Source organism: Pholcus phalangioides, unplaced genomic scaffold (assembly GCF_987345545.1).
Source record: "Pholcus phalangioides strain wild (caught in Gottingen) unplaced genomic scaffold, Ppha-v1.0 ptg000010l_1, whole genome shotgun sequence".
NCBI lineage: Eukaryota > Metazoa > Arthropoda > Arachnida > Araneae > Pholcidae > Pholcus > Pholcus phalangioides.
In genome coordinates, this window is record NW_028301603.1 from 29103551 (window position 1) to 29167976 (window position 64426).

A 64426-nucleotide genomic window follows, 5' to 3' on the forward strand; every position below is an offset into this window, starting at 1 on the left:
ACCTTCTCAAGCAATGCCACTTGGCACACTGTCTCAAGTGGAATGGATTTATGCTTCTCTAGTAGGAGAACCATCTGCTACAGATGCTGTGCCCACCCTAAGTCGGTTCTGGTTGTTTTGGGTGGGTGGGGGGGGGGGGGGGTATGCCCAGCAATATAGCATTCATTGATTCTATTGTACAAGGGGGTGATAATCCCTCTTTTGACAAACCAGATCATTTTGCTAGGTTTAGGTCATTTTCTGCACAGGACACATTTTTAAGCATTCATACGTTAGTGTTTTGGGTCATTCAGAATTTTGGAGTGTAATGTTCTGTATAATTATTCTTATTAATTCTCTGTTCATCAAATGAATAGATATCAATTGTTTGTGTCTTCGTTTTAATTTTTTTTTAATGAAAAAGTTTTGTGGATGGATGGTTATAGTGTTTTAGTGGGCTTTCATGGCCAGCGTCTTATGAATAGCTGGAACTTTTCTAACTGTTTGGCTGTGGTTGTTGTCTTGCACTTTTTTCATTTGCTATGTCTGGAGTATTCAGAAATGAATGTCGCACTCCACTGATGACCAAAGGAGCATAGAAAAAGCATAGCTGCTGCTTTGCAGTAGGCTGTCATAGCCGGTGACCTGAAGAGCATGGAGGATAGTGTTCCTGACTGCTAGTTGCAGTAGGTTGAAGGTTAGGGAGAGAAACGCAAGTAAATGATTTCGGCCAAAAAAATGAAAAAGTTTCAGCTGTTTAACAGTCGCTATTGCTGGTAACAATCAAACTTTGCTGGTTCTGGTTGGTCTTGTTTATAGCACATTTTTATTATTTATGTGTCAATATTTCATATTAATGGAAATGTTTTTAAGTCATTCCTTTGGTATGAAGTTGCTAGAGACGTCTTCATCTCGAAAATATCAGTGATAAAGTACGATTAAGCAAACACACTTTTCATTCGTTAATATAGTGACCTCAAAGTAATTACATATCGCAGCTAGAGATTTTTTATGGTTTTTCTTTTTAAATGAATTGTGAATAGCTGAATAAAAAAAATTAATGGTCGGTTACGTTAATCAGTAACATTGTGTTTTTCAGCTTGCTCATTTCATTTTACATTATAATCATTATTCAGTTCCTTTTTATTTTGTGTCTGTAAAATAACATTAATGGGCGAGTCGCCGCTGTGCGGGACTTAATTCAGCATTATAAAAAAATTTCATCATTATTTATGGTCTGAGAAGCTTATGGTTTCCTTTTTCTTACCAAAGATTTAAAGGAATGTGATCTGTTTCGTAGTGCATTATGTGTTGTGTGTTTTATAAATTTCGTCTGAGATCTTGTAAAATTTTTCTTCTTTATCTTGCGCGTTATTTATTATAGCATATCCCCTTAAGCTTCCTATGACTGTGTTATGCAAATAGAAATGTGATAAAATTGTGATTGGTTTCAGTTTGTTGAGCTGGATTTGTTCGGAGTGTGTTTTGCATTTGTAACATTTTTCCTCTTTTTTTCCCCGTGTCTTCATAATATAGAAAGCCACAGATTTAATCCCCCCAAGCTGTACACATTCAAAATTCAGTTACAAAGTTGAAATATTTCTGGCAAATATGATTCAGCTTTTTGTAAGAGGCTCTTGTAGGTTGAGTTAACACTTTACACTGCAAATTAAAATACAGATGTGCTATGGCATGATATATGTAATAACTAGATATGGAAGGATGATAGGACGACATTCAATGTATTTTAGTTACAGAATTTTCATCTTCTGCATCACACATGCATGTATAAGTACAGTTTAACCTCCTTAAGACGGTCACTTAGTACTCTATGAAATCATGGTTGATTGTGGATTTCACCTGGAAATTGAGGTGGTGTGATTTGGTCATAGGGGAGGGGAACATTTTGAACATGGGCCATATGAACCTCCCAGTAACTAGATTTTTATATTTTTGCAGTGTGCCGATTTAAATTCCGCAGAGGAATGTGTATGACGTGAGTGTACAGTCAAGTAATAGTAGTAGTGTGCTGATAAAATCTGTCTACAATTGCTTAAAAACCGATGTTCTTACACTTCCTTAATTAGCTTTCACTGTGATTCTGAAATTGTATAACGTTATTCACTTTGAATTAATACCAAAAAAAAAAAAAAAGATTAGTAAGTGGTCACTTGGTTGCAACTTCCAGTTGTCTTTAACTGGCTTTTTGACAGCAAACGTCTTCCAAAATCTCAAAATTTATCTTCAGGATATTTTTCTGACGTTATGTTATGAGATTTTCACATACTCACAGACATGGCCCCAAATATTGCCACCATGAAAAAAAGGCCAAACTTTTTGCCTTCTTCCGGAGCTTCCGTCATAATATTGCAGTCGGAAAGCATACTAGCTACCTTATTTCCTATGAATTGTATATTGAACAATATTTTTCTTTTCCTTCTAAAATCGACATAGTGGGAAAATCAGTGGGGCTGCTACAGGAGGCATGGACAAGGATGAACTGCTATGACTCGGGCCTATCACTAAGTGATTTACTGCCTGATACCCTCGAGAAGTGGGTTAAATCAGAGGAGGCAGGATATTGGGGGAGTTGTTTTTTGGCATTAATGCCAATTAAGCCATTCCAAGCAAAACTGGTCGTGAATGAAGGTTGGCCATGAAAAAAAAAATGACTGTCTGTGGAGGTTTCACTGTAAAACCCTGTGAATTCCAGCTGAATCGTTTACCTCTATTATCAACGTTTCTTCTGTTACTGGTAGCCTACTTTAAACAGGGACATTAGCATTTCTTGTTATTAGTGTGTGAAAGTCCACTTGTGTATGTTCAGATGCAAAAATCTTAATCGGTAATGTATGTGTTACATGGGAATTTAAACATGTATTTGTGATGCAAAACCGTTCCAAAGATTTCAGTTGATGCAAATCCTTTGAAGTAACTAGAGATTCTATTTATCGTATTTTCATTAACAACATTAATTGAATGTAACATTCTCAGTTGGGCCATTTTTTTTTTATTACTTGTGATATTATTCATAGTGAGGTTTTTTTTTGCGTTTTAGAATTGTGATCAAAATTCATTCGTAGAATAAAAATTGTGATATGCATGCTGTTTACATTTTCCAAATTATGATTATGTTTGAAAAGCCTGTCTGTTTCCTATACATTTCCATTATGTTTCAGCTATTTATTTGTGTTTGATACCACTACGTTCAAAATTTCTGAGACTTATTTTATTGCAGAAGAATGAATATAGGTAGAACCTGTTTATTTTGTGTTTCCTTCAAAGTAATTACCGTGTGTAATTATGCATTGTTGCCATTGTTCGTATAAAAGTGCAAATTCGGATTGCAAGCCTTTTTGCCTCATCCTCCAGTGCCTTCATAGTTTGCTGCACTTCTTTGGAATCAGAGAATCATTGTCCTTTAAGCAAATTCTTTATTGAGGAAAAAAAGGAAAAGTAACATGTAGCAAGATCAGGGGAATAAGCTCGTTGTTCTGGAAGTATTGGAATGTGGTATTTTGACAGGTAATCTGACACCAGGGAGAGAGGGACCTGTGAGCCTGTGCATTATTGTAATGGGGGAGCACCCATGACTTGGCTGTCCAAAGATCTGGTCGCTTGCGTCTCACCAAGTCAAGCAGGCATTTAACAACTCATAGGTCCCTCCTAGTGTCAGCTTACCTGTCAAAACATCACATTCGGATACTTTCACAACCAGCTTATTCCTGTGATCTTGCCTCCATGTGACTTTTTCCTTTTTCCTCGGATGAATAATTTTCTTAAGGTGCAACAAGATTCTCAGATTCCGAAGAGGTACGCAGCAAGCAGTGACGGGGATACTGGAGGATGTGACAAAATAAGGCTTTCAATCAGCATTTACATCTTTGCATGAATAATGGCAAAAATATATAATTGCACAGGGTAGTTACTTCGAAGGAAACACCAAATAAACTGGGTCTTGGAACTTCTGAACATAGTAGTATTCAAATTTAATTACGTAGAACTTTCTATTGCTTTGCTCATGATGTTCCTAATTGTGTAAAGGATCAAAGTTATATGTCACGAACTGTAAAGCCACTGAATTGAGTTCATCTAACGGAAGGATAGTAGAACTTCCCCTTCTATGAATCATTATTATATGCGTTTTTTATGACTGATGTTCTAATGAAATATGCAGTTTTAGGTATAGCCTTTCTTTTATGACATACAGAAACCCGATTCATAGTAATTTTTTTTTGTAGATATTGTTTTTTGTTTTATTTTATTTATTTTACCTTGTGATATTTACTATAGTAATTTTCGGTTATATATATATATATATTGGAATGTCTTGCGTTATTCTGTAGAAATGCCGTTCCTTTGTGTTGCATTATGTAATATCCAAGATGGAACAATTTTATGTGAAAAGTGGGCCGTCCGCTTTATGTATTCGCTTGTCGGTCCACAAATTGTAAGAATGTTTTCCTTTCCTTTAAAAATTACTTCGGAGATGATCACGTACTTGATATAGGAGTGCACGAACGAATATTTGACAAACTCTCACAAAAATACTCTTCGCAAATGCATTTTGAAAGATGTTTCAGCAGTGTATATATATACAATATGTACACATCTTCTGGTTCAAGTCTATCTCATAGAACTAATTATCTCTTAAAGATTAAAACATTTCAAATTATCATTCAATTGCTTTGCTCTGATCGAAGAACTCGATGCATGTCGGAGCATAAACTCTTTGCTCATAACAGATTAGGTACATTTAACGAATTAGGAATCCACATCTCTCCTAACTTTTTAAATTAATAATGATCTTTCCAGCCTAAATATGAAGTTTGAAACATTTTTAATGATCCGAGCGATAATCAGCACTTTCTTTTTTAAGAAAATCATGTAGTGACCATGTTCATCTAGAGCTCTCTTAATTTTAGCAGACAATTAAAACGAGGAGAAATCGCGAAAAGTTCCTGTCACGTGAAAATATAGAAAAACATTAAAAAAATTACGTGTAAAAAAAAAACCAAATAGTTCGTGGACTTCTGTTTGAAGATATCATTGATTATTTTGAAAAATACATTTCAATTGGCTTAACTGCTCTTTTGTTAAAAGGGACAACGTTTCTCTATTATGGAAGATGTACATCATTGACGTGTGCAAAGACATTGTCACATTGAAAATTCCTCATCATACGTCCAATTTCTATTCATTGCGAGAAGAAAAGTACTTACAAAGGTTGTAATTCTTTCTGTACGAAATGTTTCTATTGATGCTTCTTGTGTATCATAATTCATCCTGTCTTGAGAAACGTTGTCCCTCTTTCTTCTGAGAAATCTCTGTGATTTGTACTAAAAATACTAGTTCGTACGCTTATCTAACCTACTCACAAGCGCAAACGCATTTATTTATTGTTTCAAATATCTCTTCGCATTTAATTTATTTATTGGAATATGCAGGCGCTTAAGTCTGCATCCTTAAAAAAAATCAGTGAAAACTCTGAAGTTTTTTTTCTGTCTGTCGACACGAGACTTTTTTTTGTGCTGCAGAAATAGAAAAAAATATATATATGTTTCATGTTCTCGTGATTTGTTTTGTTTCACTTTATTTGAGCAAGTGTGTGTTTGTTTCTAATGAAACTTTGTTTTAGGAGTGCAGAATATAGGTTTTTGAAGTGGTATCTTTGTGCGCTTTCAAATTTAGTGCGGCTGTGTGGATTTACAGATGACTTCGTGGTGCAGACACCCTCAGCAAACGTTTACAGTTCATTTTTCACTTGTTAGATGACGTCACCATACCACTGTGTACTTCCATCCTCATAGGATATTTTTCTTTTTTGGTATGAAGTGTACAGTTTGATGGCTACACGTTATTGTTATTATCTTGACACACCGGAGCCGATGCGCGTCTGTTTCTGTCTTATGTTGCAGGTGATTCCAATTACGTTATAATTTAATTAAATATCTTTAATCAAATTAAAATTAAATTTCCCTTCAAACATCTTGGGGTTATCATTACTTCCTACAATGGACCACATCCAGGTCACTATTGCAAGAAGTATTGATGACTCCAAGATGTTCAGAAAGAAAATTTAATTTTTATTGGATTAAATGTATTTAATTGAATTATAACATAATTAGAATCACCTCTGCTACACGAGACGGAGACAGATGCGTATCGGCTGTGGCGTGTCAAGATAATAACAATAACGTGTAGCCGTCAATAACAATAACGAGTTGTACACTTTGTACTGGAAAAATATACTGTGAGGATGGAAGTACACCATAGTATGCCATAACTTTTCAAGGTTCCTGATAGAGGATCTTTATTCACTTTCAAATTTAGCATGGCTGTGTGGATTTACTGATGGATTTGCCCCTGACAAAAGTGGGATCCTTGTTCACTTTCAAGTTTATCATGACTAGGGCTCGAATCTTTGACATGGCATATTTGGGGCATTTTTGAGCGATCGGTCATATTTAAAGAATTTTCAATCGATAGATAATTTTTTTGGTCATTTATCACTGAAAATTTTAATCTGTATCTCAGAGGATCCTCTTGCTATGTTTGTGAAGGGCACACCAAGCACATGTAAAAGATCTTATTCATTCGGACACTCAAAATCTTCACTTGCAATGCATTTTCATCTTGCTTAAGCACAAAGGTCATGTTTTTTTTTAATTTTAAGGTAATGATTTTGTTTTTTAGGTCATAAATGCTTGCAGATTTTGAAGATTTTTAGGTCATAAAATCCGAGCCCTAATCATGATTGCGGATTTGCTGGTCTGTTAACCCATCTACTAATGGATTTTTAGGTCCCTGACAGAAACGAGATTTTTTGTTGTTGTTCATTTCCCAAATTTAGCATGGCTGTGTGGATTTGCTGATCCGTAAATCAATTTACTGATGAATTTTTAGGTCCCTGACGAAAGTGTCATCTTTGTGCCCTTTCAAATTTAGCAGGGCTGTGTGGATTTGCTGATCTGTGGACCTACTGATGGAATTTTCAAGTCTGACAAAAGTGGGATTTTTGTTCACTTTCAAGTTTATCATGACTGTGGATTTGCTGATGATTTGTTGACCCATTTGCCGATGGAATTTTCAAGTCAGTGACAAAAGTATGATCTCCGTTCACACTTCCAAATTTAACACAGCTGAGTGGATGTTCTGATCTGTAAACCTGTTTTACTGATGGATTTTCAAATTTAGCATGGCTATGTGGTTTTGCTGATCTGTTGAACCCATTTGCGGATGGATTTTTAGGTCTCTGATGAAAGTTGGAGTGTTTGTTCACTTTTGCAGGACTGCGTGGCTTTGCTGGTTCGTTAACTTATGTACTGATGGATTCTTTAGGTCATAGTTTCCCGAACTTTTTGTTCCATCGCTCCCTTCAGAATTTTTTTTCTCATTGCTTTTTTTCAGATCTTTTCAAACCGACACAACTCGGGTCTATCGCTTTCAGGGCCGGATCTTGAATCCTGCGAACTACACGACCGCAGAAGGTGGCAACTGAAAGAAGCCAATTTTTGGGGGGTTTTTTTTTTCAAACCGAGCACAACTCAGGTCTATTGTCATAGGCAATTTACTACCTAGTGAGCTGTGCCGGAATTGTAAGTGTGTGTACCTAACAGTCTGAGTGCGTATCTAGTGTTGTGTATGATTTTTCAGTACTGCCATCTATATCTCAGAAGTGAAGTGAGTGATGTGTAGTGACTGAAGATTTTTCAGGTTGCCAACTGAAGGGGAGGGGCGATTTTTTTTATCTACAAAATATCATTCGCTTAAACTTGAGAAATGTCCAGAACCGGCCCTGATCGCTTTGGGCAATTTACTATCGAGTGAGTTGTGCATGTGTACCCGACAGTCTAAGTACGTATGTAATGTAGGGTTATTCTTGAATTTTAGTGCTGGCATCTATTTTTTTCAAAAGTGAATGAAGTGTAATGATTGAATATTGGTGCCGTTGTAGGTCTGTTGCTCTCTGTGGCGAGACTTTTCAATAAGGAGATCGGCTCGCATTCGCTCATTGAAGAACCACAGAAAACCAAATTCAGCCAACCACCACTGAGCAGCAGGTGAAGTTCATCCGTCACGCTAATCCAAGCATTTTCAACCCTCTGCTCGCGAGCACCATGGTGCTCCCCAGAAATACACAGAGTGCTCGATGCTGGTGTCCGCTTTCGTGCTCGCTAACACTTGATAAAAGTTCCAATTAAACACCTTGTGCAAATTGCAATTTGTACAATTGCGATTTAAATCATCTTTATTTCATGCATTCATACGTCAAACTTGCCGTAACGGTGCTCTTCTTTTGATGATAGGTACGGGCAGTTCTCGCGACTGCAAAAAAGGTTGAAGATCTCTGCACTAATCACACGACCGCATAGTGGCATGTGTTTGTACAGGAGTTCCTAAAATTTACAGGAGTTTAAAATATCAGAATCCCTTGTGATCAGAGGCGTCGGAAGTGTTATACATCTATTGGTGCTTGAGCTATAAATGGGAAATTTTCATTTCTGAATGAATTATGGGGAGGGTGCTCAGACCAGTGATACAGAATACTGTGGAGCATCCCTGGCTCAGACAGGCACCTCCTAGAGATAGAAGGCCTCCTCATTCTGTGACGTCAGTAAGGAGTTCATTTTCATTCAGAATATTCGGGGGGGGGGAGAATTCCCTGCTCGTGCCAGTATCATCATTGTTAGGAAAAGAAATGATCGGGCTCGGAATTTGCGATTTCTATGCTCCACATCCAATCACTGCGGTATTTGCGAGCCAATCAGGAAGATTCTACGCCAAAATAAGAGGAAACTAAATAGGATGCTGTGTTTCAAAATGTGGCAAACTGGCTAGGTAGTCTGAATGACGTTTATGGCAAACAGTGCAGAGGTGGTGCTCAGACGCAACTGCTTGCGACTCAAGTTCGGGTCCTGACCCACAGGTTGAGAGGTTATATGACGTTGGATTTTTATGGTACGTTAGTTAACAAGTGCAAAAAAAAATTCGTTAGAAATTCTTCTGACAAGTGTTTGCAAAGGCCACAACAGGCAAAATGTGGAGCCAACGAGATGGCTGCTAAGAGATGCTCATAAAAAATATGGATGTCAAATACATCCGAAATGCAGTAACTCAATAAAAGAGCAATTATCTCGGAAAAACCAATAATTATGATAAAATATAATGCGCTGCCCATAGAAAAATGAGATGCGTGTGTGGTTCAGTCAACAAGTGTGTATTCGGCAATACGAGGATACTTGACATCATAAAAAAACATCTATTATATGATTACTGAATAAGCTCTGGAATTTTATTGCGCACACAGTTCGAAAGCTTATTTAGTAATCGTATAACTTTGATGTTTCCTTTGAGGAAAATGCTTGATTTTTCCATGGAACTAATTATTTGAGGATTAATTTCGTTTTCTTCTATTTCAGATGCGCGGCTGAATAAATAATTTCGTTAGCAGTTGTGTTGTTTGTGCAGGACTAGAATTACTGTTACTCTTTTACGTGAGCAGTGGGAGGTTTTTTATGAAGACTTTTGCCCTTTTTGCTGTTCTCTCTAGTGTCCATGAAAGGACGCGTTCGGGTGATAACCGATTCAGTTTTCGCTGTTTCAAGGAACATACCTCTCCACGCATTGTCATATATACTCATTACCTCCTCAGTACTGTCAATTGTATTTTAGCTTTTGAATCTGTCGCTCGCATATGCTATAACGACATGCATGACTGATGAGGCAGTTGTGAAATTATCTCTTATTATCACAGAAAACGGAGCAAACGGTAGGTTGTGAAAAAAAGTTCTATTTGTTTCCTTTTTTTGCATTTGTTATCTATCATTTGCTTTATCTGGATGCTTCTCTGGAATTTGTACAAACATTATTTGCCTTTTGGTCGCGAGTCGTGCCGAGATAAAGAAACATAATAGTAACAATAATTGAACGAATTAAATTGTATATTAGGAAGTGCATTATGGTTCGCGCATGGTGGTTGCTTCTCGTTCGGGTCGTTTTTTTTTGCGCTCCTAAATTTTCCCGAGGTGTTTGTTCCACTCGCAGCTCCTGTTGTACTTTGAGTTGAATATCATGAAATGCGTATCCTCAACAAGGCCGTAGTGAGAGGGGAGAGGGAGTGTCAGCCCGAAATGCCAAATTTCCCCTTACGAAATTAGTTTCTGGCTGACCCCTGTATCTCAACGAGGGATATTTATCTAAAGGGACCCTTGGCACAAAGCAGAAATAGCTCCTCGCACTCCATTGACTAGGGTAAATACTGTTTAGTCGGTTCGTCAGTTGCGTGACAGCCTGGTGTGGACCCAATCGTTTCTCGGGAGTTTCATTTTGACAGCGCATCCATATCCACTGGCGAATTTCTGGCTGGAGGAAGGACTGTAACTAGGCAAGGGCGGGCGGGGGTGTCTGGTGCTCTCGGGTGCTTAACCTGGAAGGGCTCAGAGTTTTCTTTGTTCGTTCTACAGCAGTGACGTCGGAGTCGAGGGTGCTGCTGTTGCTTGAGCATCCCCCTCAATTAGTTCAATAATCAAAGTTTCCTACGTAAAACTCGAGGCAAGCACCCACAGGTCTGAAACACTTGCGACGCCCCCGTTAAAGCGGGGCAGCCAAAATTGATACCTGCCCCTGGCGATAGAGTGAATGTTCGTTTCTAGTTGCGGCCATGCTTGGAGGAACCTAATGCATTTCAGTGGAAGAAATTACAGAAATCGAAACAGCAGAGGGGTTAATCAAAGTTTTAGCGTGGAATATCGATTCCTTCAATCGACGTAAAAAACATTTTTTTACCTATATTCATATTCATTCAAGTTGGGCCAACTGTAGTTCCACTAATGGAAAAAATAGTAGAAATGAAGAAAATTACCTCGAAGTGGCTTTGTCAACTTCGCAAAGACAGGAGATGGGTGGGAAGCAGGAGTAAGCACGCATTTCGACGCCTCCCCCATTGTGTTGGGAGAAGAGGTTGGAGAGTGAAATTTTCGTCCTTTCTGGTCGAGCGTCCAGAGCACGAGACCCACCCGCTCCCCCATAGTTGTGCCCTCATGTAGAGTTGACACTTTTCCTGTCCAACCTTCTCCAGCATCGGTCTATCAACATTGACGTGTTTGGCTATGAATTCCGGTTTCATTTGCGGTTTCTCGGAACTTGGTGTTAACGGTGAGAATTTTACCGAGGATAAAACAGGAACATTTCATGAACAAAACGTTTGGTGAAGCATTTGCTGTGATCCACTGAATGCGTTACTCGACTCAGAAGCCGGATACGCTTTACATGTAACGCAGTAGCTTCATGAGGGCAAGGGCCGTATTAACCATTAAGCAAAATGAGCACATGTTCAGGGCATCAGGAGAAGAGGAGCACCGCAAAAAGTTATCAAAATGTCTTTTTTTTGGTTTTTTATGTAAAAATTTTTCCGATATCAATCATCCGGCAGAAAATCTTAGAATTTTCGATTGTCTAGTTGACCATCAAAAGGCCCAAATGCAGAAAAAACTAATAATATTGCAAACTTAGAGATCACGTTAATACTGATTTTTTGGGATGAAATTTCGTGCAATTTCTATAAAGTTAGCTTGGGCCTTTGGCATTATAGGGCCCTTTGATGACAAACTGAGCACCCCATCCCCCAGTTAAAAATACCGTCCTGCCAATTTGCATACTAACTGCCGCAAATTGTAAACAGATCTAAAGCCTAGTTTACATGTGCAATAAAACATCCCGGGAAGTTCCCGGTAACGGATTTTCACTACAACCCGTTTACATGCCATTTTGTTAATGACGGTATTCCCCGCCCCCCCCCCCTTTTCGGAAGTCGTCACATTTGTCAACGAGGTCCTCGGATTTTATCTGGGAGATATCCACGCATCGAGAGTAAGGCAAGTTCTACAGAATACTAGCGGATAAACTGCATGGTTTCAGGGGTGTTATTTTATCGTTGATTATATAGTATATTATTACCCGTGTGAGACAGTTTCGCCGCCCCATGGTGTGTAAGCCTCGCCAATAAAATAACCCCGAAAATTCGCTGCTGTGTTCCCAGCCAGATGAAATGCGTCAAAAATTGCCACCTCGCAGTCCAGTTGTCAGAGAGCTAGCCTTTGATTTTGCAGGTCTGCGTTTGAATCCCGGTTCGAGCATGGATGTCTACTAACACTAATAACAAATCCCCTGGATAGATCTTACGGATCACTTGGGAGTGCGGGAGCTTTACATTAAAAAGTCATGGTTTTCTTTTTGACTTCAGTCCAATACGCTCATAGTTTGAAATTTTTCATAAAAATATTAATTTTTTTGCTTCCGCGCATAGGCTACACAGCTTAGGCCCCTTTCACACGGAGCGGATGCGGACGCGGGTCCGCATACCCTTTCAAACGAGCGCTGAAGATGCGGACGAATCGCCCGCATCTTTAGTTCGAAATTCGTGCATAAAAACTGTTTTTTCGCAATTTTTGTAATTATTTTTCTCCTTCACCCCTGATTCAGTGCCTAGAGGCATTCTTTGGTGGTTTTTATCATTGAGCCTAAAGATGCCTCCATTCCGATCCTCACAAGTAGTCGATGGGAGAAAATATCTTAAAATATTTTCAAAAAATTTTCGAAAAATATGAAAGAAAATTCCAAAAACACATCCAATGTTCGAAAAATCAAATCCAAAAACATCCAAAACATTCGGTGTTCCAAAAAAAAAAAAAAAAAAAAATTCAGCAAATATCAAAGAATTTGCAAGTATAAAAAAAGGGAGGGGTGGGGACTTTCAAAATGCCTGTGCTTAGAAATATTCACATCACAATTCTGTCTTAGGCCGGGATTACACTATAAAAGTTTTGTAAAAGTTCTTTGATAAAACGTGAAAAATTCAACCATTAAGATCACCGGTTGCATTTGCTTGAATGCAATCGATGCGCCTATTGGTTGAATTTTTCAACTTTTATAAAAGATCTTTTACAAAACTTTATAGTATAATCCCGGCCTCAAGTACGGATTACACTATAAAAATTTTATAATAATTCTTTTAAAAAAGCAACTGATAAATTTATCGGTTGCACTTGCAATTTATTAGTTGCTTTTTTCAAGTTTTATAAAATAACTTTCATAAACCTTTTAGAGTGAAATCCCATCCTTAGATTAGTCTCACTTCTGAAATATAAAATTTCATTTTTTTAAGTTTACAGACTAAATATTGAGTAAAATATACTTGTAGGTATTCGGGGGGAACCACCAAAACTATTCAAGCGCTAGGGTCTTCAAACGTCTTAATCCGGCCCTGAGTGAACACCGTACGTGGATAACGTTGTTTAATAAAAGTATTTTTTTAAAGTTTAAAAAAATTAAGATTAAAAATTTAAAAAATAACAAATATTTAAAATAATATTTCAGATATTTTCAAATAATTTTAAAAATTTAAAAAGAAAAAAATTAAAATTTTTAAATTAAATTTAAAAGTTATTAAAGTATGTAGTCAATTAAATATTCGTAATGGCTTATAGTTTTGGTCCCGTCAGTGGCCGTTGTTGGCAGTTTTTGTTGTATAAAATTGTGAAATATGGACAAAAGGCAGTTGAAGTTGCTATATCTCCATCTTAGAAGGAAACGGAGGGATAGGCGTATGTAGGTACATTATATTAATGAGCAGGGACCATCATATGGTGTTTTTAAGGGTATTTATGGCAAATAATTAAAAAAATTCCGTGAAAAATCACCTTCAAAAAGTAGCCAAAGATGCGGACGAATTCGCTCCGCATCCGCATCGTCTGAATAGCTCCGAATAAACCTATTGTCAAAACTTCTATGTGCGGATGCGGAGCCCGCACTTAGGTTTTGACACATGCGGACGACGTCCGGACCCGCATGAACATTTCCTAGGTGCGGAGATTTTTCGGCTCGTCTGAAAGGCGCAGTATATTCCAATTGTTAAAACTTCTTCCGGACCCGCGTCCGCATCCACTCCGTGTGAAAGGGCCCTTTTGTGGTTCGACACCTTTTGTGGACACCCTTTTGTGGTTCGATCCATAACTCCTAGAATATAAGTATAAACACGCTTTATTCGATCCACCATAGAACAGATAACTCAAAAATGTATCAGAAAGAACAAGTACCCAATGATTGTGGTTTACCAAAAATAAGGTACCTATGAGCTGAGGCGGATTTGCGGTTTTGCCGCCCTTTTCATATTCTAGTCTAATTTTCTTGACCTCTCATTCCTTGGCTTCGCTGCCCTGTGCTATGACCCGCTTGTCACCCCCCCCCCCAAATATGTGTCTTGAGTTCTCTTGGTCACACACATGCTTGCGTATTATTTCCCATGCTAATACACTCTCTACGTCATTCTTTTGGTCATTCACATGATTGCACACGATTTGCGTCACAATTTCGGTCACTCTTTCTACTATTCACATGATTGCACACCCTTTTTATGTCATTCACATGCTCAGGGCCGCAACTAGATGTTTGGTCACCCGGGCGCAAGTGCGCATTTTGGCGCCCCCTTGTAATGTTGAAGGAGAGGTTTCAGAATAAAATTTGCGCCCCCTCTGGTCCCTCCCCCCCAGTTGCGGCCCTGCACATGCTTGCGAATGCTCTAGCTCACTCTTGCACATTCACGTTCTTGCTCACGCTTTTCTTCACATACTTGGAAAACTCTCTGTCACTCACTAACCTTGTCTCTCGCTCTCTATGTAGGGCCAGGTTAATGATTATAAAATATTGCCGGCATTCTCACATTATGTACTAATTTTCTTAGCTACTCGTTCCTAAAAGTTTCCGCCTCTTTGAACTTGCCATCCTGGGCTATGCAGCTCGCTAAGTGCGTTCTCCGCCCCCTCACCTGTAAATACACCAATGCCTGTGAGTAATATCAGCCATGCTAAGATTCAGTGGTTGCTTTGAGGCCGCTTTGTGAAATCTTAACAAACAGTCAATGGGACAAAATATCTTCTAAATGTTTTAAAAAGATTTTGAAAAAAAAGAAAGTTGAAAAAATCTAAGGCTGGGTTTTTTTTTGTGTAAATATGAAAAAAATTCCAGAAACTTCCAAAGATGTTGCAAAAAAAAATGTTCAAGCGATATTATCAACGACTTTAAAAGTAGGGGGAAAAAAAGGAGGGGAGTGAAGAGCAGCACCTCTCTCTCAATCTCTAGTTCTAGGAGGTTCTAGGTGAAGCCAGGGCCGTCTTAAGAGTATCATGGGCCCCCGAGCCAAGTGATTTTTCGGAGGCCCTACCTGGTAAACCCTAGAAAATTTCAACAGGATCTCATTTTTGTGAGACCCCTCTTCTCTTGAGGCCCCCGGGCCATGCCCGGGTGAGCCCATGCGTTAAGACGGCACTGGGTGAAGCGACTTTTAACGTCCGGGCTTGAAAATATTCTAATCATAATTCTGCCTTGGATTAGTTAGTTCTCAAATATAAAATTCCATGTAATTATTTTTAATTTATAGATTCAATATATCTAGTAAAATATACTTTTAAGGCCCGGGGGCAGCAAAACCATTCAAGTGTTCAGGGCCTTCAAGTTTTAATCCGTCCCTGCATGAGGGTGGGAAATTTTGTTTTTTTACTGTTAAATTATCGTCCTCACGTACACCGTAACGCAATGTTTCTCAAAGTTTGCGTAGCGACGAGCTGGAGATATTGATTTGTGTGCCTATTTATGCTTGAAGTGATTCTTTTATAAAGGAAGATATCTATATAAATATATACTAAACTGGGGAGCCGCAAATAAGCAATTTATTGGGCGAGGGAGCCGCGGGGAACAAACTTATGAGAACCACCGCCGTAGCGTTTAAGGAATTGCAAAAGCATAGGCGTAGATAGACTTGAAAGTCTGGGGTGAGGCATGATGTCAATTCATATATATACACAAATACATTACATTAGTAGACTTTACCTTTGACGATGGGGGGGGGGGAGGGGGGGGGATTATTGCTTCCCCATGCCCCCCCTCCCGTTATCTCCACCCATGCGCAAAAACAAGCGCAAAGATTATGCTAAGGCTGTTATTACACTAAAACGTTTTCCAAAACAAATTCTTTTATTAAGCTTTACAAATGCAACCAATAAGCTTATTGGTTGCACTTTTTTGAGTTTTATAAAATACATTTTGTATAAAACTTTTGCAGTGTATATATTAGTCGGTCTAATCTTCAAAAATAATAATAATTAATAAATAATAACAAGTCCAGTAAAATGAAACAATTTTCGACGGATACATTCCCGCGGTTTGTTTTACAATTCAACTTATACTATTCAATAACTTCCATTAAATTTTGAATTCTGCCCGTGGACTATCTCGTTCGCGACTCCTGAATCGAAATGCCCGCTGGGCCTGGATACCGGGAGTGTTTTTCCAGCATGGTCCAGCCGCAAGGTAATCTGCTTATATCCCGCAAGGGACAGAGAAGGGCCATGTTTGGTGGTCCGCTGACTATAGGTTGAGAAACGCTGTAATATGCTGTAATGCACTAGAAGTGTCGGAACGGTTGCACCCATACAGTGTTTTTGTAGCATGTCTAGTGTGAAGTGTTGCGAGTGCAGAGACGTTTTTGTGGTTTTGCCGCCCTTCTCGCTCGCATTCTAATTTTATTTACTCTTTACTCGAATTCACCAACCTCATAAACGGATATAGACTTCAAAAAATGGCGCGGGGTGGGGGGGTCATCAGGATGATGTCTATTCATTTATGCAATATAAGATCAGTCGCTGACGCGGGGGGGGGGGAAATTGCCCCGCATATCTCGAACAATGGCCACTGTGCTATAACCTGCTTATTGGCCTTTCCCCCCTGCAAGTACACCTGTCTCTAAAGACACTCTTTTAGCCACTAACATGCTTGCACACTGTTTTGGATACTCACATGCTTGAATAATGCTTTGGCCACATACACTTGCACGCTGCCTCTCTGAACTTGCCGCCCTGGACTATAGCCCGCTAATCACCTCCCCCTCGTAAATACGCCACTGTAGAGCCAGACAAGACCCAGGATCTCCCGTGGGGGATATAAGCACATTATCCCGAAGGATTGAACTACGCTGGAGAGGAAATGAGTGTGCCGAATCCTGCACGGCGCACCTTAAATACGCCATTGGTCAAGAACCATCAGAAATAATTCAAAAAAAAAAATTCTGCTTAACATATAGGATTCACAGACAAAACTCAAACTGAAGGCTGACAAATTCGAGGGGGAAACATAAGAATACAGTTATAAGATCATAGTTACGGTCCTGCCCGCTGAAGTACACCACCTCCAACGCCTTTGATATATCGTATACATATAATACGATAGGCGGAGGGGAGGGGGGGAAATCTTCAACCGTTTTAGGCTCTGCCGTCTAAAGAACATCATGCCCCCTACATGGCTAGAAATACCCACCTGCCAATTTACATAATTACTTTCGAAAACACTAACTCTACTATCTATCATCAACCGAAAACTATCTAGCTTATTATGAGGTTCGCCCGTAAGGAGGAAGGTGCTCGGGTGGGCTGATGTTATCCACGAGCTCGGCAGTCCACAAGTGGCCCACGGGCCATGCATTGAAGACACGTCTTCAACATGTCTTAAGGCGCGTATACACTAGCGCGCCGATCTTGCAACGCACGACCCCTTGCAGCGGTTCTAATCCGCTCGTGGGTACACAAACTTCCTGCGTGTTTCATTCCTTTGTGTTCGTTGAAAAAACCGATTCCAGGTGGGTCCAGTGAAAACAGCTCAAGAATCGTTCACAAACACCGTATAAATTACCGTGCAACCGATTGCGAATGCTTTCATTGCATGATCCGCGCGCTAGTGTATACGCGCCTTAGCATGCAACCATCACTCCCAGGCCAGTCATTTGGTAGGATCGGGGGGGGGGGCTGAAAAAATACAATAGAAATAGACAAACAAGTGTGATTTTTTTCAGTCGACGCTCAATACAACGACCCCCTTCGTTTCGTTGAAAACGGACGTTATATTGAGAGTGTCGTTATACCGGATGTAAAACAGTCAAACCTCGAAAACTCTACGAAAGTGATTTTATGAAAACATTTGGGACCTATTCTACCAGTCGTTGTAATGAAATGGTCGGTATAGCGTGGGGTCGTTATAACGCGCGTCGTCTGTTTATACATATGTGTATAGACAGTCGACGTGCGTATATCGAGTACATATGTTCTTTGTCCTCCCCCCTTCCTACAAGAAGGAGGATTCACGGGCCTGATAGCAGGGCCGCAACCAGGTGCTTGGTAAGCACGCATTTTGGCGCCCCCTCATAATGTTGGAGATGGTTAGAGTGAAATTGGCGCCCCCTCTAGTCCGGCGCACCAGACCCGCTTAGATGTTTGTGATTATTGGAATCGAATGCCATCGAAAAAGAAAGGACTTTACAGTTATCAATTTAAGAATGGAGCTAATTTTTTTCCTGTCTGTACGTGACCTCTTACGAAACGTGGAAATAAGGCAATTCATTTCGTCACACAGTGTTTCCACTGATTTGCTAAAATAAGAATCAGATAGTGTTTAAATGGAGAAAGGAGAAAAAAAAAAGCAATCAATTGCGTTTTTTTATATTTTTGCTATCGCATCCAGAAAGTCCAAAATCTAATCTATCTAATCGCCGTTGCTTCATGCACGCACACATACATAACACGTAATAGACAGAAAATGGCGTCACATCCCTGTAACGGTCACATGGTCCGTCTGAGGCAGAAGAGAAACGAAAGTGTAGGGGGGGAAAAATAAAGTAAACAATAAGCAAAAAAAGAGGAAGTTAAAACCGTCATGATGTCAATGCAAGTGCAATAACTCAATCTAGAAAAAGGGGATGAAGAGCTTGATAAAGTCCTTTTATTACGCGACCGTGGACCATAAAGGTACTCCCCCTTTTCCTCTATATATCTAGTGTCGTCTGACATTGTTTATAGTTTTGTTTTTGAATTTTATTTTTTGCATTTCACTTCATTTATTGTTTTTGTTTTATTAAATATTCATTGGCTCCGGACGAACATGTTTATACTTCCCCCCAAGGTCATCATTGAGTTGAAATCAAATTTTCGCATCGCTTTTAATTTATTACGGGACTTGTTTGTTGTTGATGTGAAAAATTCTTCATTAGATGGTAATTAGATACTGTGATTAATCGATTTAGATCATCATTTGCCCTCTTTTAAATTAGGTAAATATTACACATCATTTATTTCCTGCTAAAATTTGCCAGTCATCATTGAAATCGAAAGTCATCCGGGTAGATGGATATCCAGATGATGATGACTTCATTAATAGTGGTTGTTAACATTTCTTGAGGTGCTCTGCTATATTTACCTGGGTGGGTGGAAAGTGTTTTTTTTTATTAATTAGTTGGTGGACGCGAATGTTGTTGGTGAATAATCCTTGAATTATTGCAGTAAGTAAATGTTTTGTTTAAAAAGTTTCAAGACTGATGTTAATAATGTCCTGATTATCCGAAAATAGTTTATCCATAATTTAAAAACCTGTGTCCCGTGGGACAAATGTGGCCATCAAAATCATCTAACGTGGATCTCAAATCAGAACAGCTATAGTATAAGCCAGGCCTCAGCAACCTATGACCCGTGGGTCACCCATTTCATAATTTCAAGTGACCCACTTGAGTTCCGAAAATAAAGTGTAATTATATTCAGGTGTATATATACCCGAATTATCTTCTTAATATACATTTTGGTTGATTTTGACCCGCAGCCGAAAAAGGTTGCCGACCTCTGGTATAACCCCTAGTTGAAGATTTGTTTTTTGGTGAGGAAAAACTTTTGAAAGCATAATAAGAAGTCGCCAACATAATGGAAAAGGAGTCATGCTTTTGAATGTCTTTCTTGGCAGGGAAAAAAATCGTCAACACATAAAGATAACATTGTTGCTTTTGAAACAAAAAAAATAAAAAACTAACAACACAAAAACAATAACATTCTCGGACTAAATCGGGGATGGAGATTGAAAATATTACATCCTAGACCAGATACAGGATTGAAAATAATAACCAGGTCTCGTATAAACAACCATCTTCCTCCTGATATATATATTCCAAAGAATATATATTTATATATTTGAAAATAATTAAATATATATATATAACCACACAATTGTTAATTTTTTTATGAGTGCACGAGAACAGGGAAAAAAAGATGAATAAGTGGGAAAGTTGTAAAATCAGTGCCATCTTAATACATGGACCCCACCCAGGCATGGCCCATTGCCCTCAAGCTGCGGGGGGAAAGGCTGGGGATGCTCATGAAAGTGAAATCTGGTTGAAATTTTTTGAACTAAATGTCTTGCCAGATAGGGGAGCCTCGAAAAAAATCACTTTGGGTTCGGGATGTTCTTAAGACTGCCCTGCATATAAGTGAACAGAGCATTATTGTGCTATATCTTCAATCAGGAATACAGAAATAGTCGTGTAACTAGGGACACATCTTAGTGAGAGAGTACTGTAGTTTTTGTTGGCATTTTTTTCTTCTCTACACAATAGCCAAAGTGGACGTATCATTTCCTGAGCTCTACACAGTCCAAGTACTAACTGTTTGACCGTCATCCTCTGTTAATATGACCAGGCCTGGACAAATCCCAGGTGCCAGGTCGCTATGGCAATTAAGAAATTGGTGTCACCACGTAAAATTTTCTTTGTGTAGTTACTAAATTGCAGGCTGAAAGCAGCACAAAATGTTTCGAATTTATAGTAGCATATCTGCCAACATATGAGGGGGGGGGGGGGTCACTATGCCCTGTAAAAGTAAAAAAGCAGCACAATTTTGGACTTTTTTCTGCGGGTAAAAATTTTTTTGGTGCCTAGATTTTTTTGGGATTTTTATATCAGTGATTTGTCCATCCCTGATACAGACAATAAAGAAACTCTTGTTCATACAAAGTATGAATATAGTGAACCATATGAATTTTTTTTCCGGAACTCATTTTAGTCTCCTCTTCGTATCCAGTCTTCTGTACTCTGTAGTAGAGACAATCGCTGAAAATGCAAAAAAAAAAAAAAAACCCAGTTCATTACAGGGAAATTTTTTTTACAAAAAAAACTTACAGCTAGCGCCACATATTTAGGCAAAACTATTTTTCCATCACCAGTTTGAATGGTTTTCTTATGCATCGTACACTGTGCTGCACCCATTGAAAGAGTTCCAGCACTTATGGTATGGCAACTAATGCTCTTTGTCATCTCATGAACTATTTTTGTATATCATTTATTGATGGGATATCATGTTTCTATTTTTCAAATCAGGTTCACGAGAAATAAACAAGTTGATCATGTCTCATAATCAAAAAATGTTCAAAGCCTCAGCTCTATTTATTTTAATATTGTTCCTTCAAGCGGCAGGATTTTCAGGTAAGAACTCTATTAATTTAAATTTCTGAATATTTTTTTTCCACTTTAGTTCATGTGCTAATGATACACACGTTGCACTCAACCGAGGGTTAAGAGGACACCCATTGGTGTTTACTTTCAAGTTGAACCTCCATAACAGATACCTCGTGTCGATGGGCCCTTTTGAAGACTAGAACAAAATGTCAATGTATTTTGCTTTTTATAAACGGACACTCCCTATTAATGCAGTGTTCTGCAATTGCTGGTCTGCAGACCGTCGCCAGTCTGTGAAAAGTTGTGCCTAATTCATATAGCTCTTACATAAATCTTAGATTTAATAAATAAAATACAGTCTGCAAACTGTTTGTTTTTTGCTTTCTTCCCAAATTATTTCTTCTTTTTATGTATTTTTGTCTGTATGTAAATTATTTTTCCTATTTATAAATAAATTGCTGGCCCGCAAATTATTTATTTTATTTGTATGTTTTGTCATTTTATAGATTATTTCTCCAGTTAATATATTAATATATGTTTATATTTACGTATTTTTAACTGATCTTCAAGTGATCGCCTATTTATGCAATTTTTGCCAGTCTGCAAATTATTTGTCTTGTTAATGTATTTTTAACTGGTCTGCAAATTATCTGGTTAATTTTTCATAAGTGTGGTTAACGTCAACAGAGATGCCACTGCACTTTAATTTACCTGGGTCCCAGGACCAAGGCCTGCAATTGTAAAAAGGTTGAAGAACATTGCATTGTAACTGAAAAAATTTGTCACATTGTGTCTGTTATCGAGAGGTTCCACTGTGTATTGTACTTATAGAGCTACTGCTAGTCTTCAGGATTACCACCATCTCAAGCTGTTAGAATTTTGAAAAATATTTGACATTTTGCTAAAATATGATGATGCATTCATTTCGTTTTTTTCTTAGCTGTGAAAGTTGTGGAAGTTCAGACCTCTACAAACGATTTGGACATTGAAGTCAATGCGTCAAAAAAATTCTCAGTTAGACTAAGGTATGTATCTTTTTGTTTTTCATATGCTGAGAGTATTGATGTGAATAGTGTGAGAGAGCCATTGGGGGGGGAGGTGCCGAAAAATGATAGTTGGAGTAAGTTGGGGGGGGGGAATCGGTTCACGAGCAGGGCTTGACAAATCAAGGAAAAAATCTATTTGCCAACCAAATATTTTAGGAGCCAAGCGAAGAGGAATATTTTAGGAGCCTTTTGCCTGAGCTAAGCTAGTGATCACACATAGAAAATTTATAGGCGCTAATATTTAGTCACCTTGGCAACCTGGGCTTTGTCAAGCCCTATACACATGAGTATATACCGTGTATCTCAAAATTCCTGATCGGGGGGGAAGGAACAGATGTGGATACCCTGGCACTGAATGATGCTAAAGCAACACACTTTAGTAGTTTATCAAAACAACTGCTACAAATCATTGATACAAAGAAAGTGCTGTCATCTGTTATGAGCAGAGGCAAGCCACTCAACGATTTGCTAGGCATGCACGTCAGTTATTCCAATTTTATTAAAATGTGCTTTTGATGTGAAAATATGCAAAAAAAGATAATTTTTTTGTTTCTTAATTTTCAGCGAACCAGTCCCTTTTCCTGTCCTCGTCAATTTTACTTACAGTATCGATCGTGGCATAGCTCTACTTCCGGATGACTTGGTCATCGAGAATGGAACAGTTGGAAACCTGAACTACTCCGTATTTGCAGAAAAAGCAGGTCATACTACCATAGAAGTAACTGTCACACCCTTAATAAATGACTCTTCAAATTTTGAATTTAGGTAAGTTTTTACGTTTTGTTATTTTATTATGTTTCTTTAACATGTTACCTTTCCTAGTTTATACAGTTAAACCTCTCTATTTCGAAACTGATGAGACTGACGAAAATTTTTGAGGTAGAGTTTTTTGGAGAAATTTATCAAGTTTTTGTATAAGAAAGGAAAAACAGCAAAAATTTTGATTGACAAAAACAAATAATAAATTTTATTGCATAAAAAATAATAAAACTTTTTTGTCAAGTTGCACAGTCGCTGTTTAATTACATTAGGGCTGGACCAGGGTTTAAGCTGCAGTTGCATTTTTTGCAAAATGCAAAAAAAAATCTTAGAATGCGAAACAAGTAGTAGCCACTTTTGCAAAAATGTGTACAGGAGGTACAAAACGAGTAGACATCCAACCATCAATCATTAGCATTGTAGCATTTTGCTAAAGCTTTTCCTCCCATTTTTGCTTTTTCGCTAAAGTAATTTTTTATCTAGCTTAAAGCCTGGGCTGGACAAATCGCAAAAATATCTAGGTGCCAGAAAAAAATTTTACCTGAAGAAAAAGTTCTAAAATTATTCTTCTTTTGACATTTTCAGGGCATAGTGACCATCTTTCATGTTGGCAGATATGCTGCTATAAAATGGAAACATTTTGTGCTTCTCTAAGCCTGCAATTTAATAACTACACAAAGAAAATTTTAGGTGCCTATATGAATTTTTTAGTTGCCATGGCCCCCACATCCTGGAGCAGGACGTAGGCTACTACACCAACTCTGGCCATATTGCTATATTGCAATTTACTGTCATTAATGAGATATGTTGGAAATGAAGGTGCTGGCTACTACTTGGTGGTTGCCTGAGGTTCGTTAGGAAAAATATCTTATTTATATCCTTCCTTGGGACCGTGACAGCAACCTTTTTACAGTGGTAAATGGGCATCTTACCACCGTGCCACCTGGGCATTAGGGCCCTAGGCTGGGAACGTTGGCTAGCCCCAAGCCAGATTTTTTGCGGACTACAGCAAATTTATTGCATGAAAAACAGAAAATGATGGTGATTTTCCCGGACCCCAGGAGAGTCCTGTCAGCCCCACAGCCATGGTGACCTGGTGCCTGGGATTTGTTCAGCTCTGAATTACAGTATATGCGAAGACACTGAATTACACATTTAAATCTTTTTTTTTTGGTCAATATAATTATTATTTACATACGCTATTTGAAATAATCTAAGCTTAATGCATATTTTTTGTTTTTTGAGCCTTTACAGTGTCATTTATACTAGCAAGGGCTTCAAATATTTCTGACCCTATGTTCTCAGTTTGCTTCAGAAAATGGCACTGTTTTTACAGCATGTTCAGCATTCTTTACTGTCAGTTTTTTAAAATTCCTGTGGATCATCATCTGCTGTATTTTTCTCACCCCAATTGTCCAGCCGGTACCAGTCAAGGTGCCACAAAAGTTTGTAGTTAATTGCCCATTTCTAAGAATTTTATTTGAAATTTCAAGATTCAAGTGTTTTTTTAAATAATTTTTATGTTCCCATCGTGCTGGAATTTCATCTTTAGCATTGTTCATTCGGGTTTGAGTGAACTACCAGGTCTGATCCATTGCTTGTTGCAGCACAATCATTGACCTCTATTTGTGATCCAACCCATTTGTTTCATTCAATTTTAACCCCAATATGTTTATCAGTTTTGTGCGCCTGTGCTAAGCAAATACAAGCTCTTCGAACGGAAGGGAGGGGGGCCTTATCCCACCTCTCTTGGCTATGCCACAACACTTTTTTTGTCTTCCCCTTAAATCATAGTATCCGCCTATGATTGACAAGTTGCAATATCACCATGGGTTGTAATACTATTTGGACAAGTATCCTTTCTTATAAGTTTCTTTTCCATCCAGAAAAAAAATTTATGCAAAAAACACCCCCCAAAAAACAACAAATTTTGGTTTTCTATTTACTGTCAATGCAGCTTGGCCTGCAAGACAGAGCTTTTTGCAAAATTCTTCGAGAAAGAGAGGTTTAACAGTACCACATTTATCTCACTGTAAGAGAACTCTGACCATTAGGTTGATTCCATTTTGTGGCAAAAACTTTTAGAGAGGTGTAGAGCTTATTAAAATAAGTTTAGCAGTTTTCAAACAATGTATATCCATAATTGGAACTTGAAGGCATTAAAGTATCTTGTCAGAACAAATTTTCATGAATTAATTATGAATTTGAATTTTGAATTTCGGAAGTAGTTTTTTTTTGTTATTAATAGCAATTTCTTTTTGTTTAGAAATTCTACAGCTTTTGTTCGAGTAGCAGTTTTCAACAGTGATCCACTCAATCTGTTCAGTGCAATTGTTGGGTGGCTGTATTTCGTATGCTGGTCGGTTTCGTTTTATCCACAAATCATTGACAACTGGAGACGAAAAAGGTATCAATTGTGTTTTTTTTTTAAAGGTTAATTTTCAGATAGTTTATACCTAATTAAAATCACGTCGGTTGATTTTTGATGATCTTTTGAAAAATTAAAGTATGTGGACCTTCTCAACATGTATTCAATTGTGGAGCACAGCGAAATTCTACTACCATAATTTACTGTATATAATCTATATATCTGTCCACACAAATTCCACTATTCTTTCTGGGGAGGGGGGGACCTCCTCCTGTAATTCACACCTGCAAATTTCTCTAATTTTATCAATAAAATTCTGCTGACAGCCCAGTCATGTTCAATTCCAGCAATGTTGTTGATCATGTTCATTGACATGATGTGTCAGATAAAACCACTACTGTACTTTTAATTCAAATACGAGGTGGTCATGAAATGACTTTGCTGATATACAAGCCTCTAGTGGCAGCAAAAATCAATGAATTCAGACAAAATTCAAGATATATGTGTTTTAGAGAATGCGCTCAAGAATGTGAAAAAAAACCGTAGCTATTGCAGTTTCAGCCATAACGGAAAAATTTAGCAAAAATTTGAATTTCATCACCCTCTTTTATGTATTGTTGAATGATCAGCGTATCAAAAACCAGAAACAGCATTGGAACGGTAACCATATCATCATAAATGCAGGGGCAGGACACAGAGAGAGAAAGATTTGATCAAGGGTTTGGTGTGCTAGATGCTGGGTATGAAACTTCCACAGATTTGAAGAAATTTTCTGACCGACCATCTAGCACACCAACCCTTTGGTGAGATCATCTTTCTTTGTCTGCATCTGGGGCTTGCATTTATGGTGCTGCAGGCACTGTTCTAACAGCATTAATGTTTTTTTTGATGCGCTGATCATTTTGCAATACATAAAAATTGTGTTGCCATTTGAATTTTTGGAAATATTTTTTTGTTGCGACCGTAATTGCAAGAGCATAGGTTTCACGCTTTTTTTTTTCACATCCTCGAGCACATACTCTTAAACACCTATATCTCAAATTTCATCCAAATTCATTGATTTTTGCAGCCGCTAGAGACTTGTATATCAGCAAAGTTATTTCATGACCACCCTGTATAATACAAATCAAGGTAGAGTATACATAGTAAATTATTGTATTGTCCTATGTGTGTGTGTGTGTGGGGGGGATGTTAAATGATCATAAAAGTTGATGCATTTATGAAAGTTTCTATGAATTTAACGTATGAGAAGTTTTATGTGTTTATGTTTGTGCATGCCATACATGTGACTTCTTGTTCTTGTTTTATTCCAGTGTGGTTGGTTTGAATTTCGATTTCCTGGGTCTGAATCTAACTGGCTTCATAGCATATTCACTCTTCAACCTGGGGATGCGCTTCAGTGATAGAGTGCAGGTAGCAATTTACTTTGTTTTTCTGATTTTTGACTCTTGTACTTCCGTTAAGCTTTCTTGTATACTGTCTCTCATCTAGTTATATTATTTCCAATCAACTTTGTTTTGAAATATGTGGTTAAGATTTTGCAGTATTTGGGGGAATCCGTTTATCATCTTCACAGATCCCAGTTTATCATTTTCTCAAAGATCTCATCAATTTAAAGGAAAGCATTTTATTAATTTCCATCCACTAGCAGAATTCATTCAGTGAATTTTATTGTCTTCATCACCAAGAGTGGAATGATCTGCAAAGTTTTACAGCTAATTGTCATCAAACATGAAATTGTTGTGCTGAACATAAATTATGTGCCCAACTTTAGATAGTACATGTCCGAATCAATATGTTGTATACTAGCCCCAGTCATGAGAAAAAATATGTGCCTGGTCAAAATTTTTACATGCCCTGGACATGTTGGGCAGTAGATTTGCCCAACTTCATAGTGATTGCTGCAGAATGGCGATCAGAATTTTCACATAATCCGGGCCAACTGTGCTTCAGAATGGAGATTTTCCCCCTTATATCAAAAGCAGAATAATCCATCTATGTACGTTAGTGGTTACTTTGCACCAAATGCAATACAATCTGCAATCCATTGTGAGAGAGAAGTATTCAAAAATACTTGGATATTCTAAATCGATTGGGCTCAATTATATTATATTATTTCATGTACTTTATTTTCACCCTTTCTCTTCGCCAAATGCTGTCACGGTTAGTATAGTACTGTTATGTAAAAACCAGTTTTGTTATCAATGAATGGCAATACTTACAGCATATACATGCTAAACTCATGGCACCTCAAACCTAGTTTTATAAAAATGAACTAAGTGGCATATTTTTTTCCAGGTCACTTAAATGACCTATGTGAAGATGCACATCATTTGAGCAGCCTGTGGCATTCCCAAATCACTCAAATGTCCCACAGCACATTCCCAGAGCTCTTGAATGAATTGTGCATATTTGCAGATCACGAGTGACCTGCAGCACAGTTTCAGAACACTTAAGGGGGTCCTATGGCACTTTTCTAAAGCTCCTTTTAGTGTCCCGTGACATGTTTTAAAAGCTCCTTTTGGTGTCTCGTGACACATTCCCAGATTACTTAAGTGAACCGCAACACAGTTTCAGATTAGTTTAGTGACACACAGCATATTTACAGATCACAGTGCACTTACCTGACCCATGGCACAGTTCCAAATTACTCAAGCGGCCCACAGCATATTTACAGATCGCAGAACATTCACAGATCATTCAAGTGAATTTGATTTATAAAAAGCCATCATGCAAACAGGCATCTGTGATACAGATGTGTAGTGAACACCATTACTTTCACCTAGAGCTTTAAAATCATGATATCAATTAAATGAGTATATTATTGGTAAAAATTCATAGTTGCTGAATGTGAATTATTTTGTCAATATTTTCTCTCAGATTTTCCATTCCTTGTTTTTTTCTCTTATTCTCAGGCTGAATACCATACGGTCCATCCAACAGGAGTCATTCCTGTCGAATTGAATGATGTAGTTTTCGCACTGCATGCAACTTGCGCAACACTGTTCACCATTGGGCAGTGCTTCATATATGAGGTAATTTGTGCTTGCACTTCATTTATTTTGAAAAGATTGCTCTTTTACTGTATTAGTGACGAAATTATATTTTTTTACATATATTTTTTTTTGTAATGTAATAAAAAGTAGGTTTACTATATTGCATAAATGTACGATTTCGACTTTGTATGCTTTATAACGAGGGTTGTATTATACACCAAATTTCAAGAGATGGTGGGACACACCTAGAAAATCAATTTTTATCATGGTATGCATGATCGGGACCTAAATGTAGGTAAGCTACACTAATAAAAATGGTGGGTACTTGCTGTGCCATCTAGCACCTCGTGTTTCATTCCCGCCCACACTTATCTTGAAAAAAAAATTACCATCTTATTAGGTTTTACTATCACTTTGAACTTGATCCATATATATATATTTTTGAAACACCAGGCATTGTATATGGAGATATTGTATAGAACAGCGATCTCAACCTATGTTCATCGAAGATGGTACAGAAGGGGAGAGTCCATAAGTAGACTTGATAATTTAATGAAAGAATTAGACCACACTTAGTGACCATATTTCATCAAGATATATGGAAAATTTCAATCCTATATAAGGCTGACTTTTGACTGACTCCCTTTTTTGGGCTGACTGTCACCCAAAAAATACAATTTTTGGCAAAATTTCCAATTATTGCTAAAATTGGTGAAGGGTGGGAAATAAAGGACATTTTCAAATTGCATGGAACAAAAATTTAGGTCATGAGAAAAAAATGCTGTTCATGAGACTGCGGTGTCAATTTAATTTCTTAGACAAAAATACAGGAAATTATAGGATCCTAAATACAGCCAAATATGAGAAATTGAGATCTTAAATACAGCAAAACCTAGAAAATTTGGATCTTAAATACAGAAAAATTTGGGACATTGGGATCTGAAAGACAACAAAATGCAGGAAATTGTGATCTTAAATACAGCAAATACCAGAAATTGGGATCTTAAATGAAGCAAAATACAGGACATCGCAAATTGCCATCAGAATCATTGCAATAAATAGACCAAATCACCAACTGTTGCCAAAAATTGCTGCAAAATCGTCAGTGGGGCTGGAAGTAAAGGGTTGTTAAAATCACGTAAAAAGAAAATGTAGTTCACGGAATGTACAACGTCACCAATTATACAAGAATATTTATATCTATCACTGTAATTATATTGTAATAAGATTTGTAATTTTCGAAAATTAACTGCATTAACATTTTAAATAAATGTTACTTATTCAAACGAGGGCTTTGTTGCATAAAACAGTACAGTCAAAAGTGCAGGAATTAGTGTCCCATATATTACGGGTAATATGGTCATTTCATTCATTCCGTTGGTTGGTATTCTGGTGAATTGTTTCAGGTATCTAACTGGTCCTTGGGTTCAGAAAGTGATAAACACTCTGGTAGAAAGTGACGATTTTATATCATTGGAATAGGTGCTTGCTGCAGCCTCTAGTAAGTTAATGTTTCATTTACAGCCATGGATTCTGTGATGGAAGGGGGGGGGGGGATTTTTCGCTGTGAGTTCTACCACCTCTTAAAGTTTGGCCCATATTTTTTGAAGTATTTTAAAATTAATGATTATTGTAGTTTTTGTTGAGAATTTCAATTTTCTTTTTTTCACAGCGAGGTGACCAATTTATCGCTAAGACAACAGTTGGAATACTTTCATTGGTCTGGTCAACGGCTGGAGTGTTCTTGCTCGTAACATCTCTGGGGCTCAATCCATATGTACCATGGCTCACGTTCTTGCTGTTCTTTTCATACGTCAAATTGATGGTTACGCTTACAAAATACATTCCTCAAGTAAAGTTTATTTCATTACTTTCAGCTTTTACTAAAGCTTAGTTTTGTTTGACAAAATAAATTCATGAATAAAATTCATGAAACCATTTAGAGTTTTAACTGAGATGATTCTACTGCCAATATTCGATCACACGTATTGATATAAGTTTTACCGATATTAAACGAGGAAAAATGAATTTAACAAAAGTTTTTTTAGTTTAGTAAATATGGGGAAGGGGGATTTTCAAGTGACGAGCATTGTTATTTTGCCAGAGGTTCTTGACCTTTTGTGTTCCATGGATCTTCTTTGCTGATAAAATGAAGACCACATAGCTCTTTCAGGATCATGATTATGAACAGGGCCATGCTCTGGTCAGGAGGAGACCCCTTTACAAAATAATATTCGGTGTATAGCAATGTAAAAACAATAATTGCTTTGTTGTCCAAGCTCATGGACTTCTTAAAATCTTTTCAAGGATCCTCCTTGACCACGATAGGAAAAACAAATTGAACGTTAATTATTTTTTTGTTATTGAAACTTCTTAGAACAGCATCTATTCGATCTCTTCAACTTATTTTTGCAATAAACATTTTATTCATGTACCTTTTTTTTTTTTTTTTGGAATTTTGGACAAAATGGCTTGTTTGTTTAAACGCAAGTCTAATCTTGTATTTTGTAATGGTAATATGAGTTTTGATCACATGATTTTTTCATTCTCTTGTAATTTGTAATTTCATTTTCACTTGGCAGTTCGCTGACAAGGAAATTTTGAAATATAATACAGCTAAGCAATTTGCAAAGGGATTGAATTTGCAGAATAAAAACATTGTAAATATCTGTCAAATCACAAACATCAAACATTGTACAGTATCTATGCTGATCATGTGCACAGACAATTTATTTGGTTAAAAACATCTATGGTTTACCGTAGTACAGTTTTGCCTTGTCTGTAGCTGATACTCAAGACCTAGATTTTCTCTGCTTACCAACAGTATTGGATTTGATATGGTTTCAAAATCGGCAAGTGGCAAGTATTTCAGCTCGTTTTCCCCTTCCGATTATTCACCATTTGCTGAATAACTAGCGACATGGATCGCATGACAACAGTTTCCCACCAGGTTCGATATTCTCATCAGTTGATAAATAAACCTATGAGTAGTATATAGGTACCCCCCCCCCCCCCCCACAGCACACCTAAAAATCACAGCACATCAAAAATCTCAAAATTAGTGTTTTTTACAAATAATTTATCACTTTTCTTTTTTAATATTTTATTGATTATATAGCTATCCTTTCTTTATACCAAAATTTGAATAATTAATCAGAAAAACAGTCTCAAAATTTGTTATTTAACCCAGCGTCTAAAAGAGCTGTGTAGGGTTACCCCTCGAGAATTAATAAATTAGTACGAAAATAGACCTGGCCCGAATTCATTCACTCAGGAGCCTAGTAATCATAATGAAAATTTTGTTGAATAAATTTTCTGTTTTCCAGTTATGCATAAATATCCTTGTAGTTTCTTTTCCATTTTTTTAAATTCGAAATTCCTTCTATATCTCATACTTGGATTTACTAAATCTAACATGAAAAACACACGATTTTGAGATTTTTGAATTTTAGGTGGGCTGTACGGGTACCTATGTACTACTACTATGATTTTCAGACAAAAAGGGTAATAGCTGGGACGCGTATTACTACTACGTTGAAAAAATTCTGAGACTTACTTTACTACAGAAGAATGAATACAGGTAGAACCTGTTTTATTCTGTGTTTCCTTCAAAGTAACTATACTGTGCAATTATGATTTTTTTTGCCATTGTTCATATAAAGATTTAAATGCGAATTGCAAGCTTTTTTTTTGTCACATCCTCCAGTGCCTTCATCACAACTTGCTGTACTTTTTCAGAACCTGAGAATCGTTGTTCTCGCCCCTAAGCAAATTTTTTTATCTGAGAAAAAGGAAAAAAAAAGGAGGAAAAAGTCACATGGAACAAGATCAGGGGAATAAATTGATTGCAAAAGTATGGGAATGTGATGTTTTGACAGGTAATCTGACACCAGAAGGGACCTATGAGTCTAAATATCTGCATGATTTGGCGAGACACAAGCAACCAGATGTTTGGAAGGCCAAGTCGTGGGTGGTCCATCATAACAATGCAGTGGCTCACAGGTCCCTCCTGGTGTCAGATTACCTGTCAAAACATCACATTCTGATACTTCCTCTCGCAGCTCATTCACGTGACTTTTTTCTTTATCCTTGGATAAAAAATTTACTCAAGGGACACTGATTTTTAGGTTCTGAAAAAGTGCAGCTAGTAGCGACGAAGGCACTGGAAGATGTGACGAAAAAGCTTGTAATTTACATTTTTCTATGAACAATGCGAAATTGCATAGGGTAGTTACTTTGAAGGAAACGCCAAATAAATAGTTTCTATCTGTTATTTATTCTTCCTTAATAAAATAAGTCGTGGAACTTTTTGAACGTAATAATATATTGCTGAGTCGAGTAGACAGTTAACCAATGCTTGATAAAACTGGAAAAGTAAAGAAGCTCTTTGTCATGTAAATGTCCTTTTTACATCCCACAAAAAAACCCCACTAAATTGTTCATACTCGTGCCAGTGTAGTAAAAGCAGCAAAATCCATGGAGATACTAGATCGATGAAATAAAGTATACTGATGGCCTTTCATAGATGCAGCTTTGAATGCAGGACCGCCATTTCAACTTTTTCCGGGGGGGGGGGGGCAAAGCACATGTACTGAATGTATATATATGTATTTGTATGTATATATATATATTTTTAGTTTATTTTCAAAAGCCAGGGAGGGGGGGCAACGCCCCCCTGCCCCCCCCCCTCCCCCAAATGATGGACCTGTTTGAATGATACAAAATATATACTAAAAAACAAACAAACAACATGATAAGATGTTTACTCTTCCAATATTTTGTGTTCATATAAAAAAAGTCCATTCCAGGTTTTTTTGTTGCTATATTAGTGTGAAATCTCTGTTGCAGACAAAATTACCATATTTGTCGTTCTAGTGTACCTCCGATCTCTATGCTATGCTCAAACACATCATAAATCTGGTAATTCTATGTGCTTGAACTCAAATCGGCATAATGCTGATCTTTGAATTTGGACGGCAATCAATAACCTTACAAGAAATCTCAAGTACTATTGGATATTTCATTGAGCACTGCGGTACTCGCACAGACAAAAATATGTAAAAATATTCCTCTGGTTTAGTAGTTTAACTAAAGTGCTTTTTTGGTACTTGTGTTGAAACATGTATTTAACAGTTTCACTAGGGCTATACAAATTATCAAAAAAAATATGTAAATAAATAAAAAATAAATAAATAAATAGGTGCGACCTCCAAAATCTAATAGGGACTAAGCATTTTTATTTTTCCGGATAGAAATGGTCCAAAATAGTATATTCCTTGTCTTGTCCAGGACTGACAACTGATTCTTTTCTATGCCAGCTTACATGATGACATAATTTCTGAAAACTTCGCACTGTCTTTGGGACTTATCATTGTTAGCACAGTGTCACTGAATAAGAACCCGATTTGAATGAAAAAGTTCGTTTTATTCCACATGAGATTTGGGATGAAAAATCAACACAATAGCAGTACTCAATAACGAACATGGCAAACAACTGAACTATTCTGAAACAACATGCATACTGAATTGAGACTACTACCATTTGACCATTTTTGTCGCACCACGGTCATTTTCTGCACACAAGGGCTAATTAGACTGGGACCTACAATTTATTGCCGATTCCTAACAGCAGGCTTGTTTTTTATACTCGTCGAGAGGTTGGTGCGCTAACCCCTCGATGGGGGAACTCCCTGCGGTAGCAATTTTTTGCTGTGGTCAAGTCGCCGTTTTTTGGTTGTACCCCTGTGTCAGGAAAGTTTTCTGACAAGGACGAACCGGGTATCGAACTCGCGACACCTCTAAACATCCTTTGGTACTTTAGGCGAGTATCTTATCGACCGGGCTACCACACCCCTTGAGACTACTATACTGAATTGAACTGTACTAAACTCAGATCGAGAACAAACATAATCCTTTATAGACAGGGAAATTCTTTTCCTTCGTGGAAGTTGACCGGTTGCCAACGACTGTAATCCGTCATTTTCATAAGGCATGAAAAATTTTTTTTTCAATCAATACATAAAAAAAATTAGAAGCTATTGCAATTTTTTTAGTCATCATGGTGACATGAGTTTTGTCAAACCCTTTTTTTCGTGTTTTCAATACCCTTTAGAGAACGGGTTCTTAACCAGAGGTCCACTGACCCTTTGGGAAGCCTTCATAATGGAAGGAGGTTTGTGAGCTTAGCTGAAAAAATAATGAAATTTAAGTTTATGTTGGGTATATTATTCTAAAAAGGGGATCAGTGGCCTTCATTATATTGATACAAATGGGTCCATGGAATGCAGAAGGTTAAGAACCTTCCATGTCTCAGAATGAGATTATATGTTCAAGTATCTTGTCACATCTTGCTCAATCTCGAGGAATTTCAGTGACATCCCTGAAGTGGGATGGGAAGATCACTTTTCTAACTAAGATTTTCAATATAACCTAATTACAAAAATGTTGTGCAGAACCTCACACCGCACCCTAAAGTTTCTAAAGCACAGAGATATTAAAATCAGCATGTTTTGAATGATTATATGTTTGCATGTTCTTAGTGCATTCCATAGAAATGTTGCACTCTTTTTTTCTTCTCCGACAGGTTGTTTACAACTACAAGCGCAAATCAACTACTGGCTGGAGTATTGGAACCGTTTTATTTGATGTGGTTGGAGGAATTTTCAGTATCATGCAGATGTTTATTATTGCTTACAATTACGGTGAGTTCTATGATCCCTACCCCCCCCCCCCCCCCACATTCGTCTATTTTTTTGGTTGCTTTTAATTTACTAGAGTACAAAAGGTTGAACCAGGGTTGTTTTTGGTTTAAACCAAGTGGTTTTTTTAAAAAAACCACATAGTGATTATAATTAGGTTTTTTAAAAAAATCACTTTGGTTTTTTTCAAAAAATCAAATAAAAGTTGCCTAAATATCATTTTTTTCCTTGAAAAATATATTGGTTCATTATTAGCCAAAATGTTTCATTTTTACCACATTTTATATCCTTGGGGTACATTCTGATGGTATATCTTTAAATGACATAAGATTTTATAAGTGGTTTTTTTCAAAAAGTCTCATAAAAGTGACCAGAATATATATATTTTTCATGTGAAGTATCTTAGTCATTTAAAGTTCTATATAAAAGCCAAAATTTCTCATTCTTACAACATTTTCTAACCTTTGGCTACATTCTGATGCTCTATCTTTAGCAAATTCATGAATAAGGATTGCATCACACATCTAAATGTAGTGGTGTATTATCTCACAGGGTTTCTTTTTCCCTTCACAAAGAAGTAGCTACAGTAGTGACACCATCATGCTAGGGGCAGGTGGTTCTATAATCCAATAAAGACACCAGCTGTCCTTAAAGGACAAAGACTAGTGTACTAGTTGTTGCATTACCTCACATACATTTTCATTCTCTTTCCCATAAGAAGTAGCACATCTACTGTATCTCTCCCAGTCTTAATATTAAATAGTTGTTTTTTTTATACTTTCACACACACACTGTTAAGCCCAGTTAATCAAGATTCTACTGTATAGTAGTAACAGATTTATGAAAAATAATCAGCTATATACCGGGTGATTATAATTTAGGTTTTGATTCCAAAACTGTACAATAAGTACTGGTCAGAATTACTTGAAAATTGGCATGGATACTCCTGAAGCAATAGAAGTTTCTTTCGCAAAAGAAAATATGTGCAAGTAGATGATGCTGTACTTGGCCAGCAGTATAATCTATTTTGTGCAACCACATCATTTCGGCACTTCCACAGCATCAGTGTGTGGATAGAACTTCTATCAAGATGCACATTGCAATACCAGTAAAGCAGCTGCTGAAGACCCATTTTGACAGGATGCACCTTAACCCTTGTAACTTCTGGCTGTGGGGGTACCTCAAAATGTTATAAACAGTGGTCAGATTGCAAACTTTGGTGAATTGCAATCTCCAGCACATTCCTTATATGTTAGAAGTTCCTCAGGAATATTAACAGGGGGGGGGGGGTGCATTTGTGGTTTAATAAAGCTGAATTGCAAGCACATCCACATTATGACCATGGCATACTCCGATTCTGTTGTTGAACAAGAATTTTTATGCTTTCAACTTCATAGCCAGAACACGCGTTGGACAACATATTTAACATTTCTTAAGTTGTAGTTATTTGTTCAATTACTTCGTTTTTTGTGATGTTTCCATGAATTATGAAATGCTATAATTAAGGTATCATTCTGCCATGAATGGCTATCGTTTCCATTCTACGAGCAAATTTCTCACATGTTGGATGATGTCATTAATTTTACATTTTTAAGTATTTTTCCCCCTTATCAAATAAAATTAAATTTTTTCAGGAATATTCATGTCAATTTTCAAGTCATTCTGGCAATCGTTCTTTTTTTACAGTGTTTTGAAATCAGAACCTTAGTTATAATCACCCTGTATATCGTAAATCATTGCTAATTAATCTGCATTATTTATGCTTCATTAAATACATTATATTCACCTAATTTTTATTACTTTTTGCGAAATAGCTTCCTAATTAAGCATACTGAAAATAACTGGAGAAAACATCTTTATATTATATGATTAATAATAACATTAAAAGAATTTTCAAACACACAGTAATCCATTGAGTTAAGCAAAAAATAATTAAATTGCAAAAGTTTGTTTTTGTTAAAATGTAATAAATATTTATTGATTAATTAGCTTGGGAATAGTGTTAATTACATTAATTGACATCCCTGAAAATCCGAACATCTTTGACCTTGGTTGCAGAGATCCCCTAAATCTTGCTTTGACGAACTATGCTCAACAAAAAAAGATAGCTGTTTTAATTGGACAGATCTAATGTATATATGAATTGACATCATCATTGTGCCCCACCCCCCCAGACTTCCAAGTCTATCTCCACCTATGCACCCCCCTGTCAATGTTGGGCCTGGTTTGGCTAACTATGTTTGATGAAAAATAGCTATTTCAATAGACCTCAAGCACCCATATCAAAATTAGGCATGTTTTGACTTATTGATGTTTGATAAAAAGGTAGTTCTAGTGGAACCTAACCTCCATAACGGATGTTTTTGTTGTGATCAGGAGGCCACAATTTTCCAGAAGGAGCAAACTTCATTTTGGTGCTCTTTTGCAATATGTTTTGAAATAAGATTTTTTTTCAATAGTTATGTCTCCTTCGCCCCCCCCCCCTCCCCACTAGTTCTGGCCCTGGTGTCCATTATCAAGAGGTTCCACAGTATTTTGATAAACCTTAGTGCCCTCATCCACGTCAAAGTTGAGCCTGGTTTGACCAACTATGTTCAACAAAAATATACATACAGAGTTGCCAACTGCTACTGATTGTTCGTAGTTTCTACAGATAGCTGCAATAAACTACGGTGCTACAGGTGATAATCTCAATACTATGGAAATCGGTTTAAAAAAAAAGGGGAGGGGGTGTTTCTTGCGGTATTTTACTTATTTTTTATAATTGCATTGATCTTTACCATAACACCATAACGACCAATTCGTATAGGCATGAAAGAGTTGGAGTAAGGACAAACCCGGAGCCGATCTGTTTTGTCTGTGTGTGGAAGGCAGTCTGTAAAGCTGGGTCTAAATAGGCTGCTCTACCAACAAGAGCTATTGCAAATATCTGCTATAGATGGTGTTGACTTTACCAACACCCCCTATAGATAGGATTATCTATAGGGATATAAACCCTCTAATAAGATTATATTATCTTTAGCGGATGTTGTGGTTCTACTTGATGCCCAAACGTGTAAAAACCTGTTTTCAATCAAAACTGCCCCACACCGAGGGCTAAAAACAGGTTTTTGAATGACTCAGTGTGGTGGGTCTGGACCTGGCTTCATTTTTATAGTGCATGCTTGAGCCCGCGGAACATGCATCGGAAAGAATATTTTGCCGTAGGAGCTCTGATATGAAGAAAACAGGGATGGGAGTTCTAGGATTACTAGACATCCTTTATATGGCCCACAAGGGTGTATGCAGGTTGGGATTGCATTGAATATTCATGAATTATTAGGGACTCGGCAATCTCCAATCTATGTTCAACTTTTCAACCTCGGAAAGTTGCTTCCGGGGGGGAGAAAGCAAACTCATTTGGCCTGAGCCCCTCTAGGTTCTAATGCCAATGACGTGCTGTATTTAATGAACTTTCAATTAAAAACTAAAAATTAATGTTTTTTGAGTGGTCTTTTTTTTAATTGTACTATGATTGTGTTGTCCTGGGGGGGGGGGGTCCTTCTCCCATGACAAAGATGAACATTAATCACCACTGACAAGCTTCAAGACAATGTTGGCATGTCTACATATTTCAGTAGACTTCAGAACCACCTCATGTCAAAATTTGGCCCCACAGTGAGCCTGGTTTGATAAACTATTTTTAATGAAATGATATCTATTTAAATGGACCTCTCGCTTTACCTTGAAAAATCATTTCTTTTATATCCAATGCATGTCTTGCATCAAAACTACCGTTTTACCTAAGTGGATGATATCATGGTTTATGAATGTGTCTTGCTTGAAATTTAGGCCAAGAATTTGTGGAAATGTTTAGATATCAATTGATTGTGTCATCATTCATTCATGTAATTTTTTTGCTCTTTTAGATGACTGGAGTTCGATATTTGGAAATTTCACGAAATTTGGACTGGGTACTGCTTCAGTCACCTTCGACATAATCTTCATGGTCCAGCATTATTGCCTGTATCGTGGCAAAACTACAGCGAATTCCATGCAGAGCCTCCTGAACGAACCAGAAAATGCCTAAAGTGAGGGGGGGGGGGAAAAGATTATAATCATCTTATCCTTAATTTATTGGCATGTCATTACACAAGATTTCATACTACTTCTCGTTTTTAAGGTCTTTCGATGGGTTTTCATCGAGCGAAATGCAGCAGCTTTTTTAGGCGTTTGTATGTTTATATTAGTATGCATGTATCATGCACAACACTTTTCTCAAATGTGGAAATGGATCACGTCTCTCGTCTAGTCATTTTTGTTTGTAGATTTGAACGTTCGATCAAATTATTCGATCGCATAATGTTGAACTTTTTTTTAAAAATTTTATAAACAACGACAATGATTATTATCTTTGTTTTCTGAAAAAAATTGGTATCTCTTTAAGACGATTTTTTTGTGTATGTATTATAGCCGATGTTCAATTTGCAGGCCATCAAAGCCATTAGTGGTCTAGCTTCTCATATGCTTTCGACTTTGGCCAATTATACAAAGTGGCCGGCCATTTTGTGCTGTAAAATAATGTATAAGTCTGTTTATATTCATTTATTAGGTCGTCCAGAAAGATTGTGTGGATTTTTAAGGAAACGTCATGGTTATTCACATGAAACAAAGCGTTAGAAAATAGTTGTTTACACAAGTACTTGATATTTTGAATCTCTGCAAGGATGAGAATTAATTTAGATATTTGCCATGTGACGATTATATTTTAAATTCTATCTAATACTATATTAAGATCGGTTTTAGCGATCGGGCACTGACCCTTTCATGGTTGTTGGGTACCTATAATATGCTAAGTAATTCCCTGCCCCCTTACCACTACCAGAACCAATTGCAAAAGGTTCTTCTAGTTGAAACAATTTCTTTCTTTCATTTTTTGATTGTCTTCAACAGTTGCCAAACCATGAGGTATGTTTGACAGTTTGCTGAGCCCTATGGGTCACTCAGCTGTACTACACACGTTATCAAAGAGTTTTGCTAGCCATGCTTTGAAAACTTGTCATCTGAAGCCAGGTTGTTCGAACTGCAGCCTGCCCAGAACATAAGTGGTGGCCCATCAAGCAATTTTAAACTCAATAAATGCTTCTCCAATATTTCAGATGATTTTAAGTGTTTCGCCACTACTTGAATGAGGAAATTTGGTTTGCTAATTTTTTTTAAGACTTGCATGCTAAGAATGCATTGTTACATTTTCAGTGTGGCCCGAATCTTTTTTTTCCCCCTTTTTTATGATGTAGCCTAAAACGACTTTTCTTGTTTTAGTGTGACCCAAATGAACCCCCCATAAAGGCATCCTATGGTCCAAAGCAAGCATTCCTCGATTAGTATATGATTTCCTTAGTTTGAGCATTTCTTTGCCCCTTCAAGACTGCAAAAAAAAAAAAAAAAAAAAATTCTGACAATTCTGAAGATGTTTTAGAATATCATTTCAATGATTCTGTATCTTTTGTTGTATTCCGATGCCGTCTGCTGAAAATCTGCACCAACTATCTGGACAGGCCAGTTTTTGAACTGTATTCTGGTTTTTCATTATTTATTGCAGATGTTAAAAACTTGTGTGTGTGAAAAAAAAATGATTGGAGATATATGTTTACAAGGCTGCATATGCCACATTTTTACATCATGTGCACATTCATTGCAAAAAAATGAAACGACAATGCTTTTCTATTGATTTTGACGATCAGCATAATTTTGTTACATGGGTGCACAAACTGATGCTTGGAATGCTGGTCCGGGGCCACGACTTATAGGGCGAAAGTTTGAACTAAGATGGTCAGTGCCACAACTGGTAGGGCATAGTCTGAACTAGGATGCTGAAGGCGAGCCCAGAGCCACGACTGGTAGGGCAGGAGTCTGAACCTAGATGCTGAACTAAAGTGAGAGCCAGATCCATGCTTTGCTTTTCTTTGACCACACATTCTAACATTATGTGGCTGACCAAGTACATTTTTGTGTCTAGTTGCAGCCTCCACTGTGAAATTCTGTAGAGGAATGTGTACGAGGTGCATGTACGGTTAAGTAGTAGCAGCCTCCACTGTGGCTCACATCCATCTAGTAGCCATCATACTGCTTTCATTTCCTGTAGAGACAGAGTGGATGGGGGGCTGTGAGATAGAGTAAAGACCATTGGCCATATGACTTTACTCTTGTACCCTCCAAGAATGGCTTTGGAACGGAAGAATAACCTCACTCTAGTCAGATTGATGGCCTCACCAATCGAAACACTTGAGAACTATGATCTCTGCAAGATGATTGATTTTTAATTAATATACTGTATAACAAATATTCATAGCCTTCAGAAAATCTGCTCAGCCTGCAAGCACAAAAGTTTGTGCATCCATGTCGGTTATTGTAGATATCAGTATTTAAGAATATGCTCAACCATTTCTGCATGGTTCTACGACTATATTAACTAATCTTCTCAATCACATTGCTGAAAAATCGAGCCGTTTTTGGAGACGAGTACGTAAAGAGTTGTTTCAGTGATGTGCCAAAGCTACAAGATAGGCTCACACCTTTCACATATTCAGTCAAACCCTGATTTAACGAATCAAGTTAAAACTGATAACTTTATTCTTTAAATCAAGGAAAATATATCAACACAAATGTGCACACAAGAACTTCTAAAAAGATTTGTTACATCGGTATGATATGTATATACACGTATATTTGTTTATTAGTTATGTAAAAATGTATGTATATATATGCAAAGAACTTTTTTCTGTTTCTCGTTTGCCAGACAGATCCCTCTGTAACCATATCCAAGTGCAACTGTTTTTATTTTATCGGAAGATTTTAGTTTTGGGGGTCTTATGGGCGGAGGGTTTTGGCTTTTACTTGCATCGTTTATAGAGTTAATTAGATTTTGATATGCTGTTTGTGTTCGTCCGATGCCGATGAAGTAGTGTATGAAGAACGTTGTTAGTTCTCCCCCTGCTTGTAGATTAGCAGTCGTGGGAAGAGCTTTTTAGGTTTTTTTTAAAAATTGTTCAATTTTAATTCATTGCATGATTACTTAAAACAGCTTAAATCAGGAATTCTTAACCTTTTGTGTTCCTCGGACCCCATAAAATATCTCTAAGGACCTCCAAGGGTTCCATGGATCACTGCCTTAAATGATGAGCACAATGTTGGTTTTCATATCAAGGAAGGGAGAAGAGACACTCATACAATTCTTCATTTTAAAGAGGGAAATGTTCTGCACTTTCTTTTTTACTACTGGTTACTTTCGATATACGTAAAAATGATGGTTATGCTTTGTTGAAGATCTTTTATTTATACTAGAACTTGTACCTAGTTTGTTTTAACATGTGTGATGTATGCTCGCACACTGCTATATATGCAATAAAATAAGAAATATTCATATGTGTCTATTTCGCTACAGCTTAAAAGAATTTGTTAGTATATTTATTCAAAAAGTAATGGGACAAGTGCGAAAAATAAATGCTTCATCGGATTAGTTATTAGAAATTTTTAAAACAAAAATTCCGAAATAGATTTGCAGTTAAGTTGCTCGACACTATTTACAACAGATAAAAGCACCTCTGTACCAGACTTGTGGTTGTTGTACAAAACAAATTTCCATGACCGCGAAATTCAAGAACTTTCTTAACCACCCTCAATTAAATAATGCAGGAATTTTCCTAACTACCCATCATCACAAAAAATTCACAAATTTTCTCCCTGATCAAAAAAAATTACAGCATTACCTGTAGGGTATAAAAAAATCATTTTTAAAATTTTAATTAACTGGCTGCTTATTAAAAAGTTTATTTCCATATCTCCTAGCCTCTTAAATTTAATTCACTGTTAATAAATAAACTACAAGCAAAGAAATATGAACAAAAATTCTGTGTTTATGAAACAGCACAAATTAACTTCATGGATTAACATTTCTCTTGCAGAGAAAAGTACTTTTACATATGAAAGTGCCGTCCATTAAAGTGAATGCCTGGTGGCAATTCAGTATCTCACATGATGCAGGTTTCTCTGTTCACTTGATATACAACCAAAAAGCCATTCAGCATAAACTAAGTGAAAAACATTCTATTGACAAGATTGTTTCTTAGGCAACTGATTCACGCATTTATTACAATGTTTTTCTGACTTGTTTAATAATTTACACGTTTTTATTCTTTCACAGATTTAATGAGTTTCGATTAAAAAAAACCCGAGCAAACTTGAAAGTCCAATATCTATTGTTTTAAATTGGCAATTTGGGGGCTTAGAACTTTATGCATAACTTTGTTTTTTATGCGGAGAACCCCATTATAATGCATTGAAGATTAGCTTAGTCCAGTTATGTCTAAAATTAACCCCCTATATTTTTCTGCAATTATTTCCCATGCACAAAATCTAGAAATAATAGAACAGTTATCTTTCTGCACTGTATCTAGGGATTGGGTTGAAGTCTATTTCCCAGATCTGTGTTTTAATCAACTTTACAGCATTTCAACAACAATGCATACGATACTAGGTCATCTTTAACTTCAATGCAAAATCAAGCGATTTAAATCGGCGTGCCCTGGTTGCCGGAGTTTCATATGCATACGATCGCAACTGGTATATGCCGCTGTAGAGAGATATATCAGATTTCTTTTCGTACATAAAGACTACAGTCAAAAAACATACAACAACACAGACAGTAAACTTTATTATGTTAGACAATTTATTAAAACATGGGGAAAAAAATCACAAGTCAAATTCCATTTTTGTCCGAATCAAACAACGAATAATTGGACTTTCCAATTGAAAAAAAAAAAACCGCTCGAATAAATACCGGGGAAGATAATAATTTAGGAAGGGGAAAAAAAATTAAGATATACTGATTTTTTTTTTTTGATGTCTAAATGCAAAATACACGATATCACACGTTTACCACCATAAACTGAAAGACAGTATATATATATTCTAAGTTTGTCCATAACGAACGCAAGCGTCACACCACCATTGAACAAGGAGAGAGAAGAAAAAGAGATCAATCTACCTAATGTTTTTTTGAAGTTTTCATCGAATAGGATTCCGCAGGCTTCTGTACTAAACCGGATTTCACACATATATATATCATATTGTATCACTATATTATATATTTATATATACACTTCCCGTATATATATTTCCGTTAACACATTTATATTCTGAGAAAAAAAAATCACAGTGAATTGGACAGAAAATTAACGATTTATTTTGAAGTGATAAGATAAGTTAACGATCTTTTGAATCCCTTTTCACTATCCAGAAATTAATGGGGAGGAAGGGAAAATAAGGTCACCCGCAACAACGAACGAAGACCTAACCCAGATTGACTTTGACTGGTAGGGCTGGAGCCTCGACTTCAGCGGCAGGGGGTTGTATTTTGTACTTGTCCACTGGCTCGTACAGGCACAAGTATCCTATGTCGTTTTTGGTCGAAAACTTCTGTGAGGAAAGATAAAATGTACATTAAGGAAAAAATTATACAATCGCAAATACAGCAGAAAACTTGAAAGCACAGTCAATATTAAAATGAGGAAAATGTCAGTCCTCTGTAGCTTAGCCCTCAATGGTTCACCCCCCCCCCCAAAACGTACTGAAAGCAAGAGTCGCACGGCCCAAGAGCTGCCCCTGCATAACTTTGCCTATTGTTGGGCCATAATTGCGATATCTGGTTGAAAGTCCTGTGTCTGTGTCATTTAGGGTGGTATTTACCGACATGGTTTAAACTATAGTCACAATTTTTTGATAAGAGATCGACACGGATTGGTTAAATTCAGGTTTTTAACCAATCTATGTTGATCTCTTATCCAAAAATTGTGACTACAGTTTAAACCATGTCATGAATACGGCCCTTAACCCTTAAATGTGTAGCTTTGCATATGCGCTCTAAGGGTTCTTTGAACATTTATTACTGCAGCCAGTTTCAAGATAAAAATCTAGAATCGCCCCTTTTTGCACATAGGGTGAAATGAAAACAGTTTTACTTGCATTTAATGATGTTCCTCCTCCTCCACCTTCCTCCCGTTTTCGGATTCGAATATCTCAGTGAATATTGCACTCAGAAACTTGGAATTTTTTTAGTTGGAATCGGGGGGGGGGGGGGTAACAACTGTGATTGATTTTTTGGGCACAGGGTGTCCATATAAAAATTATTTTTTATTTTAATAACTGCGCAACCCCTTGAAAATGAATGGCATCTGAGTACATCATGTTATATTTGGATACTTTTTTAAATTGGAAGTATACCTCTAGAACCCATAGTTCACCAGTAAAATACTGTATGCACTCTATATATGTGTTTCATTAACTATAAAAAAGCAACAACAATGCGCGTTTAAGGATTAACCGGTTGAGCGGTGAAAGGTTTTTCGATTTCTATTTGAAAAACGGTGTGAGGTTATACGGAAAAATACTTGTAAAGTGGCGAAGCTTCTTTATCTCAAGTAGTGCTATCCCCCCCAACAAACATGCAGGACAACAGAGAAGGCGTGGTTGGTGGGGTCCATCCAAGTGACAGGTTGGCTACACCTATTCCAAAGTGATCCTATTCTTTACTAATACACACTCAACTTCAGTACCTGTTCTTTTGTTACAGTATTGGGCATTTTTTTTTCTCCCTGTCGTGGTCATAGACATATTTAGAAGTTCATTTTTCCTATTGCTGTGGAACATCGCTAAAATGACACTTGATACAACGATATTTTTCAAGTATTATTTGGAAATGTCTATACTCTAATGTTAATCGGCTGCCTCTCGATATAGCGATAATCCCACTACAGCGATATTTTTTCTTAGTCCGCAGACTATCGTTATATCGATGTTTCACTGTATATATATTGTACTTTTCTCACTAATTTATTGGCGAAAAGAAGCGTTTATATTCTCTAAATGCACAGCAACACTATAACGGGGTATTAGGGATTACGCAACAAAGTTTTTCTTTTCTTTTTTATTTAAAAAAATATTTAAGCCCGTTCTGAGTCTACGTAGAGTTTCACGGCGTTACAATACTTTATAATCGCACTTCCTTGCAATTTTTTCGTTCCTCTTTCGCTGACGTTGCATGCGACTTATCATTTTGTGGTATCACTAAAGTGTCTTAGCACATTTTATCCGAGAAGTGTGATGCACTTTTCCAATGCATACTTTTCAGTTTAATCGAATAGCTTTTTCGCAAGAGAAAAGGCTGCACAGTTTTGAACAGTATAGGAAATTTATGAAAGCAACACACATTATGTGTGATAAGGCACAAAAATATACATATATGGTGTACTTTGAATTTCCTAGAAAGTTGAAAATAACAGTAGTCGATGATTTTAATTATACAAATATCGATATTATATCTTATGAGTAAATTTAAAATATGCAATGAATATGAAAAAAATACCTTCGTTTTTATTTAATCTATTTATACAACACGAAATGATTTATACTTCACATATAAAAAACTAACTGATTATAAAATATATCGATTTTATGTGTATATGGAAGGAAGCAATATTATGGTGTATTTAATACATGCCATTAATAATGTAAGATACATTATAAACGCAAACGTTTTAAAAGCCTATTTGAGCCTCGTTTCGATAGGTGGCATGTTCAGCAACGCGATGTATCTTACAGAATTTTTTTTTCTTTTGATGAAATTTACTTTCTTTGATGATATACAGACCAAAAAAAATAAAAGGTAACAAAAGAAATGGAATATTTGTCAACATTTTAATTGAATCAACGATAACAACTGCTTTTCAGGGTTTATCTCAATGTAATGTCACATTCAGTTGGTCACATATAATTGAATTTTTACGCTTCGCATAAATTACATGTGTTATCATAGGATTCTATAAACACATTCAAAAAAAAAACCCGCATACATACACACAGTTGTACCCGCTTATAACGAAGTTAGAAAAAACAGCGAATGTATTCAATATAAGTGAATTTCATTACATCCGTACCGGCTTGGAAAATGATACGATTAAGCGAATAACACATTTTGCACGAGCGATACGCATTTTTCTGAACATTCTTAAAATGAATAGATTAAAATAAAGATTAAAAATTTAATTGATGATATAATAACATTCCATATGAATAAATATGTGCCGATTATTATTTTTCTTGATATGATTGTATATGTCAACCGTATTGCGTTTAAATCATTTTTGCCAAATAAGCATGCACAAAATGTGTCTTTTATTTTAGTAAGTGCATAAATACCAAACAATTTTTGGTTTCTTTTTTGAATCATTCAAAGAGAATGAAAGAATTATACAAAAGGAATTATATTATCAAATCCGGACCACAATCATCCCATTCTTTTTTGCATGCATGGTATGTATTACGAAAACTACTATATATATATCGAGTAGCTTTGTGTATCAAAATTATACTAAATACAACATAGGCGTTCTCGGGATTTTCTCAAGAATGGGGAGGGGTCAAATTTTTTTCTTCTGAAGGGGGGGGGGGGGAGTGAAGTTTATACTGAAAAATAACGCTGTAATCTCGGCCAAAGCTTGAACCCCTTCTCCCCTTTTCATACGCCAACGAAACATTCTGTATTTGGGGGGGGGGGGATCGTTTCATGCCTTGACGCTGCTCAGAAAACATGTCAATTTCAATATTATTTTTGACAAACCGACATCTCTCAATGATTTTTTCTTTCAAATTTCACATAAAAAAGAAAAAATTGAGGAAATTAAGATGTCGGATAATACAGTAGATTTTGCTTTCGAAGACAAATTAAACATGCAGCACAATGTTTCAAAAAGGCCACATCACATACGTTTTCAAATAAAGAAAGTCTTGGTTTTGACGTATACCGCGTACGAGCTATTTCTTTATAAAATTTAGTTCCCTTGGTTGGGTGCAAGTCACATAGACTATTATTGCTTTCAAAAGAGAAAAAAAGTCTTTCTGAGCCTTTCTGATCGGTATATCGATCTCTAAGATATCGATATACCGATTTCTTTGATCGTTAGAGTTGCTGTCGCTAGCTATAATTATAAATGGTCACAATTATCACCAAACACTATGCCAACGTGGTGATGACCCTAAATCATAGGAATCGATACATGGGGCCGGTCAAAGCACAAAATTTGGACATTGGCTGGGCAAACTGCCCAATTTCGGGCTTCGCCACTGTTATACATGGTCGCAACTAGATGCATGGTCACCCGGGGCAAGTGCGCATTTTGCCCCCCCCCCTTGTAATGTTGAAAGTAAGGTTTGAGAATGAAATTTGCTCCCCCCTCTGGTCCAGCGCCCAGGGCACGAGGCCCGCCTGCCCCCAGGGCTCGGTCGATTGCGCCGAAAATGGGAGTGTTTGTATTCCCCCCAACAGGTCGATTGCGCCGAGTGTGGAAATCGGGTTGTTTGGATATCGGGGTGAGCGCAATCGACCTATAAATGGTTTATCTTCTGCGCAACGACTTACACCCCTGCTCCCTAGTTGCGGCCCTGCCCGTTTATATATATTTATTTATGCAGACTAAAAAAGAAATGTCGTTGTATATTGGTTATCGTTATATCGAGAGGCATCAATTTAACATTAGAGTAGTGACATTTCCGCACAAAACTCGAAAAATATCATTGTTGAAGGATTTATCGCTTATCGTTGTAGCGGGGTCCCACTGTATTTAAAAAATTTGTAAAATATAATTAAAACATTTATAATTAAAACAGCAATTGTGAATTAACAAATAGCACGAAATATTATGCAAGTCTCAAGTTAAATTTATATCCATATAACTTAGAATAAATTCTAAAAAAAAAAAAATAAATTCTGGAAAAAAATTTAATTTTAATTTCATCTTCCAGTCAATAAACTTTTTGTTGGATTTTAGTGGATTGCATACGTTTATTTATGTGTTTATATACAGTGAAATCTCGTTACAATGTCACTGATACAACGATAAATCCATGGCCCCCACTTCCTGGACTAGGGCCCCTAGGCTGGAATCCTTTACGGGACCTTCCCCGACCAGACTTTCGCGGGCCCTTTTATGATGGATTTATAGCGTTAAAAAACAAAAATAATGAAAATCGTCCCGGGCCCCAGGGCTGGAGCCTTGCCAGCCCACCCCTTGTGGGGGCTATGGATAAATCCTACTACAACGATATTTTTTCGTCTTATTTAGCAATGCCTATAGCCTAATATTGAAGTGCTGCCTCTCGATATAGCAATAACCCTTCTACAACGATATTTTTCATGGTCTTGAGAATATCGTTATATCGAAATTTCACTGAAAAATTAAAATAAAATAAAAAAATATTTTTGAGAAAAATTTTGACGTACAGCATCACATGTTGTGAATATAAGTGTGGAAGAAACAGTTCCCCTCCTTAGAAAGATAAACAGTTTCTCTCCCTCTTTCTCTGTACCACCCCTCCCTAATTCCATTTTAACAATCTAGCATTCTTACTTTCAAGATACCAGTAAAAAAGCCACACCTTATTCTGTACAGACGGTATTTATTGTGACGGTCTATAACCAATTCATTGTACTGTTCAACCGAGCGCTTCATTCATTTGAAGGATTAGGAGGCGTTGAAGGTGTCAGTCAATGTACAATAGGTCAAGGGGGAAGGAACAGGTCTTCCATGACCCATATATTCGTCACCACCACTCAAGGATTGGAAAAAGTTTGACCCATATAGTCGTCATCACCACTCAAGGATTGGAAACATTATGACCCATATATTCGTCATTGCCACTTGACTGGTTAAAATACGGTCAACCCATGCTTGCCCAGTTATTTGAAATTTTTGCAGGCAAATTTCATTGATTTGTCTAAAAAGTTTTATTCCAATTAGCCAAATGACAATTTATATAAAGCCACCAAGAATGCTACTCGTGCGAAATAACTTCATTTATGTAGTGGGAATGCAGCAATAAAGATCATGATGGATCCTTTATGAATCTGCCCATGCAAAATATATGCAACTAGCTATAATACCCAGCCCAAGTGGCATGGTGGTAAGATGTCCGTCTAGCACCGTGAAGGTTGCCATCAGGTCCCAGGTTCAATCTTGGGGAAGACTATAGATATTTTTCCTACCAAGCTTGGGGTGACCACCGAGAGATGGTGCCTTCATTTCCATCCGAACTCCTTAATGGCAGTAAATTGCAGTATAGCGAAATGGCTGACCTCACTGTCACCATAGTGGTGGTCAGCTGGAGTTTTTTTGTGGTTCCCAACTTTACGACACAAATTCGAGCCAATCCCCCCACTAAGTCTCGCCACAGAGGTGAGACCAACAGGCCTACAAACTGTAAAAATATTTAATCATTACACTTCACTCATAGTTTAAAAAATTGATGGCAGCACTATACATAACAAGCATTACACAGAAACAAACCTTACGGTAAGTTTTCACAACACGACACACAAATTCCAACATGTACCAATTCGTTAGAAGTTCCGCAGAGGAATATGAATGAGATGCATGTGTGGTTTAGTAGTAGTAGCATAGTGATATGGCTGGAGTGAAGTAGCTATAATACCTGGCAATATGTGCCCCGGGTTTTCCCTAAATACTGGGACCATGGAAGAAAGGTGATTGTAAAGGAGTAGTTCGGGAAGTGATGAAGTTTGTTAATTTCGGACCAAAGTAAACATTCCAAAAGTCATTTTTGAGGTCCACGAATCACTGTTGAGCAATATTTGTTTTGCTGATTTTGGGATTCGTGCAGCTCTGACGAACTTTTAAAGTACCCTATCAAGTTGGTCCTAATCGGTATAAATGCAAAATTCGGCAAAGATCAGTCTACAATTACAGATTTGTATAGGGAACATACGCAAAGACGGAAAATCAATTTTATACACGTGGTGGTCATAAAATGACTTAACAGATAAACGAGCCTTCTAGAGGCAGCAAACAGGTGTTTCAAAGCAAGCGCTTGAGAATGAGTCGAGAAACAAAAACATAACTCTCACTACAAAATTTCAAAAAATTCAAATGGATGGCGACACTCCCTTTTAAGTGTTGCAAAGTAGTCAGCACAGTGAAGAAGCACGGACGGCATTGGAACAGTACCTGCTGCATCATAAATGTTGACGCAGACAAAGAAAGATTTCACCCAGGGGGTTGGTGTGCTAATGCAGCAACTTCTGGTGGTAGAAATGTGATCTGCGTTGGTCATTTCCACATGCTTTGTGTCTAGCGCCAGTGTTTATGGGGCTACAGGCACAATTCCAACACCATTCAGGTTTTCACTGCGCGATCACTTGGCAATGCATAAAAAAGAGCATTGCCATTTTAAATGTTTCGGAATTTTGTTACTGTAACCATTGTTTCCCCCACTCATTCTCGGGCATGTACTGTGAAGAACCTATATCTCAAATTTCACTCTCATTTGTTTACTTTTTTGTATTTGTCTACTTTTCACTCACCTTTGCATTGCTGCTGAGGTGATGGTTGGGAGCAGTGACGGTAGTGACGCAACACAGCCAGAGCAGAGCCACAATAAACCCGAACAACACGGAAACCAGTATCCATCTCGGCAATCCAGACTGTTGAGAGATGCAGTCCATCCAGTCAGAACGCTCTGCCTGCCAATTTGACACCTGTATTTTGGCATCGTTTCCGGAGTCCTTGGCATCTGTTAAAAACAAAAATTGAAGTTCTGTTACAGACAGAAAACAATCAACAAATAAAATTAAAGCTTCTTGTTACAGTAAGAGAAAAGAATTGCGGGTAGAGACTTAGATGTTGGTTATCATAAGCCAAATTATTGCAGCGTATTTTGATACTACGGTAGGTTAAAGCCATATTTCTAATTGCAAAACACCCTTTTTTGTACCAAGAACATCAATTTTTCATAAACAAAAAACATTTAAGTATTCATTGTTTTTGTTGTACCCTTAGTCTGAACCAAAGGCAGCTCCGTACAATGGCTGTGTATGTTTTGCAAGATCGAACACACAGTAACAAATGATAATTCCAACCAATCTAATTTGCTACTGATATAAATATTTTACTTTTGGCAATATATAGACTTTTTTGGCAATTTAATACTCGTTATGTGGTAAATCTGGCGATTCAATGTCTTAAGATAAATAGATGGTGCTCCGTGTGCAGACCTTCATCAGAAGAAGAAAAAAGAAGAGAGTTCATGCACTGTTGAGTATGATGGTGTGATGGTTGTTGGTGTGATACACACGCGGTTGCGTTCACTGTATTTTCATTGGTGTGAATGTTTTTTTTTTTTATGTGAATAAGTCTTTCAAATTGTCTGATGATACTGGGAGCATTCACAAGAAGTGTGTGATGAAATTCTTCAAACGCTAACATCTCAGGAAGTATGTAACACTAGTCAAAAGCAATGACATTGCCAAATGTACATGGCAAAGGTGTACCCAATGATATCACTCCAGTTTCAATATCTCTTCTCGTTCAGGCACCAGGATCGCTGCCCTGATTCGTAACAATTTTTTTTTTCACTATATCTCGAGCAGTTCAAAGTAAAACAGACATTGGTGTCGTTTAATAGCTATTCCAAAGGCAAAGCCGATGATAATGACATAATTTCATGCCAGTACCTAACACTCAATTCAAGGCACAAAAAACTTATTCATGTCAGAACTTGCTCTCGACTCACAGTTAATGTGGCAAACCATGTTCAGTTGACCACCATTGCAAATATCTATCACGAATTCACAAAGGGAACCTGATAAGGGGGCCGATTTTCTACAATGAAATCAAGTACGGGAACTTGCCAAGAAAAACTCAAAAACGATTCATAAAAAAATATATAGGCATATCTACAAGCTTTGTTCTAATTTTTCTTGATTTCCATGATCTTTTTCCATTCTGTGACTTCTCTGAGACTTCTAATGGTAGATATCCTATAATGCAAATATCCTGATGCGGTCTTTCCTTTACAGAGGGTTTCAATCTAAAAATGTCTTACAATCTAAAATGCTTCAGGGAAATCACCTTGTTGACCTAAAATATGATGGCAAGTAAGAATACAGCAAAACTTGAAACTAAAGTGGAGTGTGAAATTGTGGCCACTATTGGAAGGCCCTACCTTTGTTAAGAGGTTTGGTATCTCTCGAAAATATATGAAACATTTTTATTACACATGAAATGGTAAATAAGGTAACTGAACGCTTAAGAGAACACTCACTGTAATCAGAGAGGTCGATAACAGTCTTGGGACTGGACTTGAGGATGATCATTTTTCCGCTGTCCTCTTCGACATACAGGGTGAAGCTTGTTGTCACCAACTGCTTCACATGATGCACAACTGTTTTATATGCACTCTTCACGTACATGAACGGTGTCAGTAGATGCAGAGTCTGGGCATCATCCTTAAAAAGAAAATAATGATAATCATTTTTCCCCCTCATTTCATAAAATAACAACCATCAAACTTGAAAAGTTATACCTTCGGACCCTGACAAGAGCGAATACAGGGGAAAGAGTGGTGGGGGGAGCAGATAGGAGCAATCATCCCTCTCAAGAGCCGAATAATACGGGAGAAATTTTGCTGTCCCTGTAAAATATGGGACGATCCAATACACCGACACAATAAGTTACTTCTCCTACACATCACTCTGGATCCGCTTGCCTCTATTTGCAACTGAAGGGAAGATCTGCCTCAGCTCATTTGTAGCTGAAGATGTCTGTCTCCACTCCATTCACAGCTCAAGATGCACGCCTTCACTCTACTAAAAGCTGATGATGTCTGCTTTCGCTCCATTCAAATTCGAAGCCTCAGCTTTATTCAGAGTTGAAGATGCCTCTGCCCCATTCGCCACTGAAAGTGCCTGTCTTCACTCAGCCACATATCCGGGAAGGGGGTAGAAAATTTGCCTGTCATGTAAAATACAGAACAATACAATGAACATACACAATTTGCCCCTCTCGAGCGAAGCCTCGGCTAACAGTCATACGGTCACTCATCCACTCACTTGGTTAGTCTTACGGTTGTTCACTCATATGGTCACTAACGTATTCCTATTCACTTGGCCACTCGCTTCGTCACTCACACGGTCAGAGCAGGTGAAATTTCCTTAAACCTGCAGGCAGACCTTCTACACAATCTTTACATAACATGAAAATTCAAGCATTTGTCATTCTCACTTCGAAATATTGAAGACAGATGGCTGCACCAGCAAGAACACGAATCAAGCACAAAATGACAATATAAATACGTCAGGGGGCCCACACATAACACTCATTCTGGCATGTACAGATTCGTTAGAAATTCCATGGAGAAATGCGTACGAGGTGCATTTAAGGTTAAGTAGCAGTAGTTGATGCAGATACCATGAGAATAAAAAAAAAAGTGTGACGGCATACCTTTGGCTTGACAGGAGCATCGCTCTCGTGCTTGCATCCATCACTGCACGCTTTCACTGTAGTACCAAAACCATAGGCTTCCTTACAAGCTACATTGATGGGATAACGGCAAAGGGGGAAAAAGTATTATTACATAAAAATGTGACATGATAGGTTCAAGATTCAAACGATTTCCAAAACAAATTGCTGAATTGTAAAAATTTCCAGAAAAAAGACGGCTAGCTATGTAATAAAAATGTATACTTAGAAGCGATTCTTAAATCCTGATTTTTTTACACGATTCCTGATATGCAAAGGGTAAAGAAAACGGCAACTCACCAACGAAGCAGGAATTCTCAGTCGTGTTCCCTTTGGAATCTTTGGCCAATCCAATTATCACATAGAGACGGCAGCCTTTCTTGCAAGCTGTTTCCAAGTCAACCTATCGGAAAAAAAATCATCTTCTTGAGACTCAAACATTAGTACATGTTTGAATCTCAATATAAACCGGCATAACTTGACCGCAAACAGGAGCGGGCTTAAGTACTTTGCGGCCCGGTGCAAGAATAAGCTTTGCGGCCCTTTAAAACAAGGTTCCCAATCCTCCAGTGTCCATTAGGCACCCTCGTGAACGCTAGCTTTACATTGGCAATTGAGAATAACTATCAAACTACTATTTCACGGTCGTGAAAAAAGCCATTATTCAATAAATTTGGCAAATAGTGCCGTGTGCCCCCAGGCACTTGAAGGTTTGGGGCTTTCAAAGCTAGAGGACCAATTACCTATATATATTTACTCAGAGCCACAACTAGATACTCTTTACTCCTGCATTAACCACGCATTATGCCTCCCTCGTTTAATTCTTTATAAGTTGGTAATATAAGAATAAGAACCAGATCCAACGGTATCACCCTTATTGGCTTGTGGGGGGGGGGGGGGAAGAGAAAGGGATCCATCAAAACCCTAGGCCAGAGGGTTCAACGTCTGAATGCTGGAAGCTTGCTTTGTTAAGAAGTTGAAGTCACAAAATGTAATCAAAATATTTTTATCCATTTTTGCGGCCCGGTGCGGTCGCACCCTTCGCACCTGCTTAAGTCTGGCCCTGACCGCAAAACATCAAGTACAATAACACACTCACTATTGAACATTCCTCAGACAGAGATAGATGGCTTCCCCCAACCCAAGACATCGAGGAAACAGACATTTTCTGGATATTATACTGTGGTGAACTCGGAAAGGAAAGTCATCCTGTCTCCGCCAGTACTCAAACCCAGGACCTCTTGCATATTGGTCAAGAGCATGATACCATCTACACCACTGGAGCACGACTTTGCCAAACTTTTCTTTGCAAGTGCACCTTAGCATAATATCCAGAAAATGCCTGTCTCCTTGATGTTCTGGACCCCTTTCCCTAGAAGAATTCTTCTTTTCATCCCCCGTCCTACAACTAAAGAAAACTCATACAATCCTTTATGATGCCTACAGTGTCTACCATCCCTCCTGGACTAATCCAATGCTTTACCTGCCAGGTTTTTAATTCACAGATTCGTTTACATTAGGAAAAGAAGGGGGGGGGGGGGTGGGAGGGTTCTGGCTCACATAAGGGTTGGTTTTTGTAGAGAGAAAAAAATTTGTCTACATTGTGGTTTTGAAGGTTTCCATGTGCTGGAGGTTCGGCTTACACGTAAGGGGGTCATTTTCAAGTATTACGTCAGCAAATTTCTGAACCCCCCCCCCCGACAAATTCCATCAGATCTACCCTTCACCTTCTACTGCATATTGGGAACAAAGGAATATATGGGTGAGGGCCATGTCTCCCTCAAAGACAAAAAAATTTAAATACCGAGAGGAAATATTTTTGTGTTATTAATTTTCCGCTAATTTCAATGCTATATAATCTGATAACTCGAAATTTCTGTTTAAGAAATTCCTTCTTGCTTCCCCATCTCGAGCTATTTTTGCACTCCCTCCAAAGGTTGATCTTGCGTGAGTCTGACCACCACCTCCCGACACTGCTATAAATGACCTTTGCTATGTATGCACGGGGAGAACACTTTTTAACATGACTTTGTAGACAAAACAAGCTACATTTTTAGCTTGTGCATTTTAGGTTTATTAATTAATGGAATGGTATAGATTGCTGTTGCTTGTATGGTGCAAAGTATCAGGCATTGAGCTCTCGTCTTCACCATGGTTCCTTAAAAACAGCCATTTCAGTAATTTGAAATAATACTTTTCTATTTCGGCATCAATGCAAATTGGAACTAATGTGGGTGCATCTAGTCTTGACTAGCCAATGATTACGCGTCTGAGTGGCGCTCGTCTTCCACTATAAAGGTTACTGTCAAAGTCCACAGGTTCAAATCCAGGCGAGAACATCAGGAATGAGTTCTTTACCTACCGAGCCTGGAGTGACCACTGATAGATGGATGACGCCTTCATTTCCCACCTAACTCCACTGGTTGGAAATCGCCTTTTGGCAATATATGACTGGAGCGAGTGTGTGGTAAAGTAGCCAATAATTATCATTTTTTTCAAGTGCAGGGTTGGCCCCACACCACGCATGGTCACGTTTTTCATGAAAATAATAAAGTGACCATGCATGGTGTGGGCCAACCTTGCGCCTTAAAAAATGATAATCATTAGCTACTTTACCACACACCAACTCCAGTCATATATGTTCACATGACAATTTCCAATCAGTGGAGTTAGGTGTGAAATGAAGGCATCATCCATCTATCGGTGATCACGCCAGGCTCGGTAGGTAAAGAACTTGTTCCCAATGTTTTCGCCTGGATTCGAACCTGTAGACCTTGACAGTAACCTTCAAGATGAGTGCCACTCAGATGCATAATCATTGGCTAGTCAAGACTAGATGCACCCACATTAATTCCGATTTGCATTGATGCCGAAATAGAAAAGTATTACTTCAAATTACTGAAATGGCTGTTTTTAAGGAACCCTCTTGCCTAATTAACGTCTCTCGAATTTAGAGAAACCACGGTGAAGACGAGAGCTCAATACTCCATACTTCGCACAATACAAGCAATGACAACCTATACCGTTCCATACATCAAATTGGCCCACACTATACTTCCATACACCAAACATTAGCTTGTTTTACATATCCCACCTTTGCAAAAACAGTTGCAATCAGAACCTCCCACTATCCACACAAGAAAATTATTTTCATGAGTAGTAGTTTCCTTTCTTGCCTCATAAATCCCATAGGATTATGGCCAAAAGATATTGAATAAGTAAGTAAAAGTCTCAGGTTCTTATCTTGTCCACATTGTACAGGGGACATAGGTGGTACAGCAGTTGGGGAGTGGACACAAAACAGTTTGGCAGCCCCTACAGACTCCCTCCATAAATAAGACAGGATGTGTGTGTGTGGGCGGGGATCTATAGAGGATTTATCAATAGGAATGAGATATCCCCCATGGGTGAAGTGTAATGACTGAATATTTGTATCGTTTGTAGGCTTGCTTCCCTCTGTGGTGAGACATTTTAACAGGGGACATTGGCTTGCATTCGTATTTCGAAATTGGAAACCACGGAAAACCAAATTCAGCCGATCATTATCACTGTGATGCTGGTGGGGCTAGAACCCAGGACAGTGCGATGCGAGTCTATCACTATGGCCACTCAACCACCACAGCGGCGAGGACTTAATTATCCTTTAAACTCCCTCTTGTCAGCAAATTCAAAAACCCTCTATCAATGCTGACGTAATACTTCAACCTCCCCCCACAAGCCGCTTATTTGTTCATAATCGCTTTGTAATAACGCCATTAACTGTGCCTTAAAAAAAGAAAGCAATATTTATAAAAAGAAGGGTTTGAGCCCTATAAGGAACAGGCTCTGCATTCGCCCCATGGAAATAACTGGAATAAGTGAATGAACCCCTTTCAAATCAATATTATGCACTGAGGTTCACCTATACAAATAATTACTACATAAGGCTGTGGCGGATTGAATAAATCATTTAGCCACAGTTATTCCAAAAAACAATTATGTATCAACATAATTATCAAAGATTAAATCTGAAATAACACGCATACTTAATTATTAAACAATAAACAATCACGCAAATCTACAAAACCCACGAAACACGTAATTTACAATTGCGCGAAAAACATTAGTTATATCTCAGAATAAAACAATTTGTATACATATTGTTTGTATATTTGTTGATGTATAAAGGTGATTGCGACACATATAATAACAACAACAACAACATTACATCACTGAAAGTGGAATCGCAAAACTCTTCGCAGGAAGGCGACGACGAATTTTTGACGTAGTCTTCCAAGACCTCGCCCGAGTTTATTTGAACGAGCACCGAGCAGAGCAATGCCAGGCAATAATAATAATAATGGTACACGGCCATGTTTTGTTTATAAACGCTCTTCACAAGGAAAAAATGTTGAGCAATCGCCTGATGGTCGAGAGAGAAAAACAAACAAACAGAACTCTCTTCCTGTGGCGAATGAACGACAGTTCTGGTTCCGGGGTACGAGGAGCAGACGATAACTGGAGCAATCGATCGATCGATTGAGAGATGGCATAATACGTGCTGTCATCTATTGAGGATGAGCGCAAGCTTTTGCGTGAGGATCTAGTCAAGTGTAGGATTAAAAGGTTCGAAAACTGAGATGAGGACAATTTTTCTAACGTCACTTTTCCAGGGCCGTCATCAGAGGCGGATTTAACGGCGGGTGCGCCCAGGGTCCCGAATTTTAAAGGGCCCAAAAAATCCAAACTTCAGACTTTTTTCTAATTTAAGGGCCCATTATTTTCTTTTGCGCCCGGGGTCTCGACCGACTTTAATCTGCTACTGGCCGTCATTTCAACTTTTTCCGGGGGGGGGGTGGCAAACATTTTCCAGGAGGACAAAGTATATGTACTCAATGTATGTATGTATGTATGTATGTATATATTTGTATATATATATATATATATACACCATTTTTAGGATATCTTCAAAAGCCAGGCCCCCCCCCTCCCATGACGGGCCTGTACTTTTCACGATTTTCACAACAGATGGCAAGACTAAGAATCAGCCTTGAGTGCTGTTTGCATGGAAATACTAAAACTGAGAAAGGTGCTTGCGAGCACCCTTGATAATCCATTTTCCTCAATTTTCACAATAGATGGCGTCACTATGTTGATCGATAAAACCGGCCACTACAATCATTTTCTGTACTAAAACAGAACTACAAAACATAACAAAAAGAATTCTAGGAATTTCAACGGCTATTGGTCAATCGAAAAAAAAAACAAGGAAGGAAAAAAAGGAAACAGTCATGTTTGTGAAGATATATGTTTCAAAGTGTTTCTCTATGAAAAAAAAAAAATGAAAAAAAAATTCCGGAAACCCGAAAAAAGGAGGACAAAAGGGTGAATTTTGCGGCCCGTAGGAGGACGCTTGAAATGACATCATAGAGGAGGACGTCTGGTAACCCTATTTTTGCAACCTGCTTTCTTTGTTTCTGGGAATTTGTTTCCTGGAAGAAGTAAACCGCTCGTAACACCGCTCCTCCTCCCCCCCCCCCACTTCAGTACACGTAGGGTTACCAGACTTACTCTTTTTTTATGTCATTTCAAGCGTCCTCCTACGTTTTAGAAAATTCTACATTTTGTCCTCCTTTTCAGTTTTCCGGATTTTTTTTTCTTTTTTTTCCGGGGAAATTTTTTTTACTCTAAAACTATTATCTCTTGATTGATATGCGAGTGCTTATATGTGCATTTTTTTCCCTCACACATTTTTACACGATTTGACCAATCACTGTCTGAATTCCCCAGAGTACAAGAACCAATATTGCCTCTAAAGGCGCGTATACACGCGTCATGCAAGTAAAGCATTCGCAATTGGTTGTTCAGTAATTCGTACGGTGTTGTGAACAATTCTTGAGCTGTTTTCACTGGACCCACCTGGGATCGGTTTTTTCAACGAACACAAACGAAAGAAAGGAACACAAAGAGAATTTGTGTACCCATGAGCGGATAGGAACCGCTGCAGGGGGGTCGTGCGTTGCAAGATCAGTTCGCTAGTGTATAAGCGCCTTAAACAGGGATTACTTATTATCCTAACCACAGTCCGGCAGTTAGCTCTAGGGCATAGGTTTCCCAACCTTTTATGTGCCATCATCCCTTCTTTTTTTTGTATTTTTTGAGCTGATAATTTTTCATACTTCAATGAGGCGTTTAGAAAGCTGGGGAAATACTAAAAATATGTATTTCTTTGTACTGCTCATACAGGGTCGTAAAAGGGACGTGAAATCGCGTATAAAACAAATGTATTGAAGAGTTATTATTACTTTTGAAATATACAGGGTAATTCAGAAAAGATAGGGAAAAACTTTAAAAGTGATATATAGTACACACCAATACAAACAATCGTCATCAGAGAATGACGAATAGTCTAACATGCGCGTTTGAAATTTATCGGGAGAAAAAAGAACACCAGGCATGAAAATATAACCTGGGAAGCAAGAAGAAGAAACCGTAAGCAAATCTGCGTCACGGTGAATAACTGGCGCGGACGCCAACCCTGTGAAGTTATTCCAGCGTGCAACCGTTCTAACAATTGTAATGTACAATGTTTAGTAAGACAAGAGTCCACGCGTTTTATTCACTGCGACGCAGATTTGCATACGGTTTCTTCTTCTTGCCCAGGGTTACATTTGCATGTGCATGGTTGTTCTTTTCCTCCCGATAAATTTCAACAGGAATCAGGGGCGTCGGAAGTGTTTAGAATCTGCCGGTGCTCGTCTTGAGTTTCACGTGGGAAACTTTGATATCTAAATCAATTTTAGGGGTGCTCGGACCAGTTTTATAAATTTCCGTGGGTGCTCGAGCTCCGACGCCACTGACAGGAATGCCGTTTTAACGTTTGCGGAGCGGCCGTTTCATGTTAGGCCATACATTCTTTTATGACAATTGTTTGTATTGGTGTGTACTATCACCTCTTAAAGTTTCTCCCATCTTTTCTGAATCACCCTGTATAACTTACCTTCTATATCAATGGTTTCCAACCGGGGATGAGAAATAGCATTTTTTTTGGGGGGGGGGGGTGGCGAGGTTGAAAAAAAATTACAACATGGTGACCGATTAAACAGAAACATTAAAATGGTGATGAAAATTGAATTTTTGAATTCCTAAAAGAATATGAATCATACCAATGATTTGCGTCGTAAAAGTTTCTTTTTTCGATTAAGCCAGGTTTACCTAGGAGCAGGTTTTCTGTGCCTCGCGCAACGTGATTCGCCCAGCTCGACACGCCGTCCACTCACCAATAAGAAAAGCAGCATGACTGTTTTCCTACAGAGCGCAATACGCCTGACGACGGCACTTTACGTCGGGAGTGATTGGCCGACAGCTTCTGGAGGAGTCAAATGCGTCGTGAGCAGCGCGTTTTGCCGATTTTCTCTTCACTCTCGTGGTTTCTTTTCCTTCCCTTCAAACCGGAGCATGCAGGCGACAGAGTAGCTGATGCCAAGGCCATATATTATAACATAGCCGCCCTGATCTGATGCGCCATGCTAGGAAAACACAAACGCGTAGCGTAATTACGTAACACGTTTCTGCCGGCGCGAAATGGTCTAATTCGGTTCACGCAGCGCCACAAACCTATTCCTAGGAAAACCCGGCTTTAATGGATGGCACTTGTTTTCCCATTTCGGTTGAGAAAAAATCATTATTTACTTGAACTATTTCCCCGGTTTGTTTACATTGTTACCTCTCGCGTTATTATCACACACATGTTGTGTTTAGCTAATTTCATACCGTCGTCAACACACGACTCAGGAAAAACGTCAAAAAATTCAGTCAAGTGTCAAAGAAACATTAATTTCTAGTTTTTGCGGATGGAATCAATACGTGAAAAACTATTCAACGAATAGTATCGCGTATATATTATAGTAGTATAATATATACGCTCTAGCGAAGGAAAATCTCTATCTCCTCTGTAGCTTAGTGGTCAGAGCACTCGTCCGGCAATCGAGGGACCCGGGTTCGACTCCCGGTAGAGGCAGAGATGAGTTTTTTCCTTCCTTAAAAAATTAACATCTAAAATAATAAATATCTTCACAACATCCAGTCTTCTGTATATCTTGTATATTCAACGAATCTTTCTTCTTTTTTTTTTCAAAAATCTCAAAAAATAATGTTTTTTTTAGTTTCGTTTTTGAATTAATTAAAAAAAAACAACGAAATGAAGCCAAAATTAAAATATCAGCCACAGCCAAAAAGACAGTGAACAATAAATAAAAGAATTCATAGAAATTAATTATTGGATAATCAATGTAATCAAACACTGAAAAAAACCCCCAGAATTTTCTGAGATAAAAAACGTATTATCCAAGGGGATGACATCTCACTGCATCCCTAGACCAGTCCCATTGCTCTGGGGGGGGGGGGGGGAAGGAAAAAAGGTTAGGAACCGCTACTACTAAACCAGACGTGCACCTCGTCCATATTCCTCGGAGAAACTTCTAACGAATTGGTACATAGATGGCTTTTTCTCAGCCCAAGATAGGGGCCATCCAAGTATTACGTAAGCAGATTTTCAGCCATTTTTGACCCCCTCTCCCCATGTCTGCAAAATTTCGTCAGCAGCTTAGAATATTTCATATCTTCAAAAAGGGGTGGTTGATGACGTAAGCAACTCATTTGATCATTTTTGTCGCACCACGGTCATTTTCTGCACACGAGGGCTAATTAGACCGGGACCTACAATTTATTGCCGATTCCGAACGGCAGGCTTGTTTTTCATACTCATCGAGAGGTTGGTGCGCTAACCCCTCGATGGGGGACTTCCTGCGGTAGCAATTTTTGCTGCGGTCAAGTCACCGTATTTTGTTGTACCCCTGTGTCAGGAAAGTTTTCTGACAAGGACGAACTGGGTATCGAACTCGCGACACCTCTAAACATCCTTTGGTACACTAGGCGAGCATCTTATCGACCGGGCTACCGCGCCCTGACGTAAGCAACCTTCAAACCCCCTCGCCCCTTGTCATCAAATGTCAGCAAATCCGAAACCACCCTCTCCTTCCCCCTATGCTGACGTAATACTTGCATCACCCTATATCAAGGAAACAGTTATTTTCCGGATATTATGCTGAGGTGAACTCGGAAAGAAAAGTCATCACGTCTCCGCCGGGACTCGAACCCAGGCCCTCTTGCATGCCACCATCTACACCATTGGAGACATGACCCTGCCTTCCTTAAATCGTGATGACTTTTCTTTCAGAGTTAAGGATAATATCCGGGTATATCCGGTTCAGGATAATATCCGGAAAATAATTGTTTCCTTGATTTGGTACATGTTGGAATGTGTGTATGTGTAGTCAACCTTTTCCGTGAAGTTTGTTTCTGTGTGATGTTTGTTATGCGTAGTGCTGCCATCTGCAATCAATTTTTTTGATTGAGTTTTTCTCAACTCATAGTGAGTGAAGTGTAATGAATAAATAATTGTAACGCTGTAAGCCTATTGCTCTCTGCGGCGAGAATTTTTAACGGGGAGATCGGCTCGCATTCGCGCCTCGCAGTTGGGAACCGCAGAAAACCAACTTCAGCCGACCACCACTGTGGTGAGGTTTGAACCCGGATCCTCGCGATGCGAATCCGTCACTTTGTGCACTAGACCACCACAGCGGCTTTGGGAATCCCTGGTCTATGTGATTCAAAGTATAGGGGAAAAAATCGAGTTGCAAACTTCAACATAAAAAAAAGATATATTTTTATATACAAATTTCTATTTCATAGTACCAGGTTTGTGGCGCCACTGTCTGGAGGGGGCGGAACCCTTTGGAATGTTCTTCGCCAACCTTCCGCCAGTTCCCCGCCAAACGCACGTCTTTGCGCTAACCCGAAACCGGTATCAAACTACCTGTTGCCAACAAATTTCGATATTTGTTTGAGAGCCATCGAACAAATCGTGCCATCTATCATCTA

General features: G+C 37.9%; 2 protein-coding genes across 4 annotated transcripts; one reads left to right on the top strand and one right to left on the bottom strand.

The window, feature by feature from the left end:
* Nucleotides 1-9428: 9428 nt before the first annotated feature.
* Nucleotides 9429-42561, top strand: Ctns (lysosomal cystine transporter cystinosin). 3 transcript variants are annotated; one of them, XM_089238069.1, is made up of 10 exons: nucleotides 9429-9751; nucleotides 21215-21319; nucleotides 22233-22317; nucleotides 22903-23103; nucleotides 25364-25504; nucleotides 26779-26878; nucleotides 28381-28500; nucleotides 30134-30313; nucleotides 35045-35162; nucleotides 39068-42561. In XM_089238069.1, exons 1-10 carry the CDS (start codon nucleotides 9694-9696, stop codon nucleotides 39226-39228), a joined length of 1269 nt encoding a protein of 422 aa, XP_089094195.1. In that variant the 5' UTR covers nucleotides 9429-9693; the 3' UTR covers nucleotides 39229-42561. The 3 variants fall into 3 exon arrangements, with proteins under 3 accessions (XP_089094195.1, XP_089094196.1, XP_089094197.1); XM_089238070.1 differs by lacking the exon at nucleotides 9429-9751 and adding an exon at nucleotides 18714-18827; XM_089238071.1 differs by lacking the exon at nucleotides 9429-9751 and adding an exon at nucleotides 18967-19129.
* A 1265-nt stretch (nucleotides 42562-43826) lies between these two features.
* Nucleotides 43827-58982, bottom strand: LOC149081240 (transmembrane protein 59-like). Its single transcript, XM_089238072.1, has 6 exons — nucleotides 58713-58982; nucleotides 54806-54908; nucleotides 54488-54576; nucleotides 53310-53493; nucleotides 51571-51779; nucleotides 43827-44615 (listed from the first exon to the last, which is right to left on the bottom strand). The coding sequence occupies exons 1-6, from the start codon at nucleotides 58857-58859 to the stop codon at nucleotides 44490-44492; spliced, it is 858 nt and encodes a 285-aa protein (XP_089094198.1). The 5' UTR covers nucleotides 58860-58982; the 3' UTR covers nucleotides 43827-44489.
* Between the last annotated feature and the right edge of the window lie 5444 nt (nucleotides 58983-64426).

Bases quoted from the DNA above. Each gene is read 5' to 3' on its own strand.
- Ctns (XM_089238069.1), top strand. From the start codon at position 9,694: ATGACTGATGAGGCAGTTGTGAAATTATCTCTTATTATCACAGAAAAC. The intron at 26,879-28,380 runs GTAGCAATTTAC...TCTTATTCTCAG, and splicing joins GCTTCAGTGATAGAGTGCAG to GCTGAATACCATACGGTCCA. The intron at 28,501-30,133 runs GTAATTTGTGCT...TTTTTTTCACAG, and splicing joins GGCAGTGCTTCATATATGAG to CGAGGTGACCAATTTATCGC.
- LOC149081240 (XM_089238072.1), bottom strand. From the start codon at position 58,859: ATGGCCGTGTACCATTATTATTATTATTGCCTGGCATTGCTCTGCTCG. The intron at 54,577-54,805 runs GTGAGTTGCCGT...CCATCAATGTAG, and splicing joins TGAGAATTCCTGCTTCGTTG to CTTGTAAGGAAGCCTATGGT. The intron at 51,780-53,309 runs GTGAGTGTTCTC...TGTTTTTAACAG, and splicing joins TATCGACCTCTCTGATTACA to ATGCCAAGGACTCCGGAAAC.